We start from the raw sequence: 72,089 nt of genomic DNA, 5'->3' as shown, positions 1-72,089 counted from the left end.
GGGGTGTTTCTCCTCCCTAAAGTCAGTGGTTCTTTCTTGTACCCCTCACATCCACCCTGGGTGTGGGCACTCCCTCAGGTTTTAGAGGGCTCTTTGCCCAGGGAAGGAGCTCTAGGGAAGGACCAGCATAGTTTATCTTCAAGAGTTTCAGCCCTCCTCTGTGTGATAACTGGGGATTTTCCTGGCTGTTCCCCAGATCTGGAAATAGATGATGGAACCCAGAGGTAGTCTAGGTTCTGCCTGGACAGAGCCTCCCAGGGAGGTGTGAGGAGAGCTGGGCCCAAGGAGCAGTGTGTTGGTGGCTTCTGACATCTTCCTGATGGTGTCACCTGTCTAGGTTGGTAAAATACACGAAAAAGGAGCTTATAAGAGGGAAAATGCTGGGCACAATATTGCTATGGGGCAGCACTGGAAAGTGCACAGGAGCCCTGATGATTTTGGAAGGCATCATCTCCTGGAGCAGCACCTGGCCATCCCCCTCAGAGACACATGGTGGCAGCAGGGCAGGCAGGGACCGGTGACTGAAGGGGGAATGGAAGGATGGGACAGGGGAAAGCAGGATGTGAGAGCCCTCATGTGCTCCTTAGCTCTGGTTAAGTCTTTCTCTGGTTAGGACCACACAGATAATGCAAGTGTTAAGTAGGTGAATACTTACAGATTTCCTTAGGATTTAAGGGTTAGTTAAATACGCTCTACCAAAAAAAAAAAAAAAAAAAAAAAAAAAAAGTTTTCTCACTTTTTTGATACAGCACTTCTGTTATCATGATATTAATAATTTTGAGGACACTGTGGAAGACTGTACTAAGCTGTTGCCGTGTCAATTACACAGAGCTGTATTTTTGTGCTCATTATTATTCTTGGATGTCTCTAATTTACATCTAAATGTACTGACTAATTTTGATTCAATCATGTCAAAAATGATAGGTCATGTGTGGGAGGAGATGACAGCCCTACCATCAGGAATTGCCAGAATGTGAATTCCTCGGGGCAATGATTTAATGCCCAAGTCAAGCAGTGCTGTCAGAATTGGAGGCCAAATTATGACACATTATGCTGTACTGTGGACTTGCACATACAATGCATATGAAAAAAGTGACTGAGATTGGAGTTATTAAACTATGCTTTAACCGCTGCTACATTTTCCTTCTCACTTTCACTCTCTCTCCCTCCTGCTGTCTTTTTTTTTCCCATGCTCACTGCATTTGTTCAGAGGGACTAATAATGGTACAGAAATCTCTTCTGTAACAATCAACATCCCAAACCATCCTGAACAGCAGCCTGTGATTAAAGTGGGTGATAAAATAATGGCACTTGATGTACATTTCTGCTTAGCCTTTCTTTAAATCATTTACACTCTTTTAGCAAGTTACATGTCAGCTAGATATTCTGTGAAAGGGCAGGGCCCATTTGTTCCATTGTGCCTTTTTCCCAGGATATAATTTTTTAAAGGAATTCACTATCTCGATAAACCTGCTGAATAAACTTCAGCAGCTCCTGAGCAATCCATGGGAACTGATTTGCATGTTGGACAACTCATCCTAATTGCTGCATCCTATTTGCCCTTTTTTTTTTTAGCTTAAGGGGATTTATGTGTCAGAAGTGAAGTGTTTTGTGTTTGTTTTCGTATTTAAGGAAATATTTGCTTTTCCATCTAGCCTTTTAATACTTGGGGAGAAGTTGCAGAGCTGTTTACCATGAACACTGTATGTTATGGTAATGGGCAGTTCATTGCATATTCTTGTGAATCAGTGTTGTGATTAACACTTTAAAATTCTTGGTTAGGGTCACTGTGAAGCTGTTGAATTTGGTCTTGTATTTTCATATCAATACTATACGTAATTGTAATCCTAAAATAATGCAATAAGATACTGTGATATAACAGCTGAGTCAGATTAATTGTGTTTTTTCAACAATATAGAATGACTTTTAAAAAAGAATCAAACCTTGAGGTTTCAAATAATTGTGTGGTAGTTGATTTTACTGACACAGGAGTGAAAAATTTTAATGGTGCACATCTAAATTTTGAAATGTTTAAATGAAATCCATTATCTTGTTTGAAGTATTGGAGATGAACGAAAAGGAAATTGTTTTGTGTTTTCACAAATATAAGCATTTTAAACATTTCTTGAGAAGTAAACTCTAGGAAAAACAACTGACATTTAAGGCTATAAGCTGAGAATGGACACTGAGGAAAGGACTTGCTGGATTTGGAAAAGGTTGGTTTGATTGTCAGCAGGTTTGGATTGTTTGGATGAAGTGCAGTAACATTTTCAGAGAAGATTTGGAATCCTATTTATAAACCCTTAGGCTTAATGCTCACAGAGCCCCAAATCCTGAGAACTAACTCTCTTCCCAAGCAGATCTGCCTTGCTGCAGGCATGTGGTTTGTGAACATTAAAATCAACTATTCCCAATTTCTCAGTCAGGCTGGGGTTGAATGCCAGCCTGGAAACTGTCTCCATGTCCAGTGTGGATGTGGCCACTCATAATTCCAAATACCCAACCATGTCCTGAAAGTCCAAGATATTTCCAAACAGTTTTTGTAGTCTGTGTGTCATCCTAACAACTGTACTTGATCTCCTTTGAGGATGTAGGAAAAAAAGACACTAGGATGGATAGACTGCATGGATCAGATCTGCCAGCTGGATTTTGATCAACTCAATTTACATTATTGCAATGAAAATGACAATTTTTGTTGCTCTAGGAGGAGAGTATGTTACCTCTCATGGAGGTGAGATGATTGCCCAAAGTGTTAAACAGCAGAGAAGGGTCCCTCCATCTTCTGGGAGTGTTCTCAGATAGTTGGGATGGTTCCCAAAGTCTCAGGATTTTTTATGTGGTTATTGATGTCTGTGCCAAAGCTGCAGTGCTGGATGCTCCAAAAGGTGGTACAGACAGCAGTAGAAATGAAAAATCCAATCCAATCAAACTCCTACATCCCAGTGGTCATGCTGGGGAAAAGGAGAAGAATTTGGCAGGATTTGGAAGGAAATCAGTGAGTGGTTGTATGGATGGATCAGATGTTGGGATTGCGAGAGGCAACAAGGACAGTCTAGAGATCTGATTTCACTTCTGCAGGCACGCGATTGAAATTCCTCCTTGCACTGACATGGTATAGAAATGATCTACAGCCAATAGCAGACTTCAGTCTGCATCTCCCTGAATGTGGAGAGTTCCTACCCCTGATAATTAAACTTCAAAGCCAACACTCTATTAAATGAATACAGCTATTATTTCAGTCTGTTTGGCCACAGTTAGTTGACATTTCAAAGGCATTAAAGGGGGCTATAAACATCACTGTTTTCAAACAAAAGCAATGTTTTAGAAAATAAAACAAAATCATCAGGAATATCTTAATCTCATTATGTCTGCTGATTTTTCCGTGTGCCTGAATGTCTCATTTCCTTGCTTAGGAATTCTTGACTTTTGATTGCCATGGGCTTACTGAAAAGCTGGGACAAGCAGTCTCATTCCAGCTGCAGAGAGACAGCCAGCAGCTGACAGGGACCATACCTGTAAAGGCAGAAACCCATAGTTCAGTAAGGTATCTTGCCATTTTTGTGGTACCTGGAAAAACCACATCTTTATATGATACCCATGCAATCTTGCACAATTTTATACAAAACTATTTCCTGATCCTATCTAAAAAGGGCAATTCCTTCCTTTGAATTTCTGAGTTCTGGAGACCACTGAATGGTTGCATATGGAACTGTGCCAAGTCTATGTCTGTCATTACATTTTTGCCAATTAGCTTAATTCCATTAGTTCCTGATTTTTCTGGATTTTTTTTTTCCCTAAACAAAGTTTGCTCTATTTCACAAAAAGTGTGACTCCTTAAGTAAGCTGGTCACTGGCTTTTCTAACAGTCTTGTTTTATCAAGGTTAGGGTAGAGGTAGAGGAACAGCCAGAATAGACCCTGAGATGCTGTTTGAATAGCTTGCACATTAACACATCTGGGAACTATCCAGCAATAACTTGTACAGAACAGATCATTCTTCCTTCCATAATCCACTCCTCCTGTTGGAGGACTGCCATCAGGATGACCGACCAGTGGGGCCATTCTGGCATGTTTTCCAATATTGTTTTCCATGTGGTCAATAGCCATGTGAACAGATGATCAGACATAATCTCATTCAGCAGCTTCTTTGGACCCACAACCCCTCTATCCCTTTGCTGTTTTCTGTTTGCTAGCCTGCTAGATCTGCTACCTCCCTGCCCCACACTGGGCTCTTTGCAAGTTCTAAAACACTGAACATTATTTTCCAAGCTCTTTTCTGGATTTCTGAACTGCTGAAGTGACTTTCCTCAACTTGTCCCATCTGTAATTCCAACCAGTGACTCCTTGACCAAGTGGAAAGGAAGGGAAGAAATTTTCCCTGGTCAGGAAAAATGTAGCTTCAAGTGAACATGCCTTTCCTAAGCTTTGACTTTTTAAATGCACTGTAGGCTAGGACCAACATGTACCTGTTTCCTCTCCCCTTCTACATATCTGTAAATTTATTTTGTGCAAAACCAGAAGATGGGTGGATTATCTATGCCAAGTACAAACAGTAGCATCTCATTGTCTTCTCTCTTCTTTTCAGTCTTACTGGGTTGACCTCGCAAAGCTGGCACAAAACTATATTTCTGTTGTGTGTCAGTATAAAATGGTCTTTGATTTACTCATGGCCTCTGGCATGAATATAATTTATTTCTTCCAGTTTAGGCATTTTAAAGTCCAGGTAGTCTATATTAGTGACTGACCCCTTCTCCACAGCTAGCTGAGAGAGAGAGAGAGACAAATTTGGAGGTAAAATTCCCACATTTTGGTGACATATTTGTCTGACACACCTTTTTTCCTCATGTACAGTGGGCCAAAGTGGCTAGATACAGGTTGAGTAGCATTGATTCACTCTGAACAGTACTTGTGACAGTACAATAAAAAAAAATGACCTTGCCCAAGATTTCCTTAGGGAAGTTTTTCTTTCTGCCAGCTCGACCAGCATAGCAATATCTTGACTAAACGTATCTGCAAGACTAAATATATTAAAAATAGCTGTGAAAAACAGACATTAAGAGGTGCTTAGAATGCCATCCCATGCTGAATAAGAAAAGAACTTTTCAGATGTATTTGTCCCTTTCCTTTCCTGTAATTCCTGTGCAATACAATAGCAATAATTCTTTACAGTAGAATAACTTTTTAGCTACAGAGATTACAAGCTACAATCTTACAGGATACAAATTTTTGTGAATTTGACAAGCTATTTTTTGAAACCTCAGGATATGCCAAACATAACCTGAACTTGCAGAAGTTCTGTAACTTGATCCATAGATACATTTTTAGTCACATTATCCGCAGAACCAATACCAACTGTCCAGGGAAGATTTTCTCTTACCATCCCCAGTTAGGTTTCCCCTCTTCTCCCAATACAGCCTACCAGCCACTGATACAAGCCATTTCTTTCCATGTTAGCAACTGACCCACCATGCCCTTTGCTGAAAGACAGGGGAAGAGCAGGAAGCAGAGTTTGGCAGAAGGGTCAGAGCTGTCTTTGTGTTCTTCTCATAGTGTGGGAAGTCTCTTAGGAGGGAGGTGAATCTCACGAAAAGGAAGTCTAACCCTCAAAAATGAGAAGTATTACCAGCCAACAGAAAAGCTGTGCTTGGATGTGGGGGTAGGAGAGGGGTGGGGAAGCCAGCTACTGATGGAATAATATGTTTGTAAAATGTTTTGCACAGAAGGAGCAACTCTTAGGAAAAGACTTGGAAGTAATGGGTTGCCTGCTGGTGGAAAAAGGAGGTAGAAGGACAGCACATCCAAGTCCTTCACAGAGAACAGGTTCAATTTGCATTTGGTACTCTTCCTCTTATTCATTTCCCACCCGTGTGATGTGGGAAATGTATCTTCACTGGTGTATAAAAACATTCCAGATGAAAGCTCATAATGAGCAAAAGGGCAAAAAAGCAGATGCACTAATTAAATTGAATGGTCCAACTACGACCTGGTACTGCTGCTTCTTAAGATTAGAATAGAAAAAATATTTCTTCAAAGTTATTTGAAAATTTCTACACAGAAATATTTCCTGTTTGTTATTATGGTGAGATGAGTTTATGATTCGGATTCCAACAATGCTGTTTTCCAGATGTGATTTCACTAGTTATTCCAAGCTATTAAACTCTCAGTGCCCTCAGACTTGACACATATTTGACATATAAACAACATTACATGAATAAAATAGAAATTCCTTAGAAAACTGATCTAATAACATTGGAGTGATAAAACTTTAATGTTAGTTAAGGATAATATGAATTACCAACAGCAAAGACTAGGAGACTGTTAACAGGAGAGTGCCTGTGATATAAAAAAATCACAAACAAGCAGAGCAAACAAAATACTGTGGCTGGAATTTGATTGGGAGAATTGCTCTGATGAGTAACTGATTATAAGGATTTGCATAAGTGTGTGTTTTTATGTGGGCAATGGTCACATCATCTTGTTTTGAATAATCAGTAATTGAAGAAAGGCCTACAAAACAGCTGATACAATGTACTGGGTTAGGGTGGACACCATTGTTTTCAGTCATAAACATGAGTTGAGATTGCTGAGGACTTCCTTTGTATGGCTCACATAAGGAGACTGGGGAACTGATTTAGCACTTTCTGTTTGCTTTCTTCCTGTTCTGATTGCACCTTCGTTTGAAATGAGTAATTCTTTTGTTTCTTCTGCCTGACTTTGCTGAATGATTTACATTCAGGAAAAATGGTTCCCTGTGGAAATAATAGTTATTAATTTCGAGTACCAAGGCTAAAATAGCCTTGATACCATCGTGATAAAGAATAGTGTGGTTAGAATCACTGTGGTATAACATTCACTATGACTTTTTAAAATGTTAATTTGGTCTCTTAATTTGACCTCCTGTTAGGCACTTTATGAAATGAAGATAAAAATGGAAAGGGTAATACATTAATGCTTAATCCACTTAATGAAATAGTATTTCCTTTGTGATTCCATATAAATTAGTGTATAACTTAGACTATTTTACCTGACATAATAATAGAGATGAAATTAATTCTCAACTGTAAATCCTGACAGTTAATTTTGTGGTGGTCACTTTACCCTTGTGGATTGCTGCATTATACTATTGTTCAGGAGACTCAGATTGTAGTTTTACTTCTTGCTGTTTTCTACATACACCAGTTTCTCTACTGCTTCTGATACCCTACAGATGTGAAGAATGTTGTGGATTAATATACACCAAGGGAAAGGGTAATAACAGTACATTCCTCACACAGGATTGTTTTGAGATGGGTTGTACAGGTCACCATGTTATTTCACTTCTTTTCCTAAATCATGACAATGATGAAGAAATGGAGGGAGAAGAGAGGGTTTGAGTTGTGTGATTCTTTGCCTTTGAACCCCACAGGGAATAAATAATTTGCACCTAAGCATCTTTCAGTCTTCACGGCTTGCTGTAGGACATCCAGGTTTGAAGGTTGTGCCCTGTGGGTATTAATTAATTAATTACCCCCTGAAATTAATCTTTCCATGGTGCATGTATGATTACTGGTGTGGGAAGTGACACATTGAGATTGAACCAATTATGCCAAAAGCATGAATGGCTTTGGTTTGAGCTAAACCTGCCTCACCCTGCATGATCACTGATTCTGTGGAGGCTGCATACAGGAAACACCAGTGGCACATGCATTAGTGGGTCTTCATGTTGGAGGGCCTGTAGAGCCCTTAATCTGTGTTAATCTTCCCTCGTCAAATTCGTGCATTTCAGACCAAAACAAGAAGACAGGAAATTGATTATCAGGGCACGTTGTTTATGGAAATTGTTCATGGGACAGGTACATTATTTAGAAGAAAGGAAATACACTTGACCATATCTGTTTCACCGCAGTATTACATGTATTTTGCTGATGAGTTCATGAGAACTTGGTGGAGCTGATGACACCTCGGGCTGATTAAGTTTTCTCCACAACTGTTTTGCAGTCTTGCAGCACCTGTGGAAACACTGGAATTAGTCTTCATTTGTAGGTGTGTGAGAGATCAGAACCTGTTTACTCCACCACCACTGGCTACAGGCAGCTGCTTTTAACATAAGCGTGCTCTCCCCTTTTGCCAGTGGATTTGATGTGTACCAATACTGTATATTGTTTTGGTTGTGTAATAAATTCCCAGTTATTCAATACAGTGTTCTATCTCTTAATTTACATCAGCAGGACTTTTCCATTAATGTACGACCTTGTATTCAGTTAGGACCAAGTAATATTCCATGTGTACTGATTTTAGTCTATTAAAATATTACACATTTTGTATTTTTAAAAGTAACCACAGGAAATTCAATTCTTTCTTTCTTTGAGTTTCAATATTCCAACATCAGAAACCATATGTGGGTTTCTACTCTGTTGTTTATTGTAACATGTGGCTGAAAAATAATATAAAATTGAGACTTAATTGGACTAAATGCTTGGCAGCCAAACTGCATCTGGTTTAAAGAAAACCCAAACATCTTCCTTTCTGGAGACTGTGAGGCCTTAAGAATGGTAAAATGAGAAGGATTTAAAGCAAATTATTGAGCCGGTTGGGTAAGAGATCCTACCAACCACGAGGTTTGAGGCCTGATTCTGTTGTTAATTGCCTTGGTAAAAATATATCAGTAGCTCCACTGCAGCCAATGGCATTAAAGCAGTATAAAACCCATTGATGTCAGATCAAGCTCTGGTCAGTTATTTGGAATTGAATGTACTGTAGTCCAAGATCTGGACTCTCTGCCTTTTGAAGTGTAATGGCTCAGGGCACCAGGCCCCAACAGCTTTATATGCTCTGCTGGTAAAAATCTGCTTCTGGCTTTTAAATTCAGAGGTCATCTAGGCCCTGATTTATTAAGGTATTAGAGTAATGTAAAAGGAGGGGGAAAATAGGGAATACTTTAAAAGTGTAATTTTCTACTGTTTGAAGTATTGTGTAAATTAAATGTGATCTTCCTTAACCTGGAACCTCAGTTGCCTTAATCAAATATCAAACCAATGAGAATCGCTAGATTGGATGTCAAATGTAAGTGCTCTCCCTCTCTGTATAATCCACACTTTCCTTTAACACTAAGTCATTTCAGTTGTGTGTGCAGCAAGCATTGAAACAGAAGTGTGGCTGGGGCAAGAGCTAGACAGGTTGTTTCACTTAAGCAACATTTATGCCTTGCTTTCCGTCACGGCAGAGCATTCCCAGGCCTGCCTTAGTATTTCTCTGTGCTCCTGGCATTTAGGGTAAATATCCTAAAGCTGCTTAAAATTAAAAAGTGAAAGTAGTTAGTGCTTGTGTATGGTAATTCCCATCTGTGGAATTCAGACATGCTATTGTGAGGGAGATGAGGAGGCATGGAAAAATTAAATGTTCTGCATATGATGAAATAGTAAGTTGGTAGCAAAGCCTGGAAAAAGGAAATTGGATCTTCTGATTGCCAGCCCATTTCCTCCACAGCATGGACTCTTGGAATGGGCATTAATACCAACATTTGTATTTTCATGTCAGGTTTTTTTCCCAATGAATATTTATCTACATATGGTTGGGGGAGGAGTGTAAGTGTAACCCTCATCTTCCCCAGGGTACTGCCTTTAACCATTCATGGGTACATTACAGAGGAAGATGGAAGATTTGTGTGTCAGTAAGTTAATGGATTTCTTTATCACCCACTTGGGTTTCAACCTATTCCACTCAAAACTGATCATTTGCAACAAACATGCCAACACTGAAAGCTGTAAATTCTGAATGTTAATTCTGTGAGTGGTGATCCAAGCTGAGAACAAGGAATTAAATGGTAAATGACCAAGATGAAGAGAACAAAAATCTTTGACTGGATTCAGATCTAAACAAAGGATAGATTTTTGTCAGTTCTGTGACACCAAGGATAGAGTGTATTTCTAAACCTTTTTCTCTTGATTGCTATGAGGTATTTAGATTGTGCCGATTGTGTTTTTTGAAAGCAAAGGACAAGCAAGCAAATTTTTTTTTTCAGTGTGTAAGAGAAACAAAGAAAAACATATATAAAAACTTTTGGAGGGATTCAGACCCAGTAAACCAATCTTCCCACTGAATATAAATGAGTTCCATGATCTTCGCTGGATTCAGGAAGTGCAATACTTTTTGTTCTTTTTGCTGTGTTTGGAAACTCACAACAGCTACCTAAGTTTTATTTATACTCACAGTGCTGCATATCAGGTCTACACTCAAGTGGAGCAAGTGCCAAAAGCTGCAGAAAGTCTGGGTCACTGCATGTGTTTTCAAAAGCAGCTTGCTTTATCAAACTGTAAAATGCCATAAAATGAGACACAGACTCCATTTCTAAAGCATCTTATGAGAATGGCAAAATAAAGACATTTCCACAGTTAGAAGTCTTTTTTCTTCTCTTCGGCAAAGCTGAACCCTTAGAAAGGAATATATTGAAAGACTTTAGACCATCTACCAAAGGTGCACTTGGGAAATTAAAGTTTACTTCATTAATTTTTCATGTAGAAAATTGTACCTTCTCACACCACCTGATGGAAATAAAGTTTACGTTGCTGGAATCAGGTGGCTGAGATCAATAATCATGTGGTGAATGTAAGCTATTTTTGTGTAAATTGGCCATGTAACAAATGAGCCAAATAAGTTAAAAAAAGAAAAAAAAAAAAAAAAAGGCAGATAATTTTATTGAAGTACAGGTGCTCAATCTGGATTCCTGGGAAGGCCAGTGGCTTACAAAGGCAAGTGATTTTTGTTGAACATACAAAGGGTAGCCAAGTCTTGAAGCGGCATCCTTGCTCGGGAATTGTGCATTAAAATTATACTTCCTGTTTTTGAAGTTAAAAGTTGTAATGAACATTAATTGCAAGCACTCTTGCATGCTTTGGCTCCAATTTAGTCTCCATCTAAATTAGCTAGAAATCTATGGCCTTGATTTATTACATTTGCAACAGTCGCACTAAAGGAAGGTAATTCCTTCTGAAAATGCCACATGCAGGCAGGAACAGGAAACCAATTAGGAATCAGTGGATGATAAATGGGCATTTTTACCAGCAGTTTACTTAATATCCCCATTAAATAAGCCTCTTTGCATTTATCATTTCATTCTCCCTCAGTCTATAAGGTCCTTTAATTGCTGCCTAAATGAGCCCTGTGTTTCAGTCCAAATTTAATCTTGGATCGGGAGAGAGAGATCCTTTCCAATGCTTGCCTGCCCAGCTGCCAAGAACTGTCAGAAATGATCACATAACTTTGCACAATTCTCACAGTCTCATTGGACAAATGCAAGATTGACAGAAAAAAAATAAAACCAAACCAAAACCGCAGGTCATATTTTTGCTTTAAATTGTAAACTACAGTGTGAGCAGTCCTCAATTGCATTTCCTGTGTTTTGTTTTTTTGTTTTTTTTTTTTTTTTTAAGTTGCACTAAAAATAGATGGAAGTTGTAATGTTGCTCTGTGCTTTTTCGTTTTGGAAAGGTACCTTCAGTGGAAGTAGATGTGTGGCAGAACTAATGAAGTGTTACAGAGTTTGTGCAGCAAACAATTACTGGCTGAGTGGGTTGGTTACTGAACATGTGATTTGTGGGCGGGACATTGCATCTCCAGGCTAAATGGCAGTCAGTGATAAAGAATCCCAAAGCAGTTGCCGCAACCTGCCTTGTAATTTTTTTTCTGTAACACTCAGATTTGGGGTTTGAGGGTTGGGCCTCTTGAAAACAAAAAAATATTAGCTTTTAAAAAATCTGTTATTTCAGAGGTCTTCTTCTGACTTTGAAACATAAGTAGATGTTTGCCACATATGTAGAATCCATGGATTAACTCCCAAATATCATTTTTGTCAGAGGACATTCCCATTTACAGTCAACTGTTTTCTGAAATGCAGTGGACTTTCACCTGGGTGGTCCAGATGTCAGACCTCGTACCAAAAGTACAAAGCCAAATCACCAATGCACTAAACCTCAGGTATTTCTGAAAAATTGGCAGCAAGTAACAGGCTCAGAGGAGGACTATTACCCCAATATTCAGTGCTGATTTATCTTCCTACTGTCAAAAGCATACACATCTGTCTTGGTACAAAGAACAACCCAAAGTCAATGCTGTTAATTGCCCTTCATCCAGACACTGCAGCTTCTAATTTAAAATATCTATCAATGTGGAGCCTGATGTTAGTGCTAGAGGACTTTGAACTGATGTCAATGAGACAGTCTAGGACTGAGTCACTCAAACCTAGTGTTAAATAATGACGAGTGTTATAATAATCTCTAAATCCAGAAGGGTGACGGAATCTCTTTTTGGACTTGTCCTTCTAATACCATAAACAAACAGACATCACAAGAAAAGGAAGAAACACAGCCTCTGTGAAGCTCTGACCTCAGTCATAGGATTATGAAGTATTTGCTTTATATATGTGCTTGTCTGCTATTTTTCTTCCTTAAAAAAAAAGAAAAATTATTCAGAGCATAGAGATGATAACAGCATGGGAAACATTAGATGCATCTCAAAAATATTTTTCTCTTAATTCATTGAAAGGTGGTTGAGTCCACTGTCATGTGGATTCAGGACTGTAGAAAAAAACATATACAACGGTAATTGTGGTCTGTTGAGGAAGGGAAATGATTGATGGGCTCGAGGGTGTACTAATATAAGATTTGTCTTATTTTACTGTCTCCATTAAAGATTCGAAGGTGAGAGTAAGCAGGAAGTTATTTACATTCAGACGTGATACAAAGCTGTCATCTTATGCCATCCGAAATCAGTCACTTTTGGGCATTTTTGTCTTAATGTCTTCTTTAAATCATTTGTCATTGCAGGGAGTCTGGGGAAAACCCAACCTGAAACCTAATATTTCAGATAATGAAGATGGGATTACTGCATAGGGATGGCTGTACCAAACAAGACCATAGGTCCCTTTATTCCGTCCTCTGTCTCAGAAGCAGCCAATAGCAGATGCCTAGGGAAGAGTCTAAACAGGGAAAGCATTCAAGGATACTTTCCCTGACTAAGGAAGCAGAGGTGTCAAAAGATGTGGTATCCATCCAAATTAAAATATTCAGCACCTGAGAGGACTACATGTTACTTGTGTTCAGTTTCTCAGAACTAGCAGGTACAGGTTTTTTCTTTTTCAAAAAGCTGCTAAGAAAATTAAGTCAACAAAATCCAGCCATTCTAGGGGAGGTGAGAGGGGTAAAATTCTGCCACCAATTATGGGTGGTTTTCAGGAAAAAAAAAGGGTTGGAATAAATGGTCCATTTTCAGCATGATATTATGATGTTGCTGTGTGCAATCCCAAGCATTTAACAGACCCATCTGTGAAGTCTGGGGGAGGAAAATGTTGAGATTGCAAAATCTGCAAAATTATTTAGGTTAGTCCAGATGAAATGAGACTGTGAGGAACTCTGATGGGACTTAAAGCTGGGTGACTGGGGAACATGATGTCAGATGAAATTCAGAGCTGACAAATGTATGGTAATACATATTAGAAAGAGTAATTTGATCACTGCCTTCTGACTGAACTGAAGTCACTGCAGAAAAGAGTTTGCCAGTGAACAAATTAGAGAGCAGAAGTAATGAAAAAGCAAAAAAAAAAAAAGTGTTAAAATCAAGGACTAGGGAGCACTGAAAATATTGGATTGTCATGATATAATTTTAACTGGAAATACAGAGCATAAATAGGATGGGCAATGGATAGAAGTTATAAAAGGCAATGCCTGAACTCCTTATCTATGAAAAGATTACAGCATGAGAGGACAATTAGAAGGGAGCATGAGGAATAACAAAGAGATGAAGGACAAAAATTAGATATATCAAGGGGTCTTATTTACACTTTTTCCTTAGATGGAAAATAATGAAAACCAAGAATAATGCTACAGGAGTTCAAATGTCTGTTGAGCCTGTCTCAAACTAATGAAAAACTCACATAAAAATTTTTATGTTAACAAGGTACAACATCTGAGAGCTTTTACTGAGTAATTTCTTTGCTCCTCTACTCTCTTTTGCATCAAGAAAAGCTAAAAAAATAAAAAAGGCACCCAACCTTAGATTGGTAAATGTAGCTTTTTGAATAATAATGAAATATTACTTCCCATTTGGTAAAAATGCAGTTATCAGGCTTCCTGCTGGCCAGTTCTAACATCTGATGGTCAAATATATTTGCTGTGCTACTTCCCTCTTTCACATCACTTGAATCTCAAAGAGCTGTGACTAGGTGATGATGTAGTGCCAGAGCTGAAGTGTGTTTGGGAAAGCATGGACTGCCAACCCTTGGAAGGGATTATCTCAGCCTGGAATGGGGCTCCCTTACCCACAGGTCTTCAGGGATTTCAGCTCTTTAAAGGGGTCATCCGTGGGAACCTGAAACACTATTTTGCAGATATTGCATGACTTGTCCACGCCACTCCTTGACACTGTATGCTGTGGAGGCAATAACATTACTACTAAAAAGTATAAACTTGTATGACTGAAAGTTCTGTTTATGTGTAGAAATGTCTGGTTTTATGTGACACAGGAGACAACCTTTTTTTCTTGATCATATTTGGAAACTTTGCATTAACAATGTGATGTCAACTTTAGGATGCTTGTTGGAATGCTGGGCTCTGAGAATTTTAGACTTTCTGTGCTGGCAGGCACTGACCCCAAAGAAAACACTGTGTTTGGCCTGAGGCCTTGGAAAATGATTCCAAAATTGGATGATAGAACTGGGATTACGGGTGTGTAATTTGAATAGAAGTGTAATATCACATGCTGGAAAACTTAGAGTTTAAGGTTTTAGTATATAGTAATACATATAAAGCAAGATGGAGGTTTTAGGGCATAGATTCTTTTTCACCTTCTTGTTCATGGCTTTAGGTGGTATTTTGTAATTGGATAGAAAAGTCCTCATTACAGACCATGGTTGGTTGGTTATTGGGTTAAAAGTAAAAATAATTTAGGTGTCATTTCATAATTGGACAATTTGTCCTTAAAAGGCCTTGTAAAGAAAGAGATAGGAGCCATTTTTTACTTTGTTAGCTAGACCTCACAGCTTGTGAGACTGTAACATAGATAAGAATTAATAAACATCTGAGTCTGAACATGAAATACTGTCTCTAGAGCATTTAATCCCCACTCTAGCAGAAGAGAAGATAAAAAGCAACAGATGCCAAAACTGACATTGACCACTGAGTCCTAGACAAGCCCCATGCAAAGAGATATGGCCACTGGTAGGCACTGGTTAGTGACATAAAACTTTGTGTCATGGCTCTACACCATCCAAGCATTCCTCTAAGCTGGTGGGTCTGGGGACAGCCCTTCAGGCAGGCCTACAGCTATTGCAATATCATGAAATCAGAGTGTAAAAATGTCACCTGCCGCTCTTATGCAATAAGAGTGTAGAAGGGAGAAGCATATTTATAAAAAGCCCTTTGGTTTACTTCTGTGCTACAGCAATAAAGGTAAGAGCCTGACCCTGCTGAGTGTGGGTATGTGGTGTGCATGTGCTCACATGTGTGTGCTTTGTGACGTGGCTATATAATCTGCCATACTTCATTCTTCATGCCTAATTGTGACCCTTTCCCTCTTTTGCAGAAGGAGGTCTGTAAAAACTGTCGCTGGTTATACAGCATATATATATTCATATATATTTATATTCAGCCTGGAAAAGAGGTGGCTTTCAGGTAACTTAATTGCATCCTCCCAGTGACTGAAAGGAGTCTATGAGAAAGATGGAGGGAGAGTATTTACAAAAGCACATAGGACAAGGGGAATTAATTCAAACTGAAAAAGAGGAGGTTTAGATTAGATATTAGGAAGAAATTCTTTGTGGGTGATGAGGCATTGGAACAGGTTGTCCAGAGAAGCCGTGGATGCCTCATCCCTGGAAGTGTTCAAGGCTAGGTTGAATGGGGCTCTGACCGACTTGGTCTAGTGAAAGATACGCCTGCCCATGGCAGAGGGTTTGGAACCAGATGGTCTTAAATGTTCCTTCCAACCCAGGTCTTTCCATGATTCTATGATTCCATGGTACGCAGCATCTTGTGATTGGCTGTATGTATAGCCCTGTGGATGGGCATCCTTCAAAGCCTGCTATGCAGGAACACTTTGAAGTGAGGGAGAAGTCCAAGACCCAGAAATATCCCTCACACTGGAAGAGACCCCTAAGCCAGAACTGTGCAACAGCTTGGAGGCTTTAAGGAGGAGAAATCCTCCTTGGTTTGGTTTGTAGGTTTCGTAGGGTTACCACTTTACTCCGTACCCTGCTGAAATTTACTCAAGCTCTGAGAAGGAATAACCCTTATTCCCTCACAAGATCAACCATTACACTGCACTGTGGTCAGCCATAGACATAAGTGTGTGCTGTAGCCTTATCCCTCTCTTACAGATGAATAACTGAGGGCTAGAGAGCTAAGGTGAGTGCCCAGCATTGATAGCAGGCTGCTGGCAGAGCTAAGAATAAAAGCCTGGTCTGTGGCATGACATCTCGCCTTTGCAGCTTTGCAAAATCTGGATTGCAAGGTCACTTGGGTAGGGTTTGTGTCTTTCTATTTGTTCTGTAAAAAATGTCTCTCCAGATTAAAAAATAATAAGAAATGTCCTGCCAGAATAGGGTGAATTTCTTTACAAAGTCTCTGCCCATTATTACTTAGATTTTATTTTTTTTGCCAGCATAGCTGTTATACTGATGTTGGCCAGTGAACTATGACTATACAGAAAGGAGGAGAAGGAAAAAAAAAGAAAAAAATGAGTGCATAACTATTTTGTGCCTGTGCTAAATATCTCTGTAATTTAACAGTATGTATGGGCCCTCATGAAAATCTGCACACTGCATAAAACAAAGTGCTGACTATCTTTGAAAATGCAGGCTGTACTAGCAGAAATATAATTAAGAGGAAATACTAATCGCATTTATATCCAGGGTGACATTATGGGTTAAAAGTGCACATATGTTTGTGTCTGGATTTCACTTCAAAACTTAAAGCTGAATCCAAACAATACAACCTCAGAAAAGTGGTGAATAATATAAGACTTCCTTTTCCTGTAGAATAGTTCTGACTTTGAGACAGTAACTGTCTTTAATTTGCAACAGCACATGCTGGTACTCTTAAATAAGTTTTTGCCAGCATAACAATCTGGCTAAATGAGAAATAATGAGAAAACAGCTTCTTACATCGTTTCTTGAAACCAGTGCTGATGACCAGATCAAACCATTCAGCAGTGAGTTGTTCACCATGTTCATGTTCCACAGACCCTCACTGGAAGGATTTGGGTATGTTTTCATCTTTTCATTGAACACCTGTGTGTTTAAAAGGAACATCTAATTTTCAATTGCCCATTCAACTGTGGTTTCATGAAGACAATCAGAACATGAGCCACCATCTTTCCCCCTTGTACAAATAAAGTTTGCTTAGTCTTGATGCAAGGCTTTCTGGTGTTGGGGATGATCTGAGCCATCATGAGGTTCTGTCATGACACTCTGTTTTGGAGAAGCACTGGAACAGAATGAGAACACATTGGGATCAAGGATAATCATTCAGATCTGGTGGATCAAAGATGTGGTTGCTATTCTTGGCCATGACATAAAATAGTGGCTGTATGGCAATTCATTGGAGCTCTGAGGTTTAACACGACATGGTAACTTCCACAGAGAGGTCCATGAAGCATAATTATCTCGACTGTAGCATGTTGTGGAGTACTGTGTAGTAAATGCTTGATACAGAATTACCTTCCTTGTGGATAAAGTGAAATATAAAATGCTGACATTTCCCAAATATTTTGATTCAGTAAAAATTAAAGAGATTATTAAAAATTCCTAAAATATAAAGCACATTTCTCAACTAGGCTCTTGGTCTCTGTTATGTCTTGCAAGTATTACAAACTTTACAGTCCCGTACCTTAATTCCTTTGTGTTTGATGCAAATTGAGATGAAAAAGATGAGATGAGATTGAGATGGCATTTTTGGGTAGCAGCTCAAAGTTGAGCTGTGAATTTACAAAGTCAGCAACTTTTTTGTGCCATATACTGTCTCATTCTTTTTCATTCCTATCACTGAAAACCTTGTAACATGTTTTTGCTTAATTATAGTTCATGATGCAACAATTATTCTGTAATGTTGACCATTGCACTTTCATTTGTTGACATAGAATGTTCAATAGTAATTAACAAGAGAGTAAACTGAGATTGTCCATAAACTACTATTCTTCCCTAGCTTAGCAGGGGTGGCAAGAAGTGTGGAGGGCTTTGTATCACCAGTCCTCATTACATTCTTTTGTATTTTGATGATAAAATGTGTGCAGCAAATCCATGGTGACTAAGGAATGCCATAGATGTCACTATACCGTGCACTGTGGCCACTCAGACCTGGATGGCAGTAGCAGAAATTTGATTCAGTCCTTCTGTTCTTGCACTCCAGGTTTCTCTCATCTGGGAAACTAGCAGTCATGTGGGGCTTACAGAGCAGAAAGAGGTGTCAAGTCTGTCTGGTGGAGACTGATAAGTAGTGGAAGGATGAAAGTAGTGTCAATGTACCACAACATCACCGAATAATGGTAATGTGGTACTGAGGCCCCCACAGTCACCAGCCAGTTGGGAAATCTGATTGAAAGGTAAGGTTTTGGAAGAAAATTCTAACTTTTACACTAGTCTGAATAAAAAAGTGATTTTTCCTACTCCTTTCCTGGGCAGGAACAATGGAGCTTGTGGCTATCTGCTATAATATTATTAATTCAATGAATTACTAAAACTGATGAGTTGGTCAATGGGTTAACACCTCTGTCATATTTAACTTCAATAACTCATCACTTTTGTCATTCTGCTGCTTCTCAGAAGTAGGGGCTTTCAAGAAAGCAATACTCTTTCCCATGTTGATGGATAGAGGATATGGAATGAGCCCAAGAAGAGAGAGAGTCAGCAGGCTTGCAAGCAGCTTACATCAAAATGCATCTAGCAAATCAACACAGGTCAACTGCTCCAGCAGGGATGAGATCAGAAAGATGTACTGGAAAAGAAAGTGGGACCTCATCTTCACCTTATGTTAGTGGATCTGGTATTATGAAAATTGCTCAGTAAGTCATCACTCATAAGGCTTAGAGGAAAGGTTCACAAAAACAGTCTGTTAGATGCACTTCTTGTAAAACCTAAATTGGACTATGTTGTGTTAGCTCTTTTTTCCAATTTGTTTGAAAATTCCAAAATCTGCATTTTCCCCCAATTCTTGTACTTTCCTAGTTTTTGCAATAATAGGGGCCAGCTGGAGGGAGAAGTTTGTAATGAACTATAGTGACATTGCATCTCCCATCTGCTGATTTATAAACACTCTTGAGTATAGGTAAGCAAAAGTATCAGTCATTTAGTGTTACACCATAAGTATTTTAGGGGAATTATGGAGTGTGACACAGTGGTCCTCTAGTTTCCTCTAGATTTGTCTAGGGCCTGGTAGCTAGCATATTTGCTGGCTGTCTTAACAGAGGCCTGAGAACTTAAATCTTAGTGGAAGGGATTCATCAGGGTTACTGTCAAGGGCAGCATGATGAAATAGGCATTGCCCTTCATACAGAGAGCACTGACTGCAGAGCTATCAAATAAACTGGTGCCTTTAAAATGTACTGGGGTTATTAAAAAGACAGGGCCTTAGATTACCCCTAAATGCTGTGCTTCTCTCTCTCTCTCTCTCATGTCCACTGCTATTTCATTTTTATTGTCTTTATGGAAAAAAATTCAAAGGTTTGGAGGACAGAGGAAACATTCTTGTAGTTACCTTGTAATCTGTAGAGTTAGCCCACAGAGGGAGAGTGAAGGGAAGTATTTTTCAGAAGCTTTAAAAGATTGCAAATTCTCTGCCTTAAAGGTCTTGTTTAGGCTGTGTATTTACAGACGTGTGCATATATACATGCACACGTGCACAATCAACGTGTACTCATGCAACAAATTTCTCCTGAAGTATTTCAGGAAGATGCTTTCATAATAAAACTCTTGCCTAAACCCAGTGCTGAGAAATGATGGTATTTGACTCTCACCCTAAGTTTTTTCCTCTGGATTTCCTGCTCTGTCTTTTGCTCTCTCTCAGAGAATCAGATCTTCAGCAGTGAGGGATTAAAGTCTCATGCTGTAACATTCATCCTTCTTGCTGAATGAATAACGTGATTAAGGTATATGGGGAAGTGGAGTGACAGTAGCAAGTTCCATAGGTACAAACCCCCTCAGGGGTTGTGCTGCAATATACAATGATTTATTTGGCAGCTATTTGCATGCAGCAAATACCTGTGAACATTTCTCTGGGATTCTGGACAATTTCTGTGATGGAGGAAGCAGACAAAGGCTCATATGGGAGGAGCAGAGTTTCTTCCTCCGTTACATTGACAGTTCGAATCAGAAGCAGGGTGGAGTGAGAGACTAGCATGTTCTGCATGTGTTTTGTTCCCACATACTGAGTCCTGCACACCATGGTAGGATAACAACCATCACAACACACAAGATATTATAAATGAGACAGTGGTGTTCAGGTATCACAGATACATGAACTTGTGTCTAGCCAGCACAGCCCTGGGCTAAGTACAAGTCCTCACTTCTCCAGAGTGAACATGTTTTTTTCTGGAAGTTTGCCATTGGCTGAAGACCTACTTTTCAAAATCCACCTGAGAATTGTAATTTCTCTTTCAAAGGCTTACACTTTTCCTGTAAGGCTCATCCCCTCACAGCTGTTATCGTCTGCATTTTTTTCAATGTTCCTATGAAAAGAGTGTTCCTATTCCTCTTGTGAAGAAGGAAAATGGAGGTGTTGAAAAATGAGAATCAAATTCATGAAGGGACCAAAATTTCCAAATTTGGCTTTGGTATCTTAATCTCACAAATTCTGCTCAACTACTGCTTTAAGTCTGCTGCTGTACAAGTTTTTGACATTTGATTTTTTTGGGAACTTAAATTCTACTTCTGGTCATTCTCATAGGCACCTTATTTTTGACAGTTTTAGCAGCTCACAGTCTGTTTCATATTTTAATTTTGCTTGGATCCATAAATAAGTGTTTCTCTTTGCTTGTGTGAGGGACTCAATCCAATAGAGGCTCTCCAAACATACCAGCTTGACTGAGTTTTATACCAGATAAATTGTTGGGTACCTCTCCATCTCCTGATTCTCATCCCTTCAGCCTGGTGACTAAGCATTTGTCTTGGCTGTGTGAGAAATCTGGTATCTGATCTGATTGATACCTAGAGATTCGCACCCAAATCATTGATGCAGAATGAAATAGCTTTCAAGATTGGCTGAAAATGCGTCCTTCTCTTGGCAGATTAGCCTAGAGGGAGGCGGTGAAGACTGCCTGTGAAATAAGGCACATGAATCCCATTAGTTTAAAGACAATGAGCCCAAGGTTCCCAGATTTTGGTGGCTCACGTTATGAAAACTCCAGTGTGGTTACAAAAGAAAGCTGCAATCTGCACTCAGATTTTGAATGAAAAGGTTTACACAGCTACCCTGGGGAGAGCATTCAGGACTTTGAGTGTATTGGTACTATTGAAAAAGGAGCTTGAGGCACAGTGAAGAGAAGCATATCATTTGGAGAGACCAGCATAGGCCCTAAAACCTGCAGATCTACATTAGCATGGTGATGTTCTGGAGTTGTTCTGGTCTTATTCACATGAGTAATGTCATAGTATGGAAAGAAATAAAGTACAAGAGGATAAGTGAAAATGGATGGTGGCTTGAGGAAAGATTCAGTGCTACGCTGAGGTCCTCTTACTAGGGAGCAGCAACAACAAAAACCTGGTCCAAGAGCTTTTCAGCAGCAGATTTACAAAGTTTGTCTTCTGCCTCTGGATACGTGGACTCAGTCCAATGATTCAATTAGTCAGTGTATCAATAAGATTTCAAAATGAGATACAGCTAAACTGTTGTGCGTAAATTGCCACAGACACCTCAAGATGCAGACTGTGGGCCAAATTCTATTCTATGATGGATTTTCTGGCTCTGTGTACTTTGACTAGTTTTCTGTTGCTGTGGCTTTGGTCACCTTTTGTATGACTTGTAGTTTTTTCTCCACTTCCTCATGCAAGAGTCCAGGTAGCTACCAACATGTTTTGATTTAAAGACTGAAAAGATAATCCACTGCTAAAATAATGTGTGTTTAATCAACTGTCCATTGGGGTATAGAAGAAAAATGTTTTTTCTTTTGAATGTCTAGACGTCTAGATGTCTGCCCTGGTAGACCAGAAAGATGAGTTTTAGTCTCTTGTGCATTTGAAAAAAAACAACTGTCTAACTGTTTTGGAAACAGAAACTTGGTCTGATCTCTTGGGTAGATACAATGCATTTTAGAACTAAACACAAAAGATATGCTAAAAATATTTTAAAGGAGAAGCCGGAGTGTACTACCACAAGTTGGCCTTAACCAGAAAGGCTTGCATGACACTATCTTCTGCAGTGATCAAAATGCTCTAGCTGTGGTTGAACTTCCTTTGCTCAGTGCCATAATTTCAATTTTTTAAAAGAAAAACTACAAGTGCTTGGATAAGTGATCAGCACATTCCTGTTAACAGAGTCCTAAGGTGCTTTGATGTGTTACAGGGGACTGCTGCTTCCAACTTCTGTCACTGACCCCTCTTTGATGAACCACAATGCTCTCCCAAGAACCTGGAATCACAGGGGAATGGGACAGGGGGCTGTGAAAAGCTGCGCTGTGGAGATAGGAGAAGCAATGGAAAGCACAGTCATGCTGCTGCTTGACCCCAGGGTCTCATCTGTTTGTGATTTGTATTTACTCACATTAGTACTGGAAAAAGTTTCTTGAAATCTCTCCAGATACATGGAGTGATCTTATTTCTGCTTTTTCCCCCCCCAATATTCTCCAGAAATAACTACCTAATAGTCTTGATCGGAAAACTGTTATTTAAACACACTTTCCTTGTGTATATATCTGTATTTTTTCCCTGTTACAGACTGAATGGAGAGAGTTGAACACACTCAATTTCCATTTTCCTATAAAACAACTGTGTTCTCTTACGAAGTTTAGTAGACCTTCATTAGGAACTTGTACATTTAAGCTTTGGCTTAAGAATTTTTGCTATTCAACAATATTTTTCTATTTTTGCTATCCTTTTTAGAAAACAGACATGAAGATTTTTATTAATGTGGAATTTGAAGAAGACTATACAGTTAAAGAAGTATTTTTGGTTTAGGGGCTTCCTATCTCTATGTACATTAAACTGTATACTCCATTTCAAATATGGGGCTTGTCTGCATTTTCTGAAATTTTTTGCTTCCAAGGAAAGAGATGAGCTACAGGACAATGCTAATACCAAAATAAATGAGCAGAAACTGATCATGGATACATTGTGCCTGAAAATTAGAACAGAGTTTCTATTGTGTTTCAAGCTGTTACAGCAGTGAGGCTATGGAACAATCCCATCATAAGTATGGTAAGCCCAAAATCTAGTATACATACACATATGTATGTTTATATGTCTCAAAAAAAACCCCTGATAAACATCTGAGAAGTTTCGTGAAAGGACTTGTATGATTAGTCCTTGTAAGAGCAAGGAACTGCACTCTTACCCTAGAAGTCCTTTCAAGTCTTACATTCCTAAAACCTGATTGCCTTTGAAACTCTACAACAGCTTTTTGATGGGTTCATTTAATATTTGTCTCTGGATAGGCAAGAGATTTGGAAACAGGGGAAGGTTACATTTCAGATGCTGAAACACCTCTGGGACTGATTTGGACCTTGATCATCTTATGATAGGTATTAATAGAGGGGTTACAGGTAGAAACCAATGTTCAAGAAAAGTACTTGAAAGATGTTGAGGCAAGAACATGGGAGTCTTGTAGACCCCTGGGAACTTATAAGTATGCAAAACCCACTACTGAGGGCTTAAACACCAGCTGGCTGTCTACCTAAACAGAAAGTCCAGCTGGCTTGATAACATTTAAAACATGGTAATGAAATGAGAGAAACTTTCACTTCTTCAGCTTGTTTAGAATATCATGTTTTAAAATCAAGACTCTGTTAATGAGCCTGCTCAGGTAAAGGGCGGTGAAGTTTTCTGTGGGAATTCACTGCCCTGTGCTGCCACTGTGCCCGTGGGGCTTTTCACCCATAGATTGAGCAAGATCACAAGTTATGCTGTAGCATTTCTCCAGAAGCCTAAACCTCTCATTGCCAAATACTGCACCATTTAAGAAAGTATGTGCTGAAACTATTATACTATTTCCTAGTGGGAAGATAAACTAGGAGACCTGTAAGATTGGCTGAGTGAAATCTTTGTGTGTACCTCACTGGGCAGATACTGTGGATGGAGCTGTTGCCTCTTCAGTCAAGGCTTCCTGGAGTTGTTTGCAAGAGCCTGCTATGGCTGTCACGGCCCTTGCGTATAACCTTGAAAGCCATGCTTCATGACAGAGTGTATCTACTTTTTGGCAAAGATAAAGTGGTATTAGCCACACAATTAAGATAATTACTGTCTTTCTGCATGTGGATGGGCATGGTGCAGAAAAGGGTAGTGGGGTTGGTCATAATTTTGTTCTGGTGGACTTCTTGTTGCACATCGTCACAATCTGCCACTCAGGGAGTATATGTAGACCTTTGTAAATCTTAGACACAGTGAAATAGAACAAGCTCCAAGAGGGGTCCTCTCCATCTACAGTCAAAGTCAGATGCTCCCATCTTTCCTTTCTGACTCTGGTGGGTGGAACTTTTGTGAAAAATCTCATGCTTATCTGTTTGAGTGCAGAGGGAGCACTGATACATCTTGATGTTTCCTTTGAAAGAAAAGCAGATCCCAGGAATGAACTGGTATGCAATGTATGCATTGAAATCTGATGCTAAAATGCAGAAGGAAAGCACACAGAGAAAGGGATTTCATGCTAAAATGAGGAGAGTTAGCTATGAGACGTTTATTTCAGTGGCAGCCTAAGCAGTGTTATGCCAAAAATTGCAAAGGTAAACTAGGGATGAGACATTGTACTAAAGGAGAAAATAACCAGCAAGAGAGTGGATGGATTGGAAGCCATGTAGGAGAATGAGGAGTCAAGGAGAATGTGTATAGTTTCCTGCCTAAGTGGATGCCGATAAGGCCAACATTAATTGCCAAAGGTTTTATGTTTAAGATATCCTGGGGTCTGCTTCAAATGAAGCAGGATGAGTTATTTCAGGAATTGCTGAAGTCAAAACCAGCAGAGAATATGGTCAAGTGCCTGCGGAGAGCTACCTGCTCAGGTGAGTGCCATCAAATACCCCCCCACCATCACAGCAACACATCAGCCATGTGGATCATGAAGTTTGCAACTTCCAGTGTTGCCTCCTATGCCCCTCTGTTTTTCTCTGTTTATTACTAACCTTTTTTGCCACAATTTCTGTCACTTTAGAAGAATGGCAGACATTTTGAGGATCCTTCTTTCTAGGGGTGCGTTGTCTACTTGAGCAATCTTGGATTGCTTAAGGAGGGACAGTGTCCACTCCTGTGCAGAATTGTTAATTACTCCACGTGTGTGTGATGTGTAGGGGTTCTGTAAGGTTCTTGGGCTGTTGAAGACCATGTGTCATACTGTGATAATTGATTTAACCTCATCAAGAACAACTGAGAGCACTTGTTTTCCTAGGTGATTCTTTTTCTTCACATATGTCACAGCTAGTCTCATTATTTACAGTGTATTTTTAGACTTCACATTTAATCACAGTGTAAAAGTGCAAAAGTCTGTTTTCCACAAGAAAAAAAGTTTTTCATTATCCAGTTTTTTTTGTTGTTGTTGTGGTTTGTTTTTTGTAAATAATAATTGTATCATGTTTTTGACAGCTAAATAAATGGATTTTATTAAACAGGATTATGGGCTGAGATTATTTAGTATTCCTTTTTTATTATCTGGTGTAGCCTCTGCTGGGAGTTTCTTTTCTTCATTTCCAACATTGATTCTTGCATTAGATGGTTTCATTGAATAATTAATATACTTCCTGTGATTGATGATTTGCATGGCCTGAATATTAGGTTATCAATCATGACCCACTTGTTCTAATATAATCATATTGAAAACGTGTCAAAAGCTGTTTACCCAACAATGACAACAGGAGCTGTGATATTGAAGGTGCTTGATACACTGCAACAGAAAATATCCTGGTTGAACATTCATAATGCAGAGATTATGAGTTCTTCAAATTGATGTAACAAAAGCCTGGAGCCCTTGGTGAGAGTTATCAGCTCCAATAAGAAAAGCCCTTTTTTCAGCTGGAAAATCATACTGATTTCCTTGCCTTTTATCAGCTGCTTAGTGACTTTTCGAGCCTACAGTGTAACATAATTATGTCCTGTGCTGCACAGCATAAAGAAACTGAACAAAAAAAATGGAAAGTGTTATTTTTTTCTTTAAAAATGAACACTGTCTATATCTGTTTTTACTGGATGGAAGGAGCATCATTAAGGTCTTTCCACAGTTTGCTTTTAGTGGATTACCACAAACATTGAAAAAGTGGGGTTTACTTCTGTGGGAATCATTAAACCAGAGCATTACATTTTAATACTCAGCATATAACGCACATTTCACTTGCAGTGTATTTCTTAGCTCATAGGTAGGTGCTTGTATCTGCAGACTGTATTGGTTCCATTTCAATACTCTGTTTCTCTTTACCTCAGCTAACTACAATGGCAGGTTTAGTTGTGTGTATTCGTTTCGTTCTTTCCTTTTTCCCCTAACAACTCATATTAACATGGGAATTCTATTGTAGTTCATATTCACAAACTCATCCTGATAGAAATGTTTCCTATGACTAAAGTAGAATTGCTCATGTACGACAAAGCTGCTTGGGGTCAAGAAGCCTAAAGCACTGAGTTTTTTCATTCTAAGCAGCAGAGCAAAGTAATTTCCTTCAACCTCTGCCTGACTTCCACTCTGGACTGTGGCATACACAGATTTTTCCAGTCTCCTTTGTTCACGAAAAGTCATACAGTGATGCTTTTCCTAACATTTGACAGTGCTTTACTCCTCATGTCACCTTTTGGCTTTGATGGAGTCCTCAAAAGCTTTGCTCCTTCCAGATCCCAGTTGCTCCTGACGTTAGACAACTTAATTGGTGGATATAGACCAAAACCAGGCTATTCATCAAGATTAAGAGTACTACAGTTTTGTCCAAATATGAGGCCCTACTAGTCCTACCTAGTCTTTAAGGCATATAATCATGGAGTTCATACTGGTGTGGTCTCTGAATAGCTTGCATGTTTGACAGTCCTAAGAGGAAAGACAATTGGAAAATTTAAAAGCTCAGGAAAAAAAGGTCCTACAGTCTGACTCCCCTCTTTTTTTTTTTTTTTTTTTTTTTTTTTTTTTTTTTTTTTTTTTTTTTAGTCACTATTTTATATTGTTCCAGAAAAAAGAAAAAGTTTATAGGACCTCTGTAGTCTAAGTGATACTACCCAGCACGAGGGATAATCTCCTGGGATGTCACCACAGTTGAAGGCCAAGTGTTTCAATTACTTAATATATGACAATATTAGGCTTGTTATGTCTCTCAACGATTAAAACAGAGAAAAGTATGTTCATTGTTACAGGAAAAAGGATTCCTAAAATAATTTGTAATAGTAAAACCACAGAAATCGGGAATCAGAGAAAGTCATCTAATTTCTCTGCCAGTGTAGGATTTCAGTGTGCATTTTTGGTATATTAGCATAAGAGAGTTACTTAGAAAATGATGCCCAAACCTGTTGGATTTGAATATAACCACAGTGATTCATGCTTTTTATGGTTTCTTTTCTTGAATCTCTGTACTTAACTCAGAGTGTTTCAAACACTAGTGCTTCTACAACCATGGGAAATAAAGCAAATTAATTAGATTGTAAGAAAAAGTAAGATGTTTCTTGGCTTCAGCAAACTGTATCTTCTGTATTGTTTTTTACCACACTATATAGTTCCAGGATTTCCAGTGCAAGTCTATTAGACAAATTGTCTTTGGTTTCCCCTAATCTCTTGTTAGAAATGGACTTTAAAATGAGGCAACAGACAAAGGGTATGTTCTGAGTTTCCTTTATTTGCTTGATGTTTCTAAAGCCTCTAATGCCCATTAGTTACCTCTCCTCCACATCTAAGAGAGTTTGCAACTGTTTATTATTTTTTAAAGTAGAAGCAGGCACTGTCTTTTGTTGAAAGAAAGAACTCCAGGAGAGACACCTCCAGAGAGACTCCCTGTGTCTTAGACTGGCTTTGAAAGAGTTAGTGAAGGTGGCATTATAATTTCTCTCACTGGTGACTGATCTTTCAAGTATTTGTGTATTTGTTGTGCCACTGTATCTTCTCTTGATTGCATCGTGTTAGGTTTTTGCTTGCTGCATATTATGTACGAAGTGGGGCAGAGAAGCCCTGTACATAAAAGAGGAGCATAAAAACTACACATCTTGTAAAGCACTGAATTGTTTCATAAAGCCTTCCTGCAGGAAAAACTGTTCTCCTTTCTGAATCACCATTTCTACATTTTTTTAATTAACATTTTTTTGGTTATTGCCTCAAGACTAAAAGCCCACTAGTTTTCAGTTGTTTAGTTTCCCAGCCAGTAGTAAAATTTTCCTTGGAAAGAAGCAGCATTTTATGGAAACCGTCAGTAAACTGTTTTTCTATGGAAAATATTTGAGTAGCCCTCCTCTGTATACATAGTTATAAAAATATTAGTGCAATATGTGCTAAGTGGGCAATACGAGTCTTTCAGCACAGAGCACCCACGTCTGCAATTTGCTGCTAAAAGCAAATTACTCTAGCAAGCCATTTGGCATAATAAGACATAGCAGGTGTTGGACCACATCTTCCAACAAACAAAAACCAGGCAATGACTACTTCACTGGAAAGAGCGGTTTAGCCAATTCTTCTGACCCACAGGAAAACAAATCTGCTGTCCTCCAGTGCAGGGTCTACATGCGTAGGACAAAAATCTTCCTAAGCACCAAAGACATATCTGATATTATGCTTGGAAAAGATCAAAACAGGCATGGACTTCTGAGATGAGATGTGAAACGCATCTCTCTGAACATTCCTCAATATACCATAATTATAAATAAGTACAAACAAAGTCTATTCCCTGCTGATTCTGAATGGAAAAGAGCTGGAGAGAAGATGAATAAAATGGTTGTATATGTTTTCTTTATAATTTTGGAATGCATTCAGGCTTCACACCAGGCAGCAGAGAGAGAGAAGCAGCAGACACCATTCTCATACTCAACTCATGCTTGGAAAGAGTGCAAATTTTGTCATCAGCATTGTCCACAATGGTGTCTTGACTCTGAGAACAGAATACATTTATGAACAGTGAAGGATTAAATCGCAAGAGGACAGATGAAAAGTAGTTTAATAGGGCAAGAGGCAATTTGGCTCATTGTAGTTTGTCAAGTTGGCACTTCAGATCTAAGCCAGCAGGAAGGTGGTCTTGCCTCCAGCCTCTTCATCTGCCTCTGCATTTCCATGATTTGTGAAGCCTGCAGCACCATTCACCTTAGTCTACCAGAACACTGATCATGTGTGAGTTTGCTAATGCACGTGACAGACACTTTACAGTTGATGTCACTGATGCCAGCCTAAGGTGACAGAGTTGTCTTATTCTGGGTATCCTTGAAAATCCTGTGGATACTTCTCATAGCTACTGTAAATGCTGTAATCACTACAGAGGGGATGACTGGATATTTCTATGTTGTTTTGTTAACTTCTCCTATAAACATCAGGAAATTAAGCTGGATGTTGTGTGGTAGTTGGCAATCTCTTATCTGGGGCTTTATTCATTTTTTTAATATTCTCATTCCCCCTTTCTACTTCCTTCCCTGCTAGATTTTCCACGGCAATATTAGGATGAATGTGTCTGTCAGTTTCAAGCTGTGACTTTTTTTTTCTGTTTTTGTAGAGCTGTCCCAAAGCATACCTGGGAGCTGGGAACATTAAAAAGAAAAGGAAGCAGAGTCCTCTGTAGTGTAAGATCGCTGGTCTTGCCTGTAACACGAACACCTGCTGAGGTAGGAGGAGGCTCATTAGGTGACTCTGACTCCCGCTGCCTTTGCTATTTTTGGGCCAGCTGTCATGTGCACAGGGTGATCTGCCTGGCCTTGACGTTTGGTATAGCATCTCAAGACCAACCCATTGTACATTTTCCCTCTCACGCCCTGCAACAGGAAGAAAGGCAGCTAACACTGTTGTGCTGCTGGACCAGACGTCCAATTAAGCAAGCATGGGCTGGATATGCCCAGGCAAGGGCTCTGGTGGGCAGAGAGGAGGAGAGTGTGCAAAGCCATTACCTCAGAGTGCCCTGCAAACCCTCCTCTTCACTTCTGCTGCATCTCTGGGAACTGCCAGGAAGAGCATCTGAGCTGCCTGCAGCTTTAACAGTATGGCACAGGGGAGCAGAGGTCTCCCAGGATTAATTAATGGGCATCCCGAGAACACATTCTCATTATAGCTATAGCACTAGGGTTTTTCCTCATTTTGCAGAACATCAAAAGTATTAGCTATCATGTGGGGTGGAGGCAGGGAGGAGTGGGGAAGGCAGAGGCTGTGGTCAGAGGGAAGCAACATGGACTGGGAGATTGAATCTGACCCTGTCAGAGGCTGTCACAGGACTTAATATTGCATTTATTTAAACTGGGTTTTCTCTGATATAACATGTCTGACTTTGGGGGAATGAGCCAAGGTTTTGAGGGGTGTGTGGATCCCTTGGGGAATGAAATGCCATTGATAATAAAGAGCTCATGCTGACAGCCTCCACCACAATTTTTATTTGTTTGTAGCTGCTCATTCTTTGTTAGAACACAGAAATGGCCAGGCACGTGTGTTTTGTTCCTTTCATGTGATTTTCCCCACCAGTCAGCATGGCTTATGCTCAATTAATTCCATCAATATACGGTCCCCTCCAGCCTCATCTGCACATGTGTAGCATGACAGGCAGTTGTGAATATACCACTAACTGTGTCCAGACAAAGGCGTGAGGAGGCTCCACGAGGGGTCTATTAACTCCACAGACAGACTGCAGCTTCGTCTTGGGCACAGTCCCTTTGCAGGAGGGGTTTCTTTTTTGGTGAAACATTTAGTAAAACGTGTTTCCTCCCTCCTGGTGAATTAACTGCCACTTGGTAGCTGGCGAGCGGCAGCACTGCCGTCTGAACCGCACCTGATGAAACACCAGGGTAGCTGGACATGCTTCTCAGTGCTCACAAGCACATACAGAACACAAGCTCCCAGCCTGGGAGAGCTCAGGAGTCCACCCTGGGTGATCAAGTGGGGCTGGTGAGTGTTCTGATAAAGAAGATGCTCCGACCATGTTCTGTCCCATCAATACGATTATGCAGTGATGACTTTCTCTGAGAGAGCACTGAAGTGCAGAGCCATCATTTAATCTTTTTCTTCATAAAAGGGCAACAAATTCACTGATATCTCGGGTCCATGTGATCCCCTCAGCAGTGAGGCAACGTGCTTGCAAGTGGACTTCAATGTTCTGAAGAACAGGGAGGAAAATAAGAACAGCATTTTTCAACTGAAAAAATAATCTTTCTGTGCACTGGGTATTTCAGAGGCATGAAGCTGTACTAATTGGGGCACAGTGTAATGACTAATCCCATTAGAAGTGGTGTTTACAGATTACCTGCTTGTTTGAGGGACTAGAAAGCAAAGTAGAAATAAAAAAAAAAGTCAAAAAGAAGGGACAATATTATTTTAGAACTGCTGTGACACGAGAATGTGAGAGATGTTAGTTATATTGAAACACTCTTTCAGCCGACAAGGTCACTTGTGGCAATAATCCGCTCATTAGAGGTGTAATCCATCACTCAAGTAATATCAATTTAGTGCCAGGGTTTTAATGCAGGTTGTACTAATCATTAGCGGCAGTTTGTCAACTGCATAATTCACCAGGGATTGTGGGTATGCATGATTTAGCAGGTGACCCTTGACCTCAGTGGAGTAAGAAGCCTGCCTTAGAGGCAAAATCAAGAGGGACAAAAAGCAGTGCTCACTCATGAACAATTATTATGCTTAACAGCATGACTGTCATTTTAGAGGGAAAGGGAAAAAACAGTATGTACTGAATAATGAAGGATTAAAATTCACCTGAGACTTGGCTCTGGCTATAATGCTGGAGTCACCACCCTCGCTTAGGGGGGCAGGAAGAAGACAACACTTTTTTTTATTGTTTACTTAATGGCCCCTTAGCTAATATCTAAGAGCGAGAAGCCCTTCTGCCATGCAAAACATGAGAGGTGATCACAGCAACAGACTTATTTATTCTTCTGCTGTGAAAATGTTGGTTTGCTCCCATCTCTATCCCAGGTGCCAAACACTGGGATTGACCCATGACTGTCATAGGTGAAAAGTATTAGTTAGGAAAGTCTGCATTAGTGTCAGACAGGTAGAGGTTTTCCCCTCAGGCTGTCAATTCATTTGGAGGGAAGAGGAGAATAACCTGAAGTGAATTTCTGTGCCCACCTGAAATCTACTCAGAGAGTTAAATGCAGAGTTTGATTTACCAATCATTATAAATGTAGTATAGCATCATATTCTCTGTTTCAACTATTGGAAAAATCCATTTTTTTCACATCCCACTTGGGAAGTTATCAGTGTCTAGCCTTGCTGTATTGCTGCTCTGTTTTACAATAGGAATAATCCTCCTGAAATCTGGCAACTAGGACCAGTTAAGTGCCCTAAGCTTTACTGTAATTAAGGTACTTTTTTGCTTGCAATAATTCAGAATAGACTCTGGCTTAAAAACTGAAATTTAACAAGTGATTAAGCCTGTAATGTGCTCTAATTGATTTTGGTATTTTGAAAGTGGGGGTTGGGTGGGAGAAAGAAGAAAGGGGTCAAACAACTCAGTAATTTAACAGAAAAAGTGACAAGTGATCTTGCATGTTAGGCTCTTTCCAGCTGGAGTTTTAATATGCACACCAGCTTCCTGGTTGTAAGGCTTTCTAATAATCTGTCTGTACTTGAAGTCTGTGCTTACAATTAAAAATGATGCTTGGAAGGAAGGAAAGGGGCTGACCAAGTCTGTTTGCTAGCTAAACGTTTTGAAATGTCACTGGCACTGTCAACAACAAGTTTACATCACAGCCCTTGCCAGCTCTGAAAGAAGAGGCAAAGAGTGTGGTGTCCCATCGGGAAGGGAAGGGAAGATCCAAGGTTCTTAGGTACCCTTAGTCAAAAAGAAACAACAAAAATCAGAGGGCCCACAAAAAGTTGCAAAGTTTTATTAATGAATTATACACTTGGCATGGAAATTGGTATATGTTAGTCCCTTATCTTTTAATATAAACACATGGTTGTTGGTTTTGAATAGATAGAGAAAAAAAAAGAGAGAGAGATAGGCAGAGAATAGGTAGAGTGAAAGAGAGAGATTAAAGAGAGGAAGTGAGGAAGTGAGGAAGGAGGGAAGGAGGGAAGAAGGGATGGAGGGAGGGAGGGAAGGAAGCAAGGAAGGAAGGAAGGAAGGAAGGAAGGAAGGAAGGAAGGAAGGAAGGAAGGAAGGAAGGAAGGAAGGAAGGAAGGAAGGAAGGAAGGATGATGAGGAAGGAAGGATGATCTCCAGCCCTGGTGCCAGCATCACTCCAGGTGATGGAGTGTCAAGGGCCCTGGCAGTACTGGGCTTTGTGGGGGTACCTTTTATAGATAAATTTACCCATCCTAGGGCTAAGTTTCTTGCTTTTGATGTAAATTAATTATCATGCACTTTTCTTTTTTTTCTAGACCTTGCTGGAAGAGGACCTTTGGAAGTCTTTGGTTGTCTTGCTCCCTCCTGACAGTACGTCTGCCCCTCAATCTCATTCCTGCCCTTGTGCTGTACTGAATTGTTCTTACCTCTAGGAACCAGAACAAGGGTATTTGTCCCAGAAAAGTGCTGCCCTTCTCCAGCCAAAACACGATCATTCTTGTCTGATGCACAACATGGTCTTACCAGCAGTCTTTGGTTGGTTCCATGGCTAGCTGGCTGTTGGTTTTTAGGAAATACATGTTAGCCCCTTACCTTCTGGGCTTCTTCAGGAAGGAAGGCAGGAGAAGGCAAGAGGGCACAGCCACCAGGCACCAAGAGCAGCCAGATGGCAAAAATAACAGTGAATAATAATACTGAGGATTAAAATTTGTGACTACTCTCTTTCAGAGGGAGCTAGGGCACTGCTGGATTGTTCCCATTTCTAGTGCAACATGAGCAAAGACAGGGAAAATAGGAATTTTCCTGCAGTTCTGTAGGAATTGGCAGTACCTACAAGAGAAAAGAGTGAAAATTGTCCATTAAGAGGTATTGACACCATCTAATTTGAGGGATGCTTTCTCTGTAATGTAGGATAGAGGACTAGGGTCTTTCAGCAGGTTTCTGTCTGCTTAAGTCACATTCCTGCTTTAAATTATCTTCCTCTCATGTATGTCCATGGCCTTTGGTAGATGCACAAGAGAAAGGCTCTGGTTCTCATGCCCAGGGCAGTCTGGGTTCTCTTGGTACCTTCTGCAGAGGCATGATGCTGTGGTGTGCTTTATTTAGCTGCCATGTGTGTTTCCTTGGCTGGGAAACTACCTGAGGGAGGTCCTGTCAGTGCCATCAGTGGAGCCCTTAGTGTTCATCTGCTCTAAGAAGGGTGTCTAGTGTGAGCTGAATTGCTAAATTTAGGTATTTGTGCTGAATCACATCCAAAGTGATGTTCTCCTTGCTCAAACAAGGGGAGAAGCAGGAAATGGAAGTTCAGCACTGGGTCAAACCTTGATTGCAGTTCAGTCACACTTAGTGATTCCTGTTGTCTCATGTATTTAGATTATCTGGATTTTTGGGTAGGAACTGTCTCCTACCACAAAGGACACTGCACTTCCAAAATAAAAAAATAATTAAAATTCTATAAGAATATCATATAGTCAACAGTTCCTGTGTGAAAAAAAGACAGCTTTTAGGAAAAGAACAATTTTTCTTCCATCAGATATAAGATACTAAAGTCTTTCCTCATACAGAGAAGGCAATGAATCCTGCCAACATTTGTCTAATGAGTTAGCATTCTTTGTTGGAAGTCAAAAACCTTCATGGCTTCAGGCAATATTATTGCCCATGGACCTGAGAACAGTAAAGCTCATGTCTCCTGTGTACTGGCCAGAAAAGCAGGCAGACATAAGCTGTGCTTCTGTTTATGTGTCTACATTTCGATCAAGTCCTTAACATAACTGTATTTTCTGTAAGAGTTCTTTTTCTTTTTTTGTTTTTGTCTTTTTAAGTTCAAAAGCTGCTGTTAGTAGGAAATTGGGAAAAAACCTCAAATGAAGCACTATACTATCAACAACGTGTTGATATTTAGATATATCTGAGGACAGCACAGTGCCCATCTGGACTGCCTTAACAGCACAGTTAATTGCATTATATATGGAGAAGGGATTCAAAAGAACAAAGAATTGAAGCTGTTCTGTTTAAGTAGCCGATTGCTGTGGTGTCTAAGCACAAGAGTAGATCAGAGCATAAAAAAAGCAGATTGCTAAAAGCTATACATCCCAAATCTTATGCATAACTTTGTATAGAGATGAATGAAACAAGCTGAGCTTCAAGCTGGAATATTAGTGACAGCAGATTTACTCCCTCTAATTGTTTTCAAGGACACCAACTTCAATGATTTCCGAAGTGAGCTATGACCATCATGGATGGACTCCACAATATTTGCTGATGTTTCTTGCACAGTTGCTAGTCATGTGGGACAGGGTTTTAAAGATATCTTCTAGCCTCAGGAGGATGACCTAGTGGGGGTTTCAAAAATATGTAACCACTAAACTCACAGGAAAATCCCATACCAGCAATCCCACAAGCTGTCTGTGGTCAAGTATCTAGATACTCTACAAAAATCTGGGCTCTCCTGGTGGCCTGTGGGTGGAACCTAGCTTGTAAGCTTGTTTTATTTTTTTTTGCAGAGGAGGGAGAGGCCACATCGGGGCAGGGGGAGGGGGGGTGGTCTGCATTATCTGCTGGCAGCCCAGGCTGGAAGTGTAGGTGCATTTTGTCTGCTGCTGCTTGGGAGGTGCTGCTTAGGGCAGAGAGGTGCTGGGAAGGGCATGTCCCTGGATGGCAACTCCTTCTGCCATGACTGGGGCAAAGGGGGAAAGCTGCTTGAGCCTCCTTGCCGGGTGAGCAGATTGAGGGATGATGCTTCTTGTTGCTGGAACAGTGCTTGGGAAATTGTGAGGTCCCCAAATCTGTAGTTAAATCAACCTGATGACTGTGGGTCTGCTTTTCCTCCATATTTCAGGTGCATCATGGCACTGAGGATCATTAGCTTCTTCTCAATGTACTATCCTAGCACTGCTGGTAAGCGACTGCTGGTTTGGTGGAGGGACACCAATTAGCAATGATCTGTAAGACTGAAAATGGAAGAGAAGTGGGTTCACAAGATATGACAGTTGCTGTTTCCTGGTGTTTGCACACAGAAATTTGCTATATAGCTAAGAGCACAGCAGGTAGCCCACATGCTGATTCAACCCCCACAGTCTCTCCTCGAGATAATGCCTCCCTGGGAGAGCTTGAAGCATGCGGAAAGCATGCGTGCAAACAACTGCAGCCAGTGAAATCATGGGTCAGAGACAGGGACAAACCTGTGTCTGTGTGGGATCTTGTTTAAACAGGCCTAACCTCATGTGACCATGGAGCCAGCAGCATCCCAGCTTCTCAAGCATACTGCCATACTGATTTCCCAGAGGAGCACTGCCCATAAAATGGCCAGGTGGCCCTCCTGTGAGGATTAATCAGCCAGCATGTGGCACCTAGGGACATCTGGTCTGCGTGAGGGCAGCTGAGACATCTCCATGGGCAGACCAGTGCAGCACAGCATGTGTAGGGCAGAGACCATCCCTGCCAGCAGCTCCATCTCATCCAGCAACTCCATCCCTGCTGGAGTTGGGAAGCTGCAACAAAAGGCACGGTGTCCATCCTACCTTGTCTGCAAGCCCAGCATCTCATCCAGTGTCAACAGCATCCCTCTGGGTGCCAGTGTCAGTATTAAACTTGATTTGAGTGAAGCCTTTGGTATATTGGCTTGTCAGTTTTGATCTTCCTGGGTTTACTTTTGTTTCTTCTGGAATTTATTTACATCTGCTGATTTCCTCTGAAATGTCTGATTTCTAACTGTATTTTCTTTATTTGTCTTTCTTGGGTTTTTGTTCGGTTGGTTTTTTCATGGTGGTGTTTTTTCAGAAGCTATCTTTTCAAAAAACTGTCATTGCTGCCTCCACAGATGCTCCAACAATACCAGGTGCAGAAGTTTATGAGTGTCCAAGAGTGTAACCATTTTCTAGCAAAATTTGATATATAAGATAATGTGTCTGTACACGGAATTGAAACTTTTAAAATGGCTCTGTACATTCAAACCCAAGTTGTTGGACTCATTAAAACTGACATATGCAAACATTTCAACTACAAAAATTCAGTTACTGATCTCTGTTAAATTCCAGGCAGCGGATGACACTTAGAGCCTGCTAAAGAAAAAAATGCTAGTCTTTTTTTTCCCCCACTGCTTTTAGTATTTGCTCAGTATCATTAATATAAATATGCAATCATCAAAATCAACACAACTGAAGTTAACAGAGCAACTCCAGATTTACATCAGTGTAAATGAGAGCAAAACTTGATCACTCGCATGTAATTTATCTTTAATTCTGGTTTAAGTCTCTCTCATCTTGCTGAATAAAAACTGATGTTCTTCTCACACACAATCTGTATACCATTCATTAGTGTCTTTTCTGTTTGGAAGAAAGATTGGAGCCTGTGGTAATGAAAGCTCAAATCCTGGGGAGCAGTACACATGGTGTTTTGTTTTAACTAAATGCTGTATTGGTATTCTCATGAGTGGCTTTGCATTACTTGAACATTTATGAGTAGCTTGAACTAATAAATCTCTAATTAGCACTAATTACTAATTAGGTTATTGATTCCTCTGACTGTGGACTCCTCACTGGCTTTATTCATAAGCAGAATGTTATTTTAAAAATTCTTGTGGATATATCCTCAAACAAGATCACTCTTGCCACAGAAAGAAGCAGTGCAGCAGGCTCCGGGCAGCCTCCCTGTCAGAACAACACCGGGGCTTATTCAGCCTGAATAGGTCTGCTGAGGAGCAGAGGTACTTTTTTTTTTCTAATTGACCTGTCAGAGCACTGCCTGCTTGCCCAGGTGCACTGGAAAACCCAGCACTTTTCTGCTTTTTTGCCTGATGGATGCCTACTGTTTGCACCCTTGGCTGTGCCATGGGCTGTGCTCAGCTCCAAAGGGTGGCTGATGCTCTTCTGAAGGTGTTCTGGGGCAGTCATGCTCATTTTGGTCTCATGACGAGACCTAAAGCAGATCTGCTGGAGCAAGTTGATGTACTCTGCTTTGCTTCCCACAGTCTGGCTTTCTTTCTGTTTGTCCTCTTACTGGTAACAAAAGCCCTTCTGAATCCTTGTACTCTCAGAAGTGTTTCCCCTCCCATTCTCCCATCTCTCTCTAGCAGCTGTCCTGCTCACTATCTACCTGATGAGCCAAAAGGGGTTGTAAAATCTTTGCTCAGGAGCCTGCATTTACATGGCATTCCCAATAGCTTTTTTCAGAAACAGCCCTTCCTGCCCCAAAAGGATCAGGAGCTCCATAATCTCATTTTTTGCCCCAAAAGCTCAGAGAACTGGACTTCCAAGGTGCAGTACTCATGCAGGAAGCACTTTTCTTATTGCTCCCATCACTGCCACACCAACTCACCAGTCTTCTCCCAGTTTCTCACACCTACAAATTAATTCATAAAAGAGTTTTAGTTTTGTATGGTTTATTGAGGATCACAGTTATCATACTGTCTGCTAACTTCTTTCACTTGAAGGCAGAACACACAAGTGGTTGAAGAATTTTGGCTTTCTTCACTGACAGTAGTGATTTTATCTAGAAATGACTGATTGCCTCTCTGTTAGGACTGGCAGGAGAGGTCAAGTGAAACACCGCTTTATTCAAGCACCAGGCCGTTTCACTCACAGAGGTTTTGCACATGGTACATCTTCAATTTGCAAACCCATACAAGTGCAAAATCAGGCTTACTTCTGGTTGGCATTATCTGTGAGGAACATGTAAAATCTCTCTTCTGGTGACTGCCCTCTCTTTCTGTTTTCTTATGCAACCCATTGTGTTTGTTTTGATCCCACAGGTTCTGTGATGAGCCACTGTGGCACTACGATGGTGCTACACTGATGCTGACGTTCTCACCAGCAGACTCCAGGCCCTGCTGAGCTTTGCAGTTGCATGCACATAACTCCATAGGACAACTGTGGGAGATGTCTGCGTGTGGCAGCCAGGGGATGAGCTCCCTGTGTAGCAACATCTGGGGACCAGAAACTGAGTATTCTTGGCTACAGGCCCTTGACTCTGAAATATGATCTTCCCTCCCTTCTGGTCCGTCTTTTCACAGAGCAAAGGAATAAAGAAGGGAGCTAAGTATCTCTGGATGGAAGTCCAGTCAGCTAATTAATATCAATGAGGTGCGTGTTATTTTTAGTTATTGCAGATGTGCTCATACCTCATTAGCTTAAACACTTTAAAGCAAATAAATAACAGCTTCTGTCATGCTTAAAGGAAACATTTTATAAAGAGGTTATTGATCTGGACTTCAGAGAAACCTGGTGGGAAATCTGTAAGGCTTCTTCTTCCAGAGGAGGGAAAGGAGGGGAAGACATTACAGAAGTAAACTAAATGTGTCCTCTTTTGTAATGCACATTAAGAAGCCAAAAGGGTGATCTGTTTCCAGGTGGGTCTGGTGGGTTTGAGTTCCTGGGTTGGTTCCTCTGATGGAGACACTTTGTAGACCCAGTGAGCCAACTTGAATATCTTCCTGTGAGTTGTTCTGGGGAGACGGTCCAGAAGAAAGGGTTTGTCTGGAGCCTGCAGGAGGAATATTTCTTTGACCCTGATTACCTGATATTTTAATTTCCATATTTAGCAAGCATCCCAGATGTGTGTTGCAGGAAATAAGTAACTTGTCAGTGGTTTTGAGGTTTCTCGGCAAAAAGAAGATTACGTCGTTTTACACTGAAGTATTGAAGGGAGTGTTTTATATTTTGAATGCTAATGAGCACAGTTTTTTTCAGACGGGAGCCATAAAACTGTCATTATGTCAGTGGTATGTCTTTGTTCTTAGCTTTGCTGGTGCTAATCAAAGACAACAGTGGTATATTTTGAGTTAATACTGTAACAAGAGGAATGGCATTAGTGGTCATCATCATGAGTGACTCCTGGACATGTGGTAATAATTTCTTAAGTGTTTCTGAATAGTAAATGAGTGAGGGAGAGGGAGTTCAGCTGCAGCGCTGTGCAGAATGGAATGTATCATTCAGCTGGAATGATAGATCCACAGCTCACATTCGAGAAGTTGTAAAAACAAAATCTTTTTAATATAATTAACATATCTTCTTCCACAGTCCCTCTTTCTTCTTCAGCATCTGACTTTGCCTTTTTATTTGGAATAAAGCAGTTACTTTTAGCATAAGGGCTGCAGGAGTGCAACCATCTTATGTTCTTAGGCAAATCATTCCAAGTGAGAAACCAAGCTCTCATCCTTTAAGTATTTTAGTTTTGCATAGTTGGATGTAAGTTTGAGAGCCTTCAGTTGAAATGGCATTTTCTTTCTTGTAAATAGATGCCCCCAGATTTGGTAAATATATGGAAATAGAATTGGTAACATTATAAATTTAAGTGCCAGTTTTCTTAGGGAAAAAAATTACCACCGAAACCTTTTTTATTATCAGTCAGGCAGTTTTCATTTATTTGGTGAGGCAGTATGTTTGCATTGGCTGGCAGGCTCACGAATGGCTCCTGCATAACGAATCATACATTTTAAAAATTCTTTCCAAAGCTTTTATGAAAACACAAAAAGTTAAATAACTTTAACACAGTTATGTGATCAGTCTGATTAAGTTAATGCATTTAGTTTAAGTAACCCCAGTGGGGTTTCAGCAGTACTGTATGTTCCAGAGAAGGGAACAATTGGTGCATTTTCACTGTCTGACTGTGTTTCTCAGAGAATGCTGAACAATATTAAACATTCAGAGGCTGCATTTTCCCTTTGTTTTGACAAATGCTAATAAGTAGCTAACTGCAAGAGAGGGGGAAAAAATCCTAATTCAAACCAGTTGTGTGATGGTCAAACTCAGCAAATTCCCTGACCAACAAGATGTAATCTGGGAAGAAAAGAGTGGAGTGGTAGCCTTTGCTAGCCTTTGAAATCACTAATAAAGTCATTAGACAATGTTTAGCTGAAGAGAAATGACTAAAGCCAGAGAAAGACTATTCTGAGGAGCTCTCAGAAGGAACATTAGTGAGCTTTGGTTTCTAATTAAGTGGTATTATTAGGAGCTTTGATAAAAGTCCTTGCGTATGTGACATCTTGTATTTCTCTGTGTATCAAGAGTTGAAGAGAAACTAAAAAAAGAGAGACTTTTTAATGATAATACCTGAAAAGTGTTTTTCAGCAGACCCATACATCATTGTCAAGTGAAAAGATTAAACTTTATTGTTTCTTTTTGAACCAAGAACTCAAGGTGAGTGGAAATGTCTTGAAATGCAAAGTAGTTTGGCAGATAAAGTAAAATAGAGATGAAAACAGACAATAAAAAGACATTGGCTGTAATAGAGGAAAGAGAAGGGAAGTTCACTCTTTAATGTTGCTGGGAGAACTTTCTTTTTTGCTATTAATGATAGTATTTAAGTGTTACAATTACAAGCTTTTATTGAAACGAAACATTTCATTTAAGGAATGGCACCAAAATCAGTTTTGTGTGTAATATGAAGCATTAGTTATGTGATGCTGCTGCCAAAATAAACCCCACCATTCATTTAAAATATCAGGAAACTCCATTTGAGAGGGTAGTTATACATCCATTGAGGATACTCTGTATATTATTTTTCCTTGGTATTAATAAAGTCTATTAACAACATAACTGCAATTGATTCATAATGTCACATTTGTTTGCAAGTAATGGATGTAAGGTTAAAATGGTTTAACTATTACAATGTTTGAAAATGATTGCTGTTCCCTAAAGCCTCCTTTATTTTTATTACAGATTTTTTCCCCTTCAGCAACCAGTTGTTTTGCAGTTGTTAAACTGCTTTCAGCTGTAGATGCTCTGTATTATCAAGATAGATGGGGTTTGGTGTGGGATTTCCACAAAGGTTGGTTGCTGAAAAAGTAACTTTCACAGTGTGCCCTTGAAAGCTTTATTTAACTTGACCTTAATAGGACAGGCTGCACTGATTTCTACAGAATGAAATCTATCTAGTTTTCTATCAAATTCTGGGCTGTTTTGGGGAGCCTCCTCTGCCTGCCCGTTGGCACATGAAATGTGCGCCTCTGACCCCAAAGCATTTGATCTGCTCGCCTCTGTGCTGGTGGCTGGCGAGGTCCGTGGCTTGGGCTGCCTTTTCTAACCAGGACACAGAGGGTTTTGTTTGCCTCTTTCTGCTCTGCTTACAATGGCCATGAGGATGCTGCCACACTGCGAGTGCCTGAGCACTTCCCTTTTGCTCTGGCAGTATGTCATTCCCCTATCCATGTCCACCTGTTGTGAAAAAAAGCAATCCCTGAAAAACTCTGCTAGGGAACAGGCAGACATGAGGAGCAGGCATTGGGCACTTGGACTTTCGTTGCTGAGTTCTGAGTTCCTGGGAAGAATGTTGCCAACTCTATCAGAACCTTTCTTGTCATCTTAATTCACAATTCATCCTGAGTAGAGATTTTTTTTATCTAGGATTGAGACAAAAATGCTTACAAAAGCAGATCACGTGGCACATAAGTCTAGCTTTAAAATGGGTTGGGCAAATAGTCCTTGCAGGTACAGGCACATAATTTGTAAAAACCTGTTTTGCCCATTATCTTCTTTTGCAGTCTCATTCGACAATAATTCTATTTCAGAGAGAGTCACAGCTTGTGTGTCAATCTGTACTTTATTCATAATATATAGGAAGGGTTGGATATTTGTTTGTTTAAGGGGAAAAAATAGAAAAGAAATAGTTTTATTAAAAAAAATATATGTTTGAAAGAAAGAACACCCCTCAAATTCTTTCATCTAAATCACTATCAGTAACACAAAGTATCAAAAGTGAATTTTTAAAAAAAATCAAATTTAATTCTTTCTCACTGTACAGTTGCAATTTCGTGACTTTTTAATTGGTCAGTGAAAATATTACAGATTGGTGGACCTCATTTTGTTTTTGATCACCACCAGTTAATTTCACTCTTTGATTACCATACACTGACCATGCAATTGCAGAGGGTTGCAGTTGCTATAGGTTTTGTGTGGATGGCACTCAGCAAACCTTGTGATGCCTGGCCATTGAAAAACTTGGACAGATGGAGTTTTGGACTGCAAATACAACAGGATGGTATTTAGTTGGTTTTAACAAAAGTATTTTAATAGATATTTTCAAGAAATTATGGGCTCTCAGATTTTGAAACAGTATGTATTTCTAGCCCCCAGAAAGCTCAAATTCTAATTGTTCGGCTTCTTTGAACAGTGTTCTGAATTTTCACATCTTGTTATTACAGGGCTTTCTACCAACCTGACCACATAACAGGGGTACTCCTGGCACAACTGCACATGCAGTAGAGGAATTGCGTTCATTACCTGTATCAGTTTCCAAATGGCACATAATTTGTACACAAACTTAAACCATAGCCTGGCAAGCTGATCCAGCATGTCAGTGGATCTAGAAGATCAGCCTGTTTTCAAAAGGTCTCATCTACTTTGTACAGGGTTTCAAAAAGGAGTCATGTTTGGGGGTTTTCTGTTGGTTTTGTTGTCCTCATTGAGGTTTGCAGGGAAAGTCACAAATCGACTCATATGCTGAGTCAGGTCTAGTGAGTATTTTAGATGCCATTTATAACGTTTTTTAAAAGCAAAGTAGCCTAATCACATTTACAAGAGCAGTGACTCCACATGCAGGCAGCATTCCCATCGCACAGGCAGTGGATGGTGCACCAGGAGAACACAACTGTGGTGGAGAGCAGTTAATCTTTGCCAACACTCTGTGCAGTGACAATACTGGATAACATTGGAAAGTGTCTGCTTTCAGATTTGTTAACTTCAGAGAGCTCTACAGTGACACGATTGTGTTAAAGCCAGTGCTCATGTCTGGAAAGAGCAGAAAGCTGAGGCTGAAATCTATGAGTCTCATTGTTCCCAGAGGTGCAGTGATGGGCTGCACTTTACAGTGCTGTATCTCACTTGGAAAGCACCTACTCTGAGTGACATAAACTCTTTGTTAATATGTATAATCGACTTCAGCAACACTTAAATGCCTAGAGAAAATAAGGCTTGGGCACTTGAGAATATTAACTACCTAATTTCAAACACTTTCTTAAAAGTTTTACTTATGTGTGGTTTGCCAACATTAACATTAAACTTTTGACTTTTTAAGCTGCTTCTGTGATCAATTATTTTTATTAAGCAGAATTAGTCCTTAGAAAGCTACAACCCAAACTGCAAGACTACAACCACAATCTTCTCAAATCGGTGGCTCAGGCAATTTGTTAACATTGGGGATGACATGCCACTCTAATAACTTTGTAATTAGGAAAAAAGGAGGTATTGTCAGTCCATTTAAAAAAATTACTTTATGGACTGCTTTGCATAAAATAAAATTTAAAAAAATAAAGGAGAACAACTATTTTATTTTGCTTTTTTTCTGCAATGCTGCAATGCTTTGGCTACAGTGATGTCCATCCTGGGCTGATTTCTTTGGAGCCCCGTTTGGGATTATCTAGAGTGACTGACAGGTACTGATAAGAAAAGCTGATGGTGGGAGAGGATGAGGGCTTGCTCTGAGGCACAGACTGACTCCTAGTCTGCCTGGCATGAGGCTTCCTCAGCTCCTTGCAAGCCAAATAAATCCCAGCTGGATAAGGCAGGTCCCTGCTCTGTGCTGTGTGTCCTGGAGGTGTCCCCATTTTCAGCTGCCATGCATCCTGGGCTGTTGGTGGACTCCTCCACCAGCCTTGCTCTCTGTGGGAATGGTGGTTTAGTTTTGTGTCTTCTGCCTAACCACCAACTGAGGCAGTGACAGCAACAAAATATCTTTGAGGCTACTATCTCTTGCTCTGCCAAACAGGCTTTAGATTTGTCCAGACACTCCAAAATTATTAGGATGTGGTAGAGAACCCACATTGAGTCCCTCAGAAGATCTGCTGCTAAAATCTCTTCTCTTTCAGAAAAGCATTTTAACTGTGTCTGTCATATTCTACTAACTCCTTATCCCCCTTTCCCTAAAGTAAAACATAGTTGCTGAATGGCGGATGCTTAGTACAAGTAATATGTATAAAAATTTTCCAAAAAATAGGGGTTGATTTTCCTTTTACTGATCACTAATCTTCAGCTGAGAGAAGGGTATGTATTCCTTTGTGAGATGATTGTAGTTGTAGAAGGAGTAAAAGACTTCAACCCATCTGGAGTTCTAAAATAAAACACCTGTGATGTATATCTGACTTTCTTGTCTGTTTTGGCTATTTATGGCATGGGAAACTAGTCTGAGGCACTCTATAGACAGCATCTATACTCAGTATCCACCCCAGGATCATTAATCATATTCTAAAAATCATGTCCACTATCAAGGCTCAAAGTATTGATCCCTCTGTTTACTCTAGAAGGTGTTCACACAGCTGCTTTAGCCTGGTTTATAGGTAGGCAATATTAAGTGGGATAAATGCCACTGAATGCCACCATCATGATTAAGATATGAACTTCATGTGTGCAAATGTATCAGCACTGTCACATCTTCTCAGTGAAAGAAGACCTTAATGTCTCAGACAGACAGCTCAGTCCTGCTGTCATACCTGCCTCTGCACACCGTGTATCACAAGTTCAGTGACAGTCAATGACTGTCATTCTGTCAAATGGACTGATTCCCTTTGACATGTGCTGCCCTTTACCCCACTTTGGCAGTGGCAAGAAGCCATGCAGAAAATGTAAATAATATTAAAAGAGACCTTAGGGCACCTATGCAATTGCCTGAATAGCATAAGTCTGGTCTTGTGTAAGAGAGAATTAAGAGTTTTGATTTTTTTCCTTGAAGTCAAAGGATGCAGGATGGATCCTGGATATTATTATAGAGGGGTTCAAACAGCTGAATAATACCAGCATTTTTTATCCATCACATGATATTTGGTTAGGACTATTATATAAAACATAGTTCCACAAATCCACATTTTAAGTTGTATTTGGTCTTTTCAATACGATTTACAAAGTCCTTACATATTTGAGCAAGAATATGTTCTGACATCCCAGTATTCTCAGTAATGACTTCATTGTTCCTCACTTGATCTGGCAACATTAACATGTTTCTGAATGTGTTTAAAGCTCAAGGATTTCCAGGTTGCCATTGCTCATGCTCAGGAGAGGCATGACACATCTGAGCTATTCTTTTTGTCTTTTTTTTTTGTGATGACATACATTTCTGGGTACAGAAGTTATGCTATAAGGATAAATGACTGTGGTATTAAACCCCTAGTAGGAAGAACAGGAACGATATCCTTAAGCACTTGGAAGGAATGCAGCCAAGGCCCAAATGCTTTTATTTTTCAACTTCATCGATCAAAAGGTACTCTGTGTAAGATGCTAAATGACATCTGACATATCTGAAATGCTAGGATAAAACAGCAATAGCAAAAAAGCCTAACCAATAATAGGTAAGGTTTTACTGTTAGTAAAGTAGGTCCTCTGCTGAGGAGAAACGTTAAAACTGCATGAATTACACCCGAGCAACTGACAACTTTACTTAGCTATTCCATACATTAGAGGATAAGTCTCCATTCTAGAAAGTTTCAATGCCATTTTAGTTATCCATTTAATCCACCTATTCATTTAGCAGGAATGGTAATTACGGGAAAATTGCTGCCAAACTATGATGTGCAATTAAAATTCAGGCTATTTTGTGTGATGCAAAATCTCCCTTTTTTACTATCATCTTACAAATCCTCTGATAGAAAGTTTGTGCCTTTTTGAAACAGAGCTTGTAATAATAAGCCATCTGGCTTACTTAAACATGAAAGATTAAAATGATATACAGTATGAAGGCTTCCTATTCAATTGCTAATGTCCAAGAACTCAACTCCAGTGGTGAAAGCTGTCATTTGGGGGGAAGAGGTAATTAAAAGATTTCCTTGTAGAGATGGGTCCTAGAGTAGAGAACTGGCACATCCAACAAGCAAAACTAATTTTCCAAAAGAAAGCAATGCTGGCCAAATGTCTTGCAAGATAATCTTCTGTATCCTTAGTTCACTCACAACTGCTTGAGTGGGACTGAAAGGTGGGTTGATGACTGGTGGGACAAAAGCAACCAAACCTTGCTTTATTTACCATGCTAAGCCAGCAGTGTTTCCTAACACAGGCTTAACTGAGGCAGACAACGAGAGAAAATGCATTGTGATTAAATAGAGACCCACTCTTTTTAAAGAGAGGGAGAAAAAGGTTGCAAACATTTTAGACAAACCACAAGGCAGAAAATGAAAATATGGATTCTTAGAAGTGACATGCAGAAAGGCACTTTTCAGAGATGAGCTATGTAACAAATGCATTTAGTAGCCCTTACTACTTTATAATTGGCAAGAGGCTAATTGGGGGCACAGTGCTTGGGCTTGTGCAGCATACAGGCCATCTGATAAAATGGGGTAATTGTCAACTGGCTGCAGAGGAAAAACAAGGTACACCTCAGCTGTGATGATGGAATGTTCTGTTGCTTTCAGCTTCCCTCTGCCTTCCACCTCTGACTGATGAATTTCCAAATGGGAAGCAACTGAAAATTCTGTTGATCAGATGAAGAACCTACCCTAGGGTCTCAACCTTAAGTGGAAGCAGAGGTGAGTATGAATCGTTCCCAGACAGTCATCCATATGGTCTGGAGTACTTGCAGGGAGAGCTGTACCTTTGACCTACAAAACAAAGCCTAAATGTTATTACAAGTAGACTGTAACCCTTCCGGATGAAGAGATCATGTCTGATTCCTTATAGGAAAAAGAATTTAATACAGAATGTAAAACTCTCTAAATAATTTTGAATTCAATATATCATAGCAGGCATCTTCTCTGTTGAGTTTTGTGGAACTGCTCTACAAGTCTGGAGAAACATAAACTTCCCCATTTTTATTCTATTGCCACTGTTGCTCCTACAGGGGCCTACTTAATTACCACTGAACCATATTATCTGTCTGCATCTGACATTTTGAAAAGGAAGATGTTTAAAGTGCTGTGTGCAGGTACAGTACTCTATAAATAAAGAAAGAGTGCTAAAATGAGAACCCTTCCATTAAAGACACTATCCTCATCAGCTGCTTTTCAGAAGAGCCTATTTAATGAAGATCCTTTAGCTATTAATTCCACTTTCAGGCCCCATTTAGGCTGAGAGAAGGAAATAATGAATCATGACATAATGGAAGTCCCTGTAAAGCACTCAGCTTACCACACAGGAAACCAGACTTGCATGTGCGTTTGTTTTTGTTTTTAAGGCTAGTTCTAACAATAGCAGCCAATGAGAGCCTATTAACTTCATTGTCTCTTAACTTTCAGTTCAGTCCTTGGCTATCTTCCAGCTTAATTCCTCTGAGTCAGCAACACATTCAAAACAGGTTAAATGAACTCTTGGATAAGAACCTCCAATAACGGAATAATTGATCCTGCCACTGCAGCTCATCACTCTTTCCAAAAACACAAACAAAAGGACATGCAAACCCAACATTTAAATATGCAGCCTTATTCAGAGGTGACAGGATGGGCAAGAGAGGGATGTGGGGAGGGATGAGTTGGGTGAATTAATGGTGTGAGAGTTGTTAAGCAGCCAATATGAAATGCATACTTTGGCAAAAATGAGAAGAAAGGCTCATAGGACTAAGGAAAGTGAATGGACCATATTTGCTTCTCTTAAGGAGCTCTCCTTTGCCTTCAGCACAGTTTCTCCTAATGTGATTTTCTGACTCTCTTGCCTTTTTATTCTCTGTAATTCTATCCAGTAAAGTGATAAAGACTGACATACCTCTTTCAAGTCAGAGGAGAGGATCTCTCCGTGCGCTTAGGACTTCAAATATCTACAGGAAAATAGAGGAAATCCACTCTATTCTTGGCCTAGGTCTTCATCCAGGAGGACAGAGTGAGGAGGATAGCAGCTCACTTGATGCATGTCTACTGATCTCTCTGTAAGGGGAGGGAGTACCCAGGGAAACACATTATTAGCAACAGAGTGCTTAAAGCATGCAAAAACAAACATGAGAATTTACTTTGTCTTTAACGAAATACCATGTCAAGTACAGGTACATTTTTTTCTGTATTTTCATGGAAAAGGATTAATGGATACATGGATAAGCCAAACAGAATGGGCTCTAAAAAATAAGTAGACCTAGAAAAAAAGTGACTCAGTAGCTGTAATGCTGTGATCCCAGTTCATTAAACTAAAGTAGACACCTTTTAAAGCAGCACACTTACTGTTCTCTGGCGTTCTCACTGCTTTATTCTTGCATCCAAAGTGCATTAAGACTTTGAGTCACTTTACCTAAAAGTCTGTACATGTTCTCCAAGGAGGTAGTTTTGCTGTTTAAATAAAATTTGAGCTGTGCACTGTAAGGGTGAAGTGAGTCAATTAACTAAAATGAATTTTCTTGAGGACTTCTCTACAATCTCTGTGGGATCTGACAGTGGTCAAATAAGAGATTTTCAGGCTTCAGGCACTAGCTGGAGCCTGTGGGAAAGTCAAGTACACAGCTTTCTCACTTTGGTATGGGAAATCATAAGGAGGAATCCAAACAATCCTTGGAAGGTGAAAAACCATTGGCAGGTGGTTGTTTACTGGCAAAGATTTTTATAGAAGGGTGTAGGCTCTAAATGACCAATCATATTCATTGTACCAAAGTGCTGTATAAAAAGAGTGTGTTTCTAATAAACTTTTGCTATATGCCCTCCGAAGAAGATTGGAGTTTTGTGTCGTCGTCTACTGCTATCCCTAATCAGACGACAACAGATCTCCATGAGAACCTTGGAGCTATCATAAACTTCATGTTCCTCTCTAAAATTTGAGCACTTTTAAGGGAAAAAATAAGATGTGTAACGTGGGTGTGTCTCTCAGCAGCAAGAGATGACAGTCCTGCTTCTGAGGTCTCTGCTGAAAAGTGTGAGTTACAAGGTAATGAAAACATGGAAAGAATCTGGAGAAGATGCAACAATTATGCAACCATTCCTGTGGGCTCCACCTTGCATTGTTGTATTGTAGCATTGGCTCTTTGAGAAAGAGACCAGTGTTTCCTCCTAGAGCTGACACAACAGAGGGGTTTGACTTGGATTCAAAGATAGTATCAGAATAAAAATGTGAAGTGATCTATTCCAAGCACGTAATCCTCACTCTAGAAAACTCCTGCTCTTTGCAGAGAATTTCCAGACACAGAATACTAATTTTCCCTGGCAGTTTTATTGTGAGAGATTATTTGTCTGTTGAAAGGCTGATTGAGAAGGGACACCTTGTGTGTGTCTAATGTTTTTAGCCTTTTCTGTGCTAGCTGCTAGCTTTATGTAGACCAAATGGCTGACCAGGCCTTGTTCCCTTCACTTCCTCATATGTCTTCTCATCTCTTCAGTCTTTAGAAGAATGAGAAATTTGAGAACATTTGAAAGTGTACCACACATAAATTATACAGAATACAATTTTCCAGGAGGTTATTGCTTACACTGTAAAATATGTGTTAAAACTCAAAAGAATTACTCTCTGAAGGGTATTTGCCTTTCATAGACCTCCTTTGTGGAGAGTAGTCATTTCTCCTTTGATACTCCCAGTATCTCCCACCTTGTGTATAATAAGCCATGGGAAAGGAGGTGATTTGGTCTAGTGACTTAAACTTTGATGTCGCTATAGAGCCTTGTATTTCATTTGAGAAAACTCCAGGGTATCTAGTACAGACGATAACAGTGATAATAACAATTTTTAAACTTTTTTTTGGTACCAAAACATGTCTCTGTCCCAGCATGTGCAGAGTATCAGCAAAAGAATCACCAATGGAAGTGGCACAGCTCAGCATCCTGAATGTGAATCAGTGCAGAAGCATTGTAGCTCTTTCAGCAATGGCACTTGCAATTGTGGTTCACTCAGGGAGATCTGACACTACAGAGGTGTTCTCGTGGCAGCTGATTTGACTGATCACTGATATATGCCATAATGAATCTGTTGGGTTAGCTGAGGGACACAGACTGATCAAAACAGCAAGGAAAGGATAGAAGGAAGCTTTTCTGAGGTGAGAAGTGGTCGAGTTGAGAACTTGTTTTACTTTTAGAGAGATCTGAGAAGAAAAAGGCATACAACCTAGAGTAACAGAGTGGCTGCTGCTTAATCTGCAGGAAAAAGCATACCTCAACTTCAGAGTGGTCCAACAAGTAGGCAGGATACTTTGAAAGAAAGGTTGCCTTAAGGTGAATAAAATTCATTATATGGCTCAAATGAAAGGGGATTTGTCTTGATTTGATGACATAGCTTGGAAATGAGAGGAAAAACAGCACCTAAAGGCACCTACTCATTGACTAATTTGCTGTCCAAAGCAACACAAGTATACTGCTGTGCTTCCCAGCCTTCCCTTTCCTCTTTTCAGCCATCCAGTGTTCTGGATTGAATGTGTGCTACCATTATATGTTTGTATCCAAATTAAAAACACCTAACAATCTACTGCTCTTTTTCAAACCCCTCCTTAAGCTTTCCATCAGCCACAGCCTTTCAAAACACTGAGGAGTGATCAGGCTGTCCTAATAGTAATTTCGATTCAGATCTTAATTCTAAAAAAAACCCTACTTTGTCTCCTCCTTTTGTCTCCTTGTCTTTCCATGGTCTCTTCATTTTATCTCTTTCATCTTTACTTACTACGTACAAAATCTGCAAACTGTGGGACCATGAATGTCTCTAATTCTAGCAGCTACTGCAGTTCAAAACTAATGAAAAGCTATTAATAGCTAATTCAGTAGACTATTACTGCTCAGGATAAAGGAGTGGGTCCAAACTGTGCTACCAGTTACAACCGGGTAGCCCAAACAAGGTCAGCATCTGGTCTGTATCAACATTACATCTCTAGGAGAGTTTAGGATGTGCTGCAGGCGCAAATACAGACAGGATGCTGGTGATGTGTGTTCCTCTCTATTTGAAACAGACACCAACTCCAGTTATCATGGAAACAGAAAGATGTGGTTGAAGAGAAGCTGGTTCAAAGGGATCTCAGAGAAAACGGTTATGCCCTCCAGCACTGGGGAGCATTTTAAAGCAAATTCCTGGGAGACCCTTGCAGTTGATAAAATCCTTCTAGCAGGTGTGGAGGAGTGCAAAGATGTGATTGCTTGACTTTGTTTGGTAGTGTCACATTACTGAAAGAAATGTGTTCATCTATCATCTTGAACCAAGTACATAAACTCTCGTTCTTGAAGAAAAGGCCCTAAGTGCAACAATGCAGATCTTCTGAAGCTGGTTTACAGCAAAGCCTTGCAGCCAGGAGGGCCAGGAGTATCCTAGGGTGCATCTGAAGACTGTGGCTGGCAGGTTGAGGGAAGGGATTGCCCACCTCTACTTGGTTCTAGTGCAGTCCCATCTGGAGTGCTGAGTCCAGTTCTGCGCTCCTCAGTGCAAGAAAGACTTGGAGCTCCTGGAGAGGGTCCAGAGGGTGATAAAGATGATTGGGGGACTGGAATATGTCTCTTATGAGGAGACCCTGCAGGAGCTGGGTGTGTTTATTCTGGAGAAGACTGAGAGGGGACCTCATTAATGCATATGTCTCAAAAGTGGGTGGCAAGTTGATGATGCCAGACTGTCTTCAGTGGTGCCCAGCAACAGCACAAGGAGCAATGCCCATAAACTAAACCACAAAAATTTACCTCAACATGAGGAAGAACTTCTTTACATTTGAGGGTGGCAGAGCACTGGAACAGGCTGCCCATGGAGGCTGTGGAGTCTCCCTCTCTGGAGACATTCAGAACCCACCTGGACATGTTCCTGTGTCACCTGCTGCAGGTGACCCTGCCTGTCAGGGGAGTTGAACCAGATGATCTCCAGAGGTGTCTTCATACCTTAACAGTTCTGTGGTTCCGCGATTCTAGCCTAGTAGCCAATGATATGATCAAATGGTAGCTGACTTGAATCACAGCAGTACCCCACATAGCATTTGTGGATTACTTCAGTTTCAAAGTATGCAAAGTACTAAACCCTGACTACAATAAGAAGTTTTTTTTGTCCTGCTTTGGGTTTTATAAACCTTTGATGTAAGTAGAGGGCACTGCTGCAGTAATACGTCATGCAACAACACTAAGGCCTTTAGTGGTAGGACTCCTATTTTCCTTTCCCCTGTAATAGCATCCCTATAAAATTTTATAACCTACCCTGTAAGAAAGCCCAGTGGAACTGGGAGAGGGAGTCCATCCACTGCTCTTGCAGACTTCCATTGCTCTGGGGATCCAAAAGGAAATCTGCATTTTCCCACCTCTCAGTTTTAAACCTGAGCTTTAGCTTGTGCTTTTGTCTCTACCAAGGCTCAAGGCATTGGGCATTTCCCATTAAAATAAAAAATAAAAAATAAAAAATAAAAAAAAAAGGAAGTTTGTAATGAGTGGCAGGAATAAAAAGAGTCAAAATAGCAGATCTTCATATTAAATGTCTTGAACAAGTTGTTTTTCCTTCTGCAGCCATCCTATATACATGGAGGGTTTTTGTTAAATCATTCTTCCTTCCTACCTTATCTTATCACCACAATGACTTCTGTCACCATGTGAAACATTTGTTTTCTGTGGCAGGATTATGATGAGCCCAGGGGGTCCCCTTAGAATGTGGCCATTTCAGTGGTGTGGGAAGTTCAAGCCCAGGGATTGCTCTTTACACTATTGGTAAATACGCTGCATGCATGATGTGATGCCACTTCATGCAGAAAAGTGTAACCCACTGTCCTTGTGTTTTATGGCATCACTTGTTTCTGCTTTGTATTTATTTTGTTATTAATGCTGGCTGCTTTCCAATAGCTTCTGGCCACGATGACTGCTGCAATCTTTTGTCAGCTAAATCAGACACAATCTGAAGACAGAAACATATTATCATGTACATCATTTTCAAATAAAGCAATGCACATGCAAAACACTGTTTTTTTTAATCTGGAGGTGTTCTGAATTATATCGAGACTGCTGTTGAGCCCACCTAAAAGAACAGTTGTAAAAAGTCATACTAAGATGATATATCATCTGGATTTCAAATAGAATAAATACAGGAAACTAAGACTTTAAACTGATAGGGTCTAAAAGAATTCAAGTAATTATACATGATTCTCCATTGCTCGCCCAAAGAGTAATTTAGGAAAAGATGTAAGATTAGAAGGCTAAAATAATAGACAAGTACCTGTCTTCTTCAATGCCAAAAAGTAGATTATGTAAAACAACAGGAGTCTTATGTTCTGTGAGAAATCTCAGAGTGATTCAGGAGTTGTTGATGATATTTTTATTAGTCAATGAGTATTTTTTCTTTGGTTGTCATGGGACTGCTGTTGTGTCTCTGTTGCTTCAATGACCCTTTCTCTGACATCGATGAATGCAACATCCCTGTCCATATATCCATTCAGAAAACTGCTAGACGGATGATAATTTTCCTAGTCCAGGGCTTTGACTTCCTTCTCTTCACAGACCCTCTCTGCTCTTTTGCCTAGAACTTAAGCTACTTGTCCTCATTCCTACACCCACCAAGGCCTGTCACTGCCCATCCTATCATCACAGGCTTGACTTCTGCCAAACAGAAGGATGCTTGGGGTAAACAACAAAAATTTTTGCTTCAAAACCTAAACCCCAAGGAAACTTCAACTGTTTGTTCCTAGGAAAGTTTTCTGAACGCCAGTGGATTGGATCTCCTGAGTTTTGAGCACCACTGGAGAAGGTAATTCAGTCTCCTGAAATTCCTGTCCTTTCTGATAGCAGGCAGCTCTAAGTATATATTTTAGAATTTTCCAGTCATAGTATGGTGTTGATTCACAAGCAGTGAGGGAGAAATGGCTCATGAACATTTTGCTAAGACCCACAGCATTCAGCCACCCCCAGCACACGCCTGCTGGGCAGCCTGACCCTCCAGCACCCTTGTGCCCTCCCAGACTGTCAAGGGGGTGTCTTGGCTATGTGTGTAGAGGACACTATGGTCCCTTCTCTTGGGAACAAAGCATGGAACAGCAACTGGCACTTGTTCTGAGCCCAGAGAGAGGGGCAAACAAAGTCTGTGTGAGGAAAGCAATCAGTATATGCCTGTGACAGTATTAACATGAACTCAGCTTGCTGACAGATGAAAGTGAAGTAAAGCCAGAATCAATATTCTTGGATCAAGAGGAAGCAGTGAGGGAGATGGGATGCCTGGGTGTATGGAACAGGGGCCCAGGCTCAGGAATCACTTGGTGTTGCAGGAGCTTCAGCATGGTTCCTACATGCTTTCAGTATTTTTTGCTTAAAATATCCAGTCATTGCTCCCATTCTTTAAGATAGTGTCTGATGGAAGATTTAGACCCATAAAAGGCAACATCTGTGAGCAAAATCACATGAGCTGTACTTGGGTACTGCAGCTCAAGGAAGGTGGCAGATAACACACCACAGTGAGGACCACTGGTTTCCACCATACTTCTAGGGAAACTCTGGAAATCATGAACATTTGATGGTCTGAAGGGTGCGGGAAGACAGGGAAGGAGACCCCAGGCACACCTGCATGTGGGAATAATAGAAAGGTTTGGGTTGGAAGGGACCTTAAAAATCATCTGGTTCAAACCTGTTTGCTGTGGGCTGATACACCATCCACTAAACCAGGTTGCTTGAAAACCCATCCAACCTGGTCTTGAGGCGAATTTACAGTGTGCCATGGCTTTTGGCAGGGGGTGAATCTTACTATTATTGATTCCCAACCTGTTTGCAGATCTGAAGCACACTGATGCTGTGAGCAGAAGGGGTCTGTGCTACCATTGCCCAGGCTGTCAAGGTTCCCTGGAAGAAGCCAGACCTTGGCTGAATTTCTCCAAATCCATTTTAAACTTCCCCAATGAAATCCCATTTCTTTCTAGACAAATATCCTTTGTTTCAGTTGGTGCCTCTTGCAGGTTATCAGAGTTCTTAGCTATTATTTTTGAGATAGTTCACTTCAGCTCTCCTACTTTCTGCCCAGAATTCACAAGATAACCTTTAATTTATTCTGCCTAAAATGAGATAAACCACGAGTGACCAGTCTCCTGGGGCTGTGCCATTCTGCAGTGAACCTTATGTAAAAGATACAGGGCACATTCTCAGCACTGTGTGTTGTTATTAATGAAGGCTCTCTGCGCAGCTCTTTGTCCATCACAATGAAAATTTACCCTCATGTATCTCCTAAATCTCAGATGTAGATTTCACTTGCAGCATTTTCGGATATTCTTTGATTATTTTTTTCATATTAGAGGACCATAACGATAAGTCCCTGCTCGAGTGAATATACAACTAGACCTCATCTGACACTAAAATTTGCTAGTTTCTCTTTTTGGGCTTAAAAAAATTTGCCTTTCAGAGCTATTCAATAAGATAAATGTTAATGAGAAAAATTTTAACAAGACAAGCCCTGGCAGTGACCCTCTCGGATCTAAGCAGCGCTACAAACTCAGGGCAAGCCTGATGCATGAGGAACATCTTGCAGAATATCACTGGCCTTCTGTTCTATCAGCACTATAACTCTAGAAACAAGGCTCTTAATGAGGAAAGATCAATCCCAACAGGAAAACCTGTGATATCTGACATCAGTAGACAAGCATCCATGCTGTACAAACCACCACCCCCCTGACGCCAGCCCCTGCTTACAAAAAATAAAATAAAGTAAAATTGTGTCATTTTCATTCAAAGTTTAAAGACTCGGGATCACTTCATGTAGCATTTAACTATCATTTCAGTCAGGCTTTTGAAGCTGTTTAAGTTCTTTTGTACCCGAGTTGTTTAATGTTACTCAGACAAGGTAAATCAAAGTCTAATAGAGTGGAAAAACAGTAAAGGCAGAAAATAGGTAAAAGATAAATCACACAGGAAGTTTTGCTTTTTTTTTTGTTATTATATTCATTGAGATCAAAGTCCTTGTTTCAGCTCTAATTAACAAAAGCTAATGCAGATTGGAGACCTTCTGGCACTGAGCAGAGCCTTGGAGGATACAGTTGAAATCTTCTGAAGATTTAAATAATTAATATGACACCTTGAGCTTTGGATGGGAAAATAAAAAATAAAAAAAAGAAGAGGGGAAAAAAAAGAGCCCCATGTTCAAGTTTAAGAACAATGCCATTGCCAAGTTTGATACCATTTGTTCTGATGAAAATGAGCTGAGTAGATTGCACCGACTTCATTGTCTGGTACATTGGCAGTTCAGTGGATTGTTTCACCTTTTGTCATGCTAAGGGGGTCTTTTGTGCAATACTTTGTTACCCCCAAGTCTGCCCCAGTTGAAGGAGGATAGAAAAAGGCAAATCTGCTTTAGGGACTTGGAGGATGGTCATTTAATGGTTTTTAATCCTCTTAATCCACGTAAGAATGGAGATCTCTGAGTGAAAATCCCATCCCAGAAGTCCTTATGATTCAAATGCCTGGCTCAGGAGACTGTCTTTTGAAAAAATATACAGCAAAATATTCTCCACTACTGTGGCATTGTGGTTTATTTCTCTCTGGTTTTCTGAAGCTGTCTGATGTAATATAAGCAACATGAAACTGAAACTTACTTCAAACCCTGTGAAGTAGGAGAACAGAGAGTGCCCGGTGCCAGTCTGTGTGTTTGGGGTACTCTGGTGATTAGGACTGATTTCATAAAAGTGATAAGGACCCTCTTTTCTGATTGTCTCAACTGTATGCAAATCTACCCTAGATTTTGGTGTGCACTGATGCCCTCCCCAAGCTGTTTTCCACTCGAGTATTTTCTAGGTAAATAAAATCCTCTGTTGAGGGTGAATATAGATTACTTCTAACTACTACACTACATAACTACATACATAACTACTACGGAATAATCATAGCTAACCCTTTCTTCTGAGCTCATTATTACTCCATAAGATCATGATTTCCCTTCTCTGTCACCATAAAAAAATAAAATCAATATAACTAATTAAATAAACCACTAAAGAACTGCTAAGAGGATTTTTCATAAGTAAAATTAAGGAAGATCTGAAGAGAAAATGAGCTTTTCTTGCTCTCAATCTATAGACTTACTATTGGCCACAAGAAGTTGACTTTAAAATAATTTTTCAATTACAAACAAAATGAGGCTTCTCGTTTGTTCATGTATTTCATCACTTCATTTTTTTTAGAACTGGTTAAAAAAAGGGAAAAATACAGATTCCAACTTGTAAATTATAATGTAACAGATACAGAAAGGAGTAAAAAGGATAAAATTTCTTTAAAAAATGTATTTTTAAATTTCCCTTATAGAACTTTTAATCTAAGTAGAAAGAAAATTATTCTAGCAAAATTTCATTATGAAACAACTCAAAGGATGTCTGAAAAAATTGCTGCTCATTGATGTAATGCTTTCTGTTCCAATTAGTTCACTGACAGCCATTTCTGAGCATCTATTCCTACAGCCCTCCCATGCCTCTGAAACAACAGATACAACCCCAACAATGGCTTCCTAGGATTTTAATACAGGTTTTCTGAAAATTCAGCTGGCATAAAACCACAATATCTCTGGAGTAATTTCAGCTAGATGTTAACATTGAACTCTGGGTTTGCTTCAAGAAAACAAGCAAAATAATGCTTTTTTCTCTACAAAAAAGGTAGGATAACCATGCTGTCTGTGGCATCCCATAAAAATTTTGTCTGTCCCTTTGATGAAATTTCTGTGTTTCCATCTGAATCAGGTTAACATCTCATTTGAGGTTAGAGAGAAACTAACTGCTATGTGCAGTTGCAGCCTGGAAAGCCAACTGCATCCTGGGCTGCACCTAAAGAGGCATGACCAACCCATCAAGGGAGGTGATTCTGCCCCTTTACTCCACTCTGAAACCCCACCTGGGGTGCTGTGTCCAGCTCTGGGGCTCTCAACACAAGAAATATATGGACCCATTGAAACAAGTCAAGAGGAGAGCCACTAAGTCCATCACAGAGCTGAAACACCTCTGCTAATAAAGCAGGCTGAGAGAGCTGGCTCTTTCAGCCTGGAGAAGAGGAGGCTCCAGGGAGATTTTATAGCAGCTGTACTTTTTAAAGGGAGCCTGCAAGGAGAGGGACTTTTCACAAGGGTATGTAGTAATGCGACAAGAGGGAATGGCCTTAAGCTGAATGAAAGCAAGTTTAGGTAAGATATTAGGATGAAACTCTTTCTTCTGAGGGTGGTGAGACACTGCAACACTCTGGCCAGAGAACTTGTGGACTCCTCATCCCTGCAAGTGTTCAAGGCCAGGTTGGATGGGGCTCTGAGCAACTTGGTCAGCGGAAGGTGTCCCTGCTTATGAGAGGGGGTTTGGAGCAGGGTGATCTGTAAAGTCCCTTCCAACCCAAACCATTCTATGATTCTGTAGTTCTGTGTTATCAGGGCATTGTCAGTGCTGTATGCTTCCTCATTTTTCTACTATTTTACAGCTTCCATTGAAACCTCACCTTTGCTGGGCTGAACCTCACAGGGGATGTGCTGTCTTTCTTGGATCTCTCATGGTATTGCCTGGAGATGAAGGAGGCACAAAACATTGGCCTGACTCACATTTCCTGACTCACTGCACCACAGTGACATAGGTTGGATGAAGAGGTGTGCATGAGAAAAAGGAGAGTGCCTGTATTCAGTGGTGGAAGGATAGCTACAGGTAGGTTGTGATTCCCTGGAAGTAGCATAGAATAAGTCATACCAGACTGACAGCAACAAAATTAAGGGCTGAACTCAAATGGCTTTAAGATGGCTTTATCCTCTTTGGAAAATAGGGTATGTGGAAGTTGATTGAGAGAGTTTTTTTGTCTTTATGGAAAAGAGTAATGAGTTGATAGTGGAATATTTTTAAGAGGAAACTGAGACTATAAAGCAGACATGAGGGAACTCCAGCATTACTAGTATGTGCAGGAAGTAATAAATGTATGGAATAAAATACTTGGAATGGCTATTGAGAAAAAAAATACAAATGATAGACAAAGTCACCCAGCTTTTAGAGAGGGAGAGGGAGTTGCGGAATGCAAAGAAAATACCCAAGGAGGAGAGAGATGAGTTTCCAGAAGTCAGGTGTGCTGAGCTGAGAGAGACCTTCCTTGGTTATAAACCACTCTGTTTTTCCAAGGATGGATGGGCAGCACTGGCAGTGCCAGCCTGCACGCTGTGAGATGGCTTGTAGCCAAACTACCTTGGGCACAGTATTTCCAGGACCAGAGCTGCTCTGGACATGACCTTCTTCCAAATATTATGTCAAAAAATGGCTATGAAAAATGACTCTTTACATATTTTCCAGCCCTTCAAGCATCAGCCAGTTCTCCCTCAAGAAACTTATTTTTAGTCTCTCTGGCCTCTGCAGCTCCATCAGTGGGACAGGTCTGGGAGTATCCCCAGGAGGGACCACTTCAGGAGTCAAGGGCACACAAGTTTCACACAAAAAACCCCTATATTTGAGACAAAAATGGGCTAGATCTCTGCCTCTGTCCTCTTTTCTCCTCCCACGGGTGGTGGTAGTGCTGTGGCAGGTGTTGGGGGGTGGAGGTTCAGCATAATCCCCCATGACCCACAGCTCTTGAATGGGCCATGTTTATTTCTGAAGTGAATGCTTTTCTTTTCTTTTGGACTCTGCAGTATTGAGGCCATCCTGCAGCATGGGCTGGTACCAATTTTTTGTTTATGGACTATAATCTCCCCACAATGCGTACTTCAGTGTTAGGAAAGCACAATACAACAACAGTTGGTCAACAATCTGACTAAAAATTACCTGCTTTAAAAAAATGTTTTCAAATCTATTCTGGAATATCTTGAAGTTTTCTTTGAATAATAACTCTTTTGGAAAGGAATTACTTTTGCTTGCTTTCTCCTATGAAAGACTTCCTCCCGTTAAAGTGATGTAAATTAATAACAACCCCTCTTGGCCCCCAGGATGAGAACACACTTTTTGCAGACTGCTCCTATTCCGCCTGGCAGCTGTCATTTTTAATGTGACTTTCCAAAGTTTTTTCAGCAATTCCCATTCCCTACACACTATGTACTTCATAGAAATGCACATACTGTTCTTCAGACTATGTTATATATATTCAATAATGTGAATCATAAATTTCTTAGTTCTCATGAAGATTGCATGTTTGTCACTATTTCAAATTTTCATATCCTTACTTGACAGGATTCTTTTGGAATGAACAAAATATAGCAACAGCAGAAGCATCTTGACTCAGGTTTATGTGGGAGGAGATAGAGATAATAAACAGATATCACACACAACACAATATAATGCAACAAATAAGGGTCTGACTCAAATCACTTTAAAGGACAGAGAGTAGCCCCTTATTACCAAACTACAAAGGCTGCAGTAACTCCTTTCCCTGAGGTAGCACTGCTATGAAGAAAAAGACCCCTAGTAGTATTTTTATAGCCTTTGCTTGAAATGTTTTTGAAGGGAAGCTCTGACTTCTAAAGAGTTCTGAAACTGTGTAGTGTCTCAAGATAAATCTTAATGAAATTTGCCGCTATCAAAACTAGACTGCCTAGAATATGGCAGAGCCTATTAGGCCTGCAATAACAACATTGATTTTAGGGATTTTCCCCTCCCTCCAAATACACTGCACACTTTTTTGATGTATGAAGAGACTGAAGCTTCTTAAAAGATATTTTCAATGGGATAGTTCTGAAGACTTCAGATAAAATATTTCAACACAGTACCTGCAGGGACAGGAGAAATTGCTTCAGTTCATTTTGCTTTAGTTAGAGTCGTGTTAAATCAACTGCTCTTGGCGTTTGCAGGACTTTTTAGGCATTCTTTCAAAAGTGTTTGAAAAGCTCCAAGTAGATGAAGGTCTTCAAAAGGCAACTATCACATGGGATTGCCATCAGTACAGCTCCAAAGACTGTCCAAAAAGGCCAATACATGATATAAATGAAGCTTTATTACCTTTTAATTAATCTCAGGTACTAAGCATGTTCTGTCTTTGTTACAAGATCCATTTGCTGATAAGAGGATACTTGATACATATCCTGATTACTAGGACATGATTCTTCATTGCCTTGAAGGAGATATAGCTATTTGTATGTGACTTTCACATGATGACAATTTAGGCAGTAATTTGCAAATTTTTTCCACCAGGAGCAGTGAGAACACCAAGTTCTCACTTGTTGACTTGGCAATGTAAATCAGTCATGGTAACATCTGTTCCCTTCCATTGCCTTTCCTTTTGGTGATGTGTAACATGGCACTGTCCAATACAAGTTGAAAAGAGCAGTGTTTCAGACTGAGCAACTGCAACATAAGCTGCACTTCTCAAGGTATGCAGAGATGGGGATCTTGCCAGCCCCATTCACACAGGCAACTCCCATTATATTATAGCAAATCTATTCATATGAATAAAGATTTAGTCACGAAATTCACAAACAGCAAGACTTAGAAGACATACCACAGGAAAAATCACACTTGTAATACTATAAATTCCTAGAGTCTAAACAAGAGGATGTATTTGCTCATCCATACTTGTGTGTGTGTAATTAAACCACACCTATTCTAACAGAGGGAGGAGGCATCTTGCTGCACTACTGTTTCTAGTGGGAAAGTGCTAGATGTTTTCCTTCCCACTGGAGGTGGGAAGATCCAGTGCAGGTCCTTTTAAAAGACTACACCTGAATGCAGGATGCAAATTTGCTTTCCCATGGAAGTAGTCTTTGTGTTTGTGTGGGGAAGTCAGTGACTGGATGTGTATCCTGTGGTATGAAGGGCTCCTTTAGATAACCATTGCCTGACCCTGAAATTTGCCCCTAGAGCCTGATCCAGCCACTTCTATAAAAAATCAGTTCAAAAAGCATGGAGGAGCAATATAATCATAGGAGTGTCTCTAACAGAGATATTGCACCACAGTGCTGTGGATTTTCCTGATAGATCAGTGTGTCAAACCCAGGTTTTTCACATCATTTTAACCTTGTTATGACGTGAGAGAAAGCTGTATAACTGAAATAGAATGGTGTCCATCCACTTGTAGCATATTTGGTAAGCAGCCTGGAAATTCTATTGCTTGTGACAAACACTCCTAGAAGTGGCATATTCTCATAAATATGCAGCCCTTGCTGTGTGACTTTAAAGAAAACTTTTTTTTTCTCTTTGATCACAGACTTAGAGACATACTTATTCTTCTTAGTAGGAACCGATAGATTTATGGCCAGAATGAGTGTGAATCACAGTTTCTCAAAAGTGCAGTAAAGAGCTTAGATACAACAATATCAGGAGTGGCCTTTAAAATGAGCTATAAGAGTAAGTTAAGATAAAAAATTCACATAAGATGATGCACTTCCTCATTAATCCTTACTGTATTTACAGATTGTTACTATAGAGACCAGAGAAGCAAGGTATTTCCTTTATCTGGGAAAGCAAAGACATCCTAATATTTTCTTGTCCAAACTCTCTTACATTTTGGGGCTTTGAAGCAGCTTTGATGGAAGTGTTTTCAGGGAGAATAAGAGCAGAAGGCAGGCTGTCTGTGATGAAAGTACCCATTGACAACCTCTAACCTAGGCATCTGGGAAAGTTTAAACTGAACAGAAAGAGGCAGCAGGTATTGTTCATTTTTGTTCACTTGTTGCTCCTTAGTATATTCAGTTCATGTTGAAATTTTCATATATAATGAGAGTCCAGTTCTTTCTTTGCACTCAAGAGCTTTTTACTCTTAATACAGTCTTTATTAAAACATTTTATTATTGCTCAAGAAAATACTTTGGGATGAATCACTGGCCTTTTACTTTTGAAGAGTCACATAAGAATTCAGGTTGGACATTGAAAGCATCTGCTCCAGACCTTTGCCCAAAGCAAGGCCAGCTCTGGGGCCAGTCCAGGCTGCTCAAAGCTTTGTCTCCTTGGGTTTTGAAAACCTCTGGGGATGGTATAGTCTTTCAGGGAAACTTGGTTTGCTGCCTGTTATTGTGGGAAAAAAGTCCTTACACCCTAGATAAATCTCTTTTGTTACTATTTTCCCCATGTACTTTTGTCCTTTCCCAAGTGTCACTGTGAACAATTCAGTCCCATCTTCTTGATGACCCTCTGTAGGCACTGGTAGCCAGTGGTATTATTAGGTGTCTCAGCTCAGCTCCTCACAGGACAAGTGTTTCAGTCCTCAGCATGTTTCCCCTTGAGGCCACTCCAGTTTCTCCATGTCTGTTCTCTGCTAGCAGGACCAAAACTGGATATGGTATGTAAGTGTGGTCCAAAGTTGCTTTTCATACAACTCAGAGTGCTGTTAACCTTGTGTCTGATAAGAAGCATTCTGACTCTGAGTTTGCTCTCCACCAGGGTCCTTCGGTTCTTTTCAGCAGAGATGTTCCTCAGCAGTCATTCTTGACACATTTGTCAATGTGTGACTAGACCTGTGCTCCCACACTTTTTCTTTCCATCTTAGGCTGAGCTCTCCTTCATCACCTCTTGCAATGTCAGTAAAGAGTCTTATTCAAACCTCAAGCCAACTGCCCACATAATCCTTGCTTCTTCTTTCTCTTGAAGGTGAGCTACACAATTTTTGTGCTGTTGTAGGGCACAATGATTTGAAACAAAGCCTTCATCTGAAATACCTTATGGCAAGGCTTTTACTCGTTTGAAGTTTGCATTTGATACAGTGTAACCATCTGACCCATCCACTGAATTTACTCCCAACAGTACAGGCATCTTTTAAGTGCTTTTTGTTTAAGTCCTTTATTTCTGTACTTGGCTTGACTTATTCATCCTCTGTAGGCATATCACTGGCCAAATCTCACTGTGATCTCCTCACAGACCACCTGGTCAAGTAGAGTTATGCTCCACCAAAAAAGGAGAGAGACTATGAGCTCACCAACACAGTGGAGTTTGCATGAGAGGCAAAGTGATCTCTTAGTCAGAATATCTCTGTCTTCCTATTTCTTCACTCCTTGAAGTACAGCATCAAAGATGGGAAAAAGAAAAGATGCCAGTTGCTACTCACCTGCCCTCCCAGGCTTGCACGATTTGTACAATACCCGCCTGGAAATGCAGGACAGGTGAGACATGCTGCCTTTCTATCACAGAAGTCACTGGCGTCTGCAGCCTCCTGTACAAACATGAAGGAAGCCGGGGCTAACAATGCTTTGTGCTGCTCTGTGGCAGCAGTGACTGTATGTCACCCAAAAGACTGCCAGATAAGTGCTCATCATTGTTAGAGTGCCTGGCATAACGAGTCAACTGCATTTAGCATTTCTGAGCAGAGAGCTGCTCTGGGTAAAAAGCCAATGGACTTCTCATGCTGAGTCTAGCAGGCAGCTGCAAATCAGGTTTCAGCTTTTCTTTCTTTATTCATTAATGTCCTAAATGCTAGAGGAAAAGAGTGTTTAACAGAAAATATTATCATGTTTCTTAGTCACTTGGAAAATTTAAAAATACTCTCCCTTTTCTTGCTGGTAATCTTTACCACTCGTGGCAGTTCTGCTTGCTCAGAGATTTTTAAACTGATGAGTTTACCTTCCTATCAGCCAGAAACCCTCTCTTCTTTTGTTAAAGTCTCATCCCAGGGAAATTGCCTCTTGCCAAGTGTACAAGTACACGTACTTAGGAAAAAGGGTGCAATCTGCCATTGCTCTGTATCTTGGATAAGGTCTTATTCTTTTTGCTCTTCCTAGACTTACAAAGTTTTGATTGGCTTGCAAAAGACCATTAGGACTATTGACACAGAATGACTTCCACTGCATCCATACATCAGAACCTTTGCAACTTCTGACAATCAGGCCTCCTCTGAAAAACGGATAAGAAGAGCTAAGCAAAACATAGAGGGCTTGGTGGTTCAGTCTCCAACAAAAGAAAAAAAAATTCTGAGAGGTGAAAAAATAATCAAGTCTCTGCAATGTTTTACAAGAGAACAAGTCTTTCTCTCATACTCATGAATGTCAGCTGAAATGACCTTTTAAAAGTGTGATAGTTCAGAGAAAAAAAGAAAAATGTATTCTTTTGGATTGAGAATGTCATCAAAATGTTTGTAAGATTTGAAAAAAAATTGTTATCTTTGCTAGTTTGCTTCAAATGTTAAAGATGGAAAACTACTGCATGCTATAAGGCTTTGAGATTTGAAACAAAAGAAAACAGAGTTAAGGAGCTAGCAATGGTTTATGGTTTGATTGATCACTTTTTCTCTGTAACATGCATTAATGACTGTACTATTCCCATAAATTCTTCCTTTGACCTTTCTGTTAAAGTATGATGACAAAATGACAAGTGCATTTCTTATAGCTTTTGGACCAAGAACAGATTGTGTATTATCCCTTGAGAACCTGGGCTAGCATTGTTCCAAATGTTTTTCTTTCATGTGGTAGCCTAAATCTTTTATTCTCCATCTCTTCAGGATCCATGTTAAGTATTGGTCCAAAGAGCGGGGGTTTTGATTAATTTTATATTGCATGTATTCCCTTTTTTGATTTCATTGTCCTATGGGTTCATGCATAAGTTGATTCTAAGTTGATATCTATGTTTCATGAAGAAATCCCCTTGGCTGATGGACAAAATGTTCATCTTGGATTATGTGTGCAAAAGAAAAAATAAATTTGAAATTACTACAATGGTTGTTCTTATGTTTTATGCTAAAAGTTAGCTTAAAATCAGTTTTAGTCATGTTCTTCCAAGGAAGAGAGGCCTATGATCTCAAAGCTTCCACAAATGATGGTATGCCTGATGGAAGTATGCATGATGGAGATGACACACTAGTAAATGATGGTGCTGTTGCAGTTGTAAATTGTTATTGCAAACACGAGTTATTATGCAAATGGAACTGTTGATGTTTTTTGTGCTTGCTGGGTGAGGTTTCAGAGCAATCTGTGGTAGGAATGCTGTAAGCTTGTCCAGGTAGCCATAGCCATGACTGTGCATTCACAGGTACATGGTATGCACCCTGATTTTCACAGCCAGTGTTTTGGAGCAGGGAGACTTGGAGCCCGAGAGAGCAGGGCCTCAGCAGATCAGGTCAGAAGGTGGTCAGTGCTCGCCAGCCCAAGGGGAAGATGTTTACCCAGCAGTTCAAATTTCTATATAATTTATCGATTTCTCCAATCAATAACTGATTGAACTGAAACTTTAAATGAAGTGCTTTAAGTAAAGCTTGGACTGAGATATCAAGAGCTGATGACACTGAGATTTATAAGAGCAAGTGCTATTCATTTCTTGGGGATTCGCTTAGTGATGGAAAGATGCTCCTCAGAAGTCAATTTCAGTCTGGAAGAGTTCAGAGGGGACAGGCTAATAATAATAATAATAATAATAATAATGGTAATGACATAAATGTGAAGTGAAGGGATGCCAGTGATGCCGAGGATAATTAGTTCACAGCTTGAATCAATTTCCTCTTTTGGCTGTGTCAGTTACTACTTGCCATAACCTCCAAACTGTTGTTGTTTTGTTTAGATTTTTAAAATTTGGTCTCCTAGTATGATGGGTCCACTACAAAAACGAGTCTTGCAAATTTTAAGAGGATTTAAGAGTGAGGTGCTAGGGAGAGGTATTTTTTATGATTGTTGTTCTTATTAAATGTTCTCTTGAACATGTAATGTTTTATGGACATTTCTGTTAATAACTGTATTCAGGTTTTCCTTCAAACAACCCCCTGAAAATTCTGAAGTTCTTACTGTCATGAAAACATTCAGATTAATTAGTAAATGTATTTTCATGCTTTATCAGCTGAAATAAGATTGTGAAAAATAAAACTACAGGGTTTCCTTTAGGACAAACTCAGACTTGCAAAATTTTCTTTGTCTCCTCAAATGTGGTGTATCAAAAACTAGTCCAAGTCAGATTTCTGGCCTCACTTCAAATACTATAATGCTACAGGCTACATTGTTATTCTGGTTATGTGTTGACTCCAGGGGAACTTCTCCACTTGCGGTAACTAACTGAACTTGCTCCACAGATCACTCTGTAATTGGTTCCTTTGGATGCTGTCTCTACTGAGAGTCCTGGAGACCTCTGAGCTCCATTCTGTGCAAGTGCCCCATGTGCACCCTGGCTTTGGCCAGCAGCAGCTGACCCTGGCCATGATGACCACGTGGAGGAAACCAGGGACACGAGCCAGGAGAGAGCCAAGTGTCACAGCCTGGGCCACTGAGGGACCCTGATGTCAGGAGCTATTGTGGTGGATTCTGAGGCCCGCCCCTAGAACTCTGGAGGTGTAAGTCAAAAACTTCCCAACCAGAAAGGACAGTGTTATGTGGGATGCACTTGTGAGAGAAATTGTGGTAGAAGTTCTTCTTACCCCAGATGTGTCCCTAAATAGCAAAAGTGATGGAAGCACTTAGGGAAGAGATGAAAATGGTGTCAGGGATCAGTGTGATTCCTACCAGACTGTGAATGTCAAAGTGACTGACTGAGGTACTGTGTCAAGGCCACTGAAATGTTTCACAATCAGGAGGAACAACATTAACTTAGCCAGCAAGTTTTGCATCTAAAAATTGTGAACTTATTGCTTAGGCTTTTACCTGGCCTTTAAGATTTTAGAATTGACAATTCATGCTCTTCTACCTATTATTTCTATTCTTGAAGAAGAAAACAAGGATTTCTGATGTTTACCTCAACAACATTTCTTAAGTTTGCATGAGCCAGTTATTTGGAATTGATATTGAAGGAAGATGAAATAAAGAAACTCTCCTCTTGGCACATGCAGAAAAGGCTAGTCCTGCCAAGAGTTGGTTTACTGCTTCAACAGCAGCTGGATTTTGGTGCTCAGACAGTGACTCCCTTAATTTCACCCACCTGACTTTAAAACAGCATCATGCACTTGTTTAAGGACTATTTTAATTAAAGATGCTTGTTTACATGTATTATATTTAGAGCTAAATATAAAGTGATAATTTCAGTCTTAAATGTAAACAGGTTGATGGACAAGAAGAAAAATGTTGAGTCTTTAAAATGCAATCAAAATAAAAGTGGGGTATTCCTTACATGTTTTTTAATCAATCTTGCTACCAAGAAGATTAATGGTGGTACTTTTACAGTGGACAGTAAATTTGCCCCCAGTCAGCTGACTTTAAGAATCAGACTGTTTTTTTCCCCTCTGAAGACAGAGGTATACTTCAAGTACGCAAGGCCTGTGTTTGAACATCAGGTAGTAAATGCCTGGAACACTGTACCTGGAGTGGTGCAAGGCTCCTGGGGATGCTTCTCCAGCTCTGAAAAATGCTAACAACTGATCTTCTCTCATTTTTTATCTCTTTTAAGGATGTCAACATAGAATTAGAGAATTGTTCAGCTTGGAAAAGACCTCTAAGATGTTTTGAGTCCAACTGTTAATCCAGCACTGCCAAGTGCACCACTACATCACGTCTCCAAGTGTCACATCTGCATGGCTTTTGAATGCCTCCAGGGCTGGTGACTCAACCACCTCTCTTGGCAGCCTGTTCCAATGCCAGAAAACCCTGTCATTGGAGCTCATTTGTAAAAATGGAAATTTCTGAACATTGTCTCCTGCCACAGAACCTACTATGTGTTGTTTTAAACATATGCTGCCAAAGCTAGCTTTGAGTCAGATGCTTTTATGGTGATGGAAGATGACTAGTTTTTGTAAGGTAAATGTTCTGGTGACTCTGAGATTGGCCCAGCACAGCAAGACTCCATGGGGCAAAGCACTTGCCTGGTACAAGGAGGATTTGCTGTAGACCAGCACAAGGAAGATGAACAGCAATGGAGACAGACAAGAAAACAACAGGCTAAACCAGCAGCTTTCTTTGGCTACAGGAAGAAACCCTAAGGAGCAGCCCTGGCCATGGAAGCTGAGGATTATGAGCCTAAGGGGGGGGACCCATAGCAACATTCCCACCTTCTGTTGGTTGTGGGTGACATCAGGTGACAACAGGACTGCTGCAGAAGCACAGCTAAACACAAATGAATGGTGGTGAAAAGCAGGCAGTGTCCCAGAAAGGTCGGGGTGCTGGCGTGGTGTTGGTGCTGTGAACATGTACCCAGGACCAGCACTAAAACAGGAGCAACACAAGGCCCAGGGGCAGACTTCCTACCCTCCAAGGATTTATTTGGCAAAAGGGCAGATGAATTTGGCAATTTGCCATTGTCAGCTCAAGCACAATAAAGCCAGGGAAAGAGCTAAGGGACGAGCATGTCTGAAGTGCTGTGCCCTCATCTATTATTGCATCTAGGGATGCTTTGATTTCCAGGGAAAGAAAGAATCTGTGGCAGCTCCATAGCATGGGCCAAGCCTCACAGGCCTGCCAGGGCCACCATGCCAGACATTATGGACACACCACTCTGGCTGTGGTAAGTGAGTAGGTGGTGGCACACAAATCAAGCCAATAAAAGTTGTTAAGAGAAAATATTCAGTAATTTGCATCCAGCAGGGAGAGGTCTGCAGGGAGGAAGTGTTTAGAGGAGGTGTGGTGCAATCAGTCTGTAGGTGCCTGGGTATGGTGCTAGCTGCAGTTGAAGTGCTGTTTTCTTATTAGGAAACTGGCTCAGCTTTACAAGCTCAGAGCCTTTTCTGTAATTTCCCCAGCGTGCAGTACAGGACATAGCAATCACCTCAGTACCTTCCTCGTGTGAGCTGCTGCAAATGCACCATTACGTTTCTCATGTACTTTTCAGGGTAGTGCCAGTAATTTCTTCAGTCAGAACAGACCTTCCCTCTATTACAGTGAGATGAGGAGATTTCCTTTATGCATATTTTCGTTTGTCCAGTTTTGGGAGCACCCAGGCTTGAAATGTGGTAAAAGCTTTAATGAGTGCTAGAGCTGTCTGGCTGATTTTAAGAGGTTTGTAAAGCTTTAATCCTCCAGCTAGAGACTTAAGGCATACTTCTGTCATACTCTATAAGCTGTGAACTGAGGGCGCTTTGTTGAGTGGGGTAGGAGGAAAGACAACCGAAGCTCACATCACTCTGATCTTGCTTCACAAACCAAAGAAAGCTAGGGCTGATTAATGGCTTACCTTTTCCAGGTGCTGGGGACTTGGGGAACATAAAATGGTCTTCTCAAAGACCATTTACCCCAGTGATTCCACTGCTTACTTGCATGTATAATGTTGATGGTGCTGAGAACTATTGTAGTATTCATTAAAAGAAATGTGCAGACTAGATTGCAGTAAATTTTGAAGCAACCAGTTGTCTAACACCTTTTCCTTTCAGATCTGTTTATTTGCAAAATAGCAGTACTTCTGTTTTTGCAGAAACCTTGACCATACTGGTGCAGGTATCTTTTTCTGTGTTTTTCTTTACACATGCTGTGCGCTACCCATGGCTTGTTTTCTTTCTGGTTTAGCTCTGCTGCTGCCATTTCATTTCAAACCCTTTCTGAAGAACACAGGCAAAAGAAGCTTGATGCCAAGAGTGCCATATAGCTGAGACCAACAACTGTGAATGCACAGAATAAGCAGGCTGGGAAAATGAGGCAAAAAACCCCAACAAATCAGCTTTCTTTTGATTTTACACTGCAAGCTTTTAGGACAGCCATATTAATAATAAGCCCCACATATGAACTTGACAGGATTATTTTAATTGCACAGGCTGTACTTGAATCTGTACAATATTCAAGCAAATATCCAAGACCTTACAAATTTTCATGGTCCAGCCACCAAAAGAATGCATAGATCAGTGACAAAGGACAACTCAGTAAATTGCATGGGAGAGCAAACTTAAAAGGGCTGTTAAAACAAAGAAAGAAGATATGGAAGGAGCAAATAACTAGTTATTCAAGAATGTAAAAACTTCTATCCCTGAAGTTTTGATTAGTTCACTTACAAACATTGTGAAGAAGCAAAGGAGGAAGGTAGAGTAATTTATCAGTGAGGGTCACTATTTAACACACAAAGAATTGCACTGAAAAGACATTGAAGAGGTAATGAAAGCGTAGAAGAAACAGGGATTAATTTTAACATCACTGTCAGATGAAGGAAGGTAAGGCAGTTCATTACGTGAGGTAAACAAGTCCATCTGAGTTCTGCCCTAATGCAGTTAAAATTTTTTTAAGAGATCCCTCATTCTTGTTGATCTTTCTCTACAGCATAGTGTCTGGCTTCTCCTCCAAGGAACAGTGGTGAAGGCTGGATTGT

General features: G+C 40.2%; 1 long non-coding RNA gene across 1 annotated transcript; it reads left to right on the top strand.

The window, feature by feature from the left end:
* The first annotated feature begins 28,999 nt into the window (after window positions 1-28,999).
* Window positions 29,000-41,864, top strand: LOC134548654 (uncharacterized). Its single transcript, XR_010079851.1, has 5 exons — window positions 29,000-29,922; window positions 33,638-33,692; window positions 36,160-36,218; window positions 37,936-38,025; window positions 39,070-41,864. It is a non-coding gene; the product is annotated as an uncharacterized LOC134548654 (long non-coding RNA).
* Window positions 41,865-72,089: the final 30,225 nt, after the last annotated feature.

Source organism: Prinia subflava, chromosome 3 (assembly GCF_021018805.1).
Source record: "Prinia subflava isolate CZ2003 ecotype Zambia chromosome 3, Cam_Psub_1.2, whole genome shotgun sequence".
Classification (NCBI taxonomy): Eukaryota; Metazoa; Chordata; class Aves; order Passeriformes; family Cisticolidae; genus Prinia; species Prinia subflava.
Note: the sequence above shows the minus strand (reverse complement) of the source record. Positions and strands in the feature narration are given on the sequence as shown.